Genomic DNA, 72,089 nt, shown 5'->3' with positions numbered 1-72,089 from the left:
ACCCTGTTGGGCAATATAATGAACAGACTATTCTTCCCTTCTCTGTAACATTTTGATGCCAACAAACATTTTATTAAAATAGAGTAGGTATTCATTATTACTCTGTGTCTTATGTTTATGTTGTTAGAAATGAATCATTCATTTTTTATGCATTTAAGGCATTTCGATAATTCTTAGGAGAGTCACATTCTAGTTAAGGTACAAATAATTATATTCTAATATGAGTCCAATCATTTGGGGGAAGTCCTCTCTGCAAGTTAAGATTGAGCATGAGCATTGTTTTTAAGGCCTTAATTAGAAAAGTGTTATTTGAACCCTTCCTATATATACCTTGCATGCAAATCTATTTTCCAGGAATTCAAAGGACTTTTTAAAAATGTTTGTAAAAGCGCATTTGTAGAACTTTGAAAAATATTTCTATCTGAGTCCGAATTTGTAAATTCTCTTTGCTTTGAACTTCACGTATAAGCTTGTAACTCAGCATTTGATGGCCAGCTCTGGAGGTGGTGGGTTAGGTGGAGTGACTCTTTTAGTCTGATGCTGGGCATCACTTCCTGCTTTTAGCCCACATCTTAAGAAGAATCTTTCAAACATCACTGTTTTGCTTTTTTATGTTTGCAAATTAGAAACATCAAACAGGCTAAATGACAAACAAGATTTTTGAAACATTTAGCAATGATTTCTAAATAGAACTGTCAAATTCACAGATTAAAGAATAGTGGCCATGCTTTCCTCTTTCATTATTTGATCAGTGTATCCAGATATATTATTTAGTACTCTCAGTTGTAAAGTCCTGAGACATCTTTTCAGTTGTTAATATTTTCCTGCATTTCTAAATCTATGAATAATGAACAAAGTGTGTACACACAATTCCTTTTAAATAAATAAAGTATTAGAGACTGGAGTTTTAGAGACTCTAGGAATTTTCAAGTAATTGAGAGCTTTGAAAAGAGCACTTTAGAAGTTAAACCTTGGGCTCAGTTTGTAGAGAGGGAACTATAAGCTTTACAGTAAAGATACAAACATGGAAAACAAAACAGTCATTATATGAAGGACTGAAGTCAGTCCACAAAGTGATACCTCTTTCTTGAATTGAGTAACTCACTATTTATAAGAGATATATTTTTCTCCATGTCCATGACCCTCATACATATTAGTATATCCTGCTTTTTAGCCATAGCTGTGAACTCTATTGTAATTAACTCCTTTACGTATGTGTGAAATCAGTCAGGTCTAAAATGCACTCCAGGCCTCTGGGTCCTCGTCTCTCTCCTCTGGAATTACTGAGGGACTATGAACTATTGTTCCATGAAGGAATTATATAAAGGTCAACTTATTAACATGTGTCTGCATATATCTTATTATTTGCAAGTCTTAATGTTAACCAGTCACTTCAAGTTTTATAGGATGTATTCTGGTATATGTAAATAAAACTAAAAATTCTTGAAACAAAATAATAAAAAGTAGTATATTGTAATCAAAGAGCAGATGTTTTGTGTTATCAAGCTGAATATTTATGGTCTTGATTAAAGCCATCACTGAAACTGACAACTTATCACTAATTATTTTACTAAAGAGAGGAATTTCATTAGCAAGATGTTAACATTTTTGCTATGCAAACAAATAAATAGATTTTTACACTAAGAAAAAAGAAAAAATATCTGGTATAAGACTGAGATAGAAAAATTCAATAAATATTTTTAAGTTTCTGATTAGTAGTGACTAGTGACCCATAACAACTAGCTTAATCATTTCTTAATTAGATTGTGCTAAGTACTTTAATTTACCTGAAAGTCGAAAAATTACTCTCAATTTAGTTCTTGTTAATTTAAATTCTCAATCAAAGTAACCTTAGTGATAACATTTGATATGTATAAATTGTTTAATGAACATCTTATTTGTTGGTTAGTCTTGGAAGTGTTTCCAGTTTATTCTGGCTCTTTTGTATAAGAGTTCAGAAAGCAACTTGAGAATTTACTTTTAGATAAACATATCACTTTTGCTTTTAAAAAACGAGGCAGATGGGGTACTATTATTCATTATATTTCTCTTATATAAGATATGTAACTTCAGAATTTAGTAGAGCCATAAAGAATGCCACTTTAGTGAAACTTGAATCCTGTATACAACACCCTTATCATATTATTCTGTCTGTGTTGGAGTATTCCAGTAACACGTTAGTCTCATCCATCTTTTGAGAGTTGTGTCATTCACAAGTTCACACACTTAACAGAGTTTTAATTGAGTTCCTACTATATGACACACATACTCCTAAGAAATGGAGATACACTATAAACCAAACAATCCCTGTCCATGTGGCATGTACAGACTGCTTTTTATATTATATCAAACTCTACCTCTAACATCCACCTTTTGTTATCAATTTTTATCATAGCCACCTCTACTCCTATCACCTGGACTCTTAGTCAGGTCTTCTTTTGTAAATTGATCTATAAACTAATAATCTTTACATCAAATCTGATAAAAAAAAGTCTTAAAGGTAAAAATTTGAATTAGCACTTTATAGGTTACCTGTAAACCAAACCAGCTAAAACATGCATGATTCTAAATGATTAAAACAGATGCACTGGCCCTTGCTGGCATGACTCAGTGCTTAGAGCATCAGCCTGTGCACTGGAGAGTCTCAGGTTCCATTCCCAGTCAAGAACATGTACCTGGGCTGCACCCCCAGTCCGGACACATGCAGGAGGCAATCAATCGATATGTCTCTTTCATCTCTCTCTCTCTCTCCCCCTCCCTTCCACTCTCTCTGAAAAGCAATGGGAAAAATATCCTCATACCTCAGGTGGGGATAAAAAAAATAAAAACAAAACATACAAAAAAAAAACAAACAGATGCACTGAATGTTTTCCATTTTCTTTCCCTTGGTCCATGTTTCTGAGCTTGCTTCATTAAAGTTCAGTGAGTAAAACTGATTGACAAGTAAAGCAATGTAAATGAATATTTCTGAATCCATAATTGGGTAGTCCCTTTAGAAGGGAATTGATGGCTATGCAAATACAATAACTAAATAAATACTTATTCATGTATTGCAAATCACCTACAAAAACCCCCCATTATTTTGTCCTTAGAAATATTTTATTATTGCTTTATAGATAGTCACCAAACTTATTTTTTTAAAGGACATGAAACAGACATTAATTATTTGCAGGTTATATATGAGAAAGAATTCAGCATATAATCTCCTGCACCAGAAGACCAATTATTCTTTGAACCAAACCTTCCACCACCAGTAATGGAATGCCAGCCATATTTCCTTAATTGGCTCATGAATATGTTAAAGGATTAGAGTTATGATCCTTTGCATATTTATTAATTCTATGCTTTCATACTTACCTAGAAAGATGAACTTTAACAAAGAAAAATTATATTGACTCAACTTTTTAATTTACAAAAAACATATTTTCTATCTCAATTTACTATCTTAACAGTATACACAGAATAATTGATGATTTTATCACTTTAAAAATGGTAGATGGATAATTTCTAGATGTGTTCTTTTTTATATTAATGCAAAAATCTCATTTTCAAAACTTCTAAATGTTACTTCCACCTTGTAGAATAGATCCAGGTGTTATAACTGCCATCATACAGAATATTCTCTGTCATTGTTTTCATTATAAATGAAAGCATCCATTTTATTAATATAATCCTCTATCAACACTCTGGTGCTAAAGGCAAAAGGGATAATCTGAATAGGAGGATAAGAATGTTGTCTGAAATCTCTATATTTCTGTTACAATGACCATCTTCTTGGTCACGTACAACATCCATACATTCATCTCCTCTCCCCCCAGGAAGAGCCAGAATAAGTGTGGTAGCATTTGTTATCCTGGAATAGGACAGGCACAAATCATGAGGACAGTTTTGTAATGATAGAAGGAAAAGCAGAAAGGAGGGAATAGTTCCAATGCATGACTAGATCTGAGTAGGGAATTGAGTCAACCAAAGAATGCTTCGCTCTGTAATTGTTCTTCACTCCCAAGCACAATCACCAAGTCCCACTGTCAGAATGAATTACTGCTTCCTGAGGCACAGCATTACCCAGTCTGAATTGATGAGCAATTATCTGTTTGTATTTCAGGATCCCATTTTCCCCTACTAGTGAGATATAGAGATCACCTCTTACCACAGTGCACTAGCACAATGCTTCTCAACCTTTATTCCAGTCATGGGTATTCTTGAAAATCAAGGATATAAACTCTCTTCTTAGAAAAAATTTGTGTATGGCATGCACACACACACACACACACACACACACACACACACACACACATTTTTTGTAAACAATTTAAAGGGGCTCATGCACTTCCTGACACCCAGCTATGATTCTCCCTGGAGCTATGGATTCCAGGTTAAGAATCTCCTTCACTAGACAAGAAGAAAGTAGCTTTCATACTCTAAATGTCAGATATTATAATAAACAATTTCTTTGTACTACCTTATGTAATCCTTACAGTAGCCCTGTGAGTTAGTTTTATTGTCTCCATTTTTAAAAAGAGCTGGTGCGCATCAGACTTTCCCATGGTTAAGCATCCCATAACTGAAAGCCTCAGAATACTAAGGAGTCTGATCATAGGTACTTATTGCTGCATTGGCTCATTCTCCCTTTCTTATTTTCTACCCTGTGTAGCTAATATTCCAAACTATGTTCAGTACAGGTTCCTGGTTCTTAGCTCCCTAGAGTGTTATTTAGCTTCCCCTTAGTCTTACCCAGGCCAATATTTACTCGTCTTATTCTTCCCTCTGGGAGCTCCCATTATGTTTCATGACAGGCCCTCTGAGCCGTGCTATCTCTGCTTTCACCAGCTGCCCAGAGCTGAATTTTCTCACATAAAACCTCCATACCCTCATCTACCCTCCCCTTACCAATAACCCCTCTAGGTTTAGTCCAACATCTGTTCCTAAACCAATACTAATTGAGGAAGGAAGTAGACCTTGGTATAATGAGTCTTAGAATTAAATTACTTTAACAAGATCCACCAACAGCCTGAGACAGCTGGGCCCCCAAGTATCCATGTCTGCCATCCAGATAAGGAACCCAGTGTGTTTAGTATATTGTGCCTCTGTAGTTCCCATTTCATGGTATGCCCCATTGACAGCACGTGAGGACTTTTACTATCTTGGAAATTAAATAAAAAAGAATCCCCCTTGAGAGTTAAAATGTTAGGTAATAAACCAGGGCAGAGATAAGCAAAGTGATGGGGAAGGTAAAGAATGGCTAACATGCTAACAGGATTTGACTGCAACTTGTTTGTCCATATATATTTATTTAAATAAAGACTGTGACCATCAAAATAAGAATTGGCCAGCCATAGAAATATAGAAAGAAAAGAGTTGCAAGAGATAAATTTTGAAAATGCTAATCCAAGAATAGTCGAGGGAGTATATGCTCCTAAATACCCCCTTGGAGTTCAAATGCTTCCTTCACAGGAAAGGTATCCCTCTTATTAAGGAAGATGTGAGGAATTGTGGGAAATGAACACAGCGTGTTCTGCATCCATTCACAAGAATATTTTTAGGGTGAAGTGGATGTGTTATATGTTATCTTAGCCTAATGGCATTAAACCATTTATATATCAAATCATCTCTGTACTGATTCCAGGCTTACCTTGTTATCATCTAATTATGATTTGATTTTCCTTTTAGTTCTTTCTATGGGCAAAATTTAATTGCTCATATAGACGATAAATATCATTGGTGTCTATGATAGTAATTTTTTAAGATGACTTAATAAAGTGGTCTTTGAATATTATTTGATTTCTCTTAAAGCCAGACTGTAGCTGAACACTTGCTGATGCAAGTGGTCTGCTCGGCATGGCAGTTAGATTTCCTATTAAAATTAGCAAGTCAAGATCTACATGTTCTCTTTGGTCTTATGTACATTTTATTTGGGGTCTTTCAGTTTTCCACCACCTGTTTTATAGCCTCCATCAAGAAGGGGAAATGGAACGTTTATTACAGAGGCCAGAGTCTCTGAAGTGACTTACCTAATTGACCTCCAGGGAGGTCTCGCCCAGCACCAGGTAGCCTTCCCTTTATGGTACAGCAACTAATTTTATCCTTCTGAGTAGATTTTTACAGTGTCTGCTGTAAGACTGGACTGCATTTCCCTGTGTTCCCCACACTTTAGTCAGTCTAGTTTCTCTTGCCTTATTATGTACCCAGTCCTGTACTTGCCATGAACTCTAGCCATTTGGATGGTATCCAGATGCCTAGGAACAAAGCTTCAGCTTCACTGTGAATTGATGATAAACGTGCTGAGTGCCAGTCCCTGTCCCCTTGGACGCCTGGCTGATGGCCTTTAGTATAAAGAAAAAACTGCAAGTGAGGCCTTCTGGCCACCTAGTGTTTGAGGACCATCTGGATCTGCCCCTCTGGAGTCTAACAGTGTTAGAAAGGTGAGCAGACACTGGTAACTGACCTGCTTTCTGCCTGAAGTTTTTGTCTTTTGAAAATTCCTCACCAAAACCAGAGCCTATGGTTAGATTTGTTTTCCCAACACTTTCTTCTGCTTGGTTTCAGCTTTCTTTACTCTTTCTGATGGTCATATTATAGAGGATTTTAAATACCAGTTTGAGAAATAGGTACAGGGTTGGGCAAAAGTATGCTTATAGTTGTTTCTATGGAAAAAAGACATACAGGTTATGGTTATTACAATAGCATTATTAACTCAACAGAATGACACCGTGGCACAGTAAACCCACTTTTGCCCACCTCTCTATTTGCTTATTACGGAAGGGGAGGCTGGGCATTCAAAAGAGCAGAGAGTGAAAAATAAATTGAAAAGAAAGGACATTTTTAGATGGAGACCAGATAGTCTTAAACAGGGGTCTGACTCCCATTTTTCTGTGTAAATAAAGTTTAATTGGAACATAGCCCTGCTCTTTCATTTATGTATTTTCTATGGCAACTTTTGCTCTACCACAGAATTGAGTAGTTGTGAGAACACGTAGTATGCAAACCTTAAAATATTTATTATCTGGCCCTTTACAGAAAATGTTTGCAAACCCCTGGTCTACATGATAATTACAGAGAATAACAATAATTATTCTTATTGTTAACCCCTTAAATTAAGGGGTTAACAATAAGAATAAAAGAAGTAGTTGTGAGCAACAGTGAAGAATTTTTATGGCAAGTTCCTGATAAATTCCTAAGAGGTTTTTATTTCACAGTGTACCTGTTCAACTTTGAGTAGTTTTGAAAATGTGACCTACAGGTACCCCTCCTTCTTCATTAGATGAGAGAGAGAGAGAGAGAGAGAGAGAGAGAGAGAGAGAGAGAGAGAGAGAGAAAGGAAGGAAGGAAGGAAGGAAGGAAGGAAGGAAGGAAGGAAGGAAGGAAGGAAGGAAGGAAGGAAGGAAGGAAGGGAAAAATGAGCATATACTGATGTTCTAAATTGTTGGAAAATAATAACATATTATCTTTGAAACAATGGCCATTTTTCATCTGAAACTTTATGATTTGGGGAATAAACATAATACCCAATAAACTCAATGACAGGTAAAGTGGAATAATTCAAAAAGGTGAAGATAAAAGAAATATGTTAATGTGTTAGCTGAAGAACAGCTTCAAGCAAAGTGAAAAGAGTATAGAATTCTGAAAAATAAGAGCAATGGACATGTCTGAATTTTCAAGAGCAGAACAAAAAGCTTTCTAGAAAAATGGATAAAGAGATAAATGAGCAGGTGGATAGATAGGTAGAATTCTATTATGTTAACTGAAGTTCTTCTATGCAGTACAATCTATTTCCCCTTTGGCTGTGACCTTTCCCCTATTTATTCATTAACATGCAATGTCTCAGGGGAAAGATTACATTGAATATAGAGCACAAAATGTCAATACTTCTATTTCTGAGTTCCAAAATAGACTCTTGAGACTCATAGCAGAGACATATTCTTGAAAGCCAGGACATTTGACCTGTAAGAGTCAGAATATTGTAAAAGACTAAGCCCAGAAGACATTGAATTGCTTCTATAACAAATAATTTGGATATACAATAGGAGTATATCCCTGGACATTAGGTAAAGTTGTCCAAGCTAGGGGAGAAAGGGTAACTGGAGAGTATTTGCCATTATTTTAGAAGCTTGTGTTGAAAAAGCATTATATCCTAAGATAATCTAGAACTGAGCTGCAAATGGGGAGAGTTCTAGACTCTCTAACTGTGGATAGGGTATATGATACAGAATGTACCTATATCTTGTTTCTGAGAGTGACTGGGGAGTTGGTAAGCCTTGTAGAGAAGCCCTGATGATTGAGTAGCACTAGCCACAGAAGTTACCTAGGCAGATGGGTTTCAGGTAGCTCCACAGAGTTTTCAGAGAGTAGACAATTATTTTCCATATCCTTTAAATCGGCTGTGCATAGCTAGAGAATCAAAAGTCCTTGTTGTTGCCCTAGCCGGCTTGGCTTAGTGGATAGGGCATCAGCCTGCCGACTCAAGGGTCCCAGGTTCGATTCCGGCCAAGGGCACATGCCTGGGTTGCGGACTCAATCCCCAGTGGGGGTCGTGCAGGAGGCAGCCGATCAATGATTCTCTCTCATCATTGATGTTTCTATCTCTCTCTCCTTCTCCCTTCCTCTCTGAAATCAATAAAGAAATATATTTAAAAAAAAAAAGTCCTTGTTGTTAGAAAGAGAAGGATGTAGAAGACATGGCCTAATGAAGGGAGACTAGATAGCATGTAGGATATCTCATTAAAGATCAACAAGAATAAATGCAAACCAGCAAATCCTATATAATAAAAGCCTAATATGCAAATTGTCTCCTCTGATGGTCATTCGAACAGTTCGACTGGGAGACTGGGAGTTTGATCGCTCACTATGACCTGTGCTGACCACCAGGGGGTGAGGGCCAACTTCCTGCAGTGCCTGGGCAGGGAGCTGTGACCTCTCACCAGCTACCTGGGGGTGGGGGTGATGGGGACAGAGGTGCGGTGAGTATGCGGGGTGTCCACCGAGCTCGCTCTCTGCCTGCTACCCTCCCTTGGGACACCAGGACTTGTGCGCCAGGAAAGCCCCCATGTTCAGGTGCCGGGCACCAGCAACGAACCTGCCCTGCACCTGCACAGCCTCTTCTGAGTGAGCCGGGCGGAAGCTGCTGGGACTGCAGGGGCCAGTCAGGCTCCCTGGGTTTTCACACAGGAGGCAGTCTGCAAGGCCAGCCAGGAGAGAGCGCGCTGCCTGCTAGGCTTCCATGCGGTGCCGCTGGGCAGCCCAGAGGCTCACACTGTGCCCCAGCCCACGGCATCTGGCCACGCTCACCACATCTCCACATGGGGACTCGGGCACCGTGACTCAGGCGGAGGGGGGCACGTGGGGACTCAGGGGCCCAGGTGCTGCCCAGGGCCCAGAGGTCAGCTGTGACCTGCCCTTCCATGCCAGATGCTCATGCTTCGATCGCCGGCCAGGCCTAGGGACTGCACCCATGCACGCATTTCGTGCACCAGGCCTCTAGTGTAGTATAAATAGATGAGATGGGAGATCCATATCCCCCCTCCATTTTGATAATGCCTGAACTGAACAAAAACTTAGATACAATCCTATATAATAAAATCGACTGAACAGCAGAACGCCCGTTTGCTATGACATGCACTGACCACCAGGGGGCAGATGCTCAATGCAGGAGCTGCTCCCTGATGGTCAGTGCACTCCCAAAGGGGGAGCGCTGCTCAGCCAGAAGCCGGGCTCATGGCTGGGGAGCACAGCGGCACTGGCAGGAACCTCTCCTGCCTCCACTGCAGGCAGGTGGTAAGGAGTAAGGGGTCCTGGAGTGTGAGAACCCTGGACTGTGAGAGGGATGTCAGGCCTAAGCTGGCAGGTGGACCTCCCCCGAGGGGTCCTGTACTGTGAGACTGCATAGGCCAAGCTGAGGGACCCCCTGAAGTGCTCAAATTTCATGCACCAGGTCTCTAGTTCTAGGGATAAAGGAGAGGGAGGAAACCCTAATTGACTGAAAAATTCTAATGTGTCTGAGAAAATACAGCATTGACTAAATACTTTGATTAGATTGAGTTTACATTGAAGTGAATAAAAGGTAGTTCTTGCCAGAAGACAAAATGATTATCTTGAAATAAGAAATAATATTTTAGTCTGGCCAGTGTCGCTTAGTGGCTAAGCGTCAACCTATGAACTAGAAGGTCACAGTTCCATTACTGGTCAGGGCACATGCCCAGGTTGCAGCTTGGTTCCCAGTAGGGGGCTTGCAGGAGGCAGCTGATCAATGATTCTCATCATTGATATTTCTATCTCTCCCTCTTCCTTCCTCCCTGGAATAAATAAAAATATATTTAAAAAAACAAACAAAAAGAAATAACATTTTAAGACTCTGTAGCAGAGATTTTTATACTTTGAATATTTGTACTCATCATTTACATATCAATAGAATTTTTAAAAGTGGTTTGTATTTAGGTGGAAGGATTATGACTATTTAAAAATATATATTGTTATACTTAATACATTTTCCAATAGGAATGTAGTATTTTAATAAATATGAGTAATAATATGTTCCAGGAGCATTGGGTTCTCTTGAAAGCAAAAAAAAAAAGTGTGCTGATTATATAAAGAGAATTTTGGTCATGTCTGTATACATAGAACATGACTTTCATTTAGTGGCTACAATCTGGAAAAGGAACTGTGTCTCACATTCTTTGAGTAGACACACATGAAGGTGTCTCTCTCAGTCAAGCAGGATGATGGGGATATACTGGGAGTGAACATACAGCCCAGCACCCTGGGGGAGGAAAGGTGCTATAAGAAAAGTGGTTGCTCAAAAAGGTGTGTATGGGCGGAGGGGGATGGGGGCAGTACCACACAATGAGCCTGATAGGTAAATTACACAAGTTTCCCCCTGATGAATCACTGCATTGCTTGTCAAAAACAACTAGGAACAAAAGAAAAATCTTGTAACATTTTGCAGAAGACTCATACCTTTTATATTCTCATTAAAAAATGAAAAGAACCTTGAAACTGACTTACAGCGTCCTTTTATGGTTCAATTGGGCACTGATAAAATGCCTTTGTCATATTAATTTTCTAGATTACTGGTGATGATGTGAAAAGTTTATTATTACAATGAGTAAAATCACTTTGAGGATATAAATATTTTTGGATATAAATTTATTTGACATAAGGGCTTATGTGAAACTTTATATAGAATACTTGGCAGCACATTTTGAATGCTGTTTACTAACATTTGATTTTGCTATTTTTAAGTTGATTTAATAATATATTTATTAGAACAGTTTGGTGACAATCACATGTAACATATATTTTATGATCATTTATTAAAAATCTTAGTCAAGTGCATGGGGGTGGGGATGGGAAAACTAAATATTTTATTTACATATATTTGCAAACATTCTGGGAAGTAAAGAACTTTATTCCTATTGAATAACAGGAGACCCAAGAAATACATAAATCAGTTATCAAAAAACTAAATGAACAGAAGCTAGAATTGAGATGCTTTTCTCCTTTCTACTGAGGTACATATTTCAGGTATAATTATTATCCAAAGGTGTTACATTATGTGGTTGACTTAGGTTAGTTAAGCCAAAAAATTTTACACTTCACAGGTCCACAGAAATAAACAATGGCAATTTATGTTTTTATTGCCAAAGGAACAAGGAGCTTTAGGAAGAAGCTTGATTATAATGATAGTTTAAAATCATTCAGTATTACTAACAAAATTGTCAAAATGGAAAACTAAGACTGTATGTAAGGGAACTTGCATAAAGTTTAGAAATAACATGCATAAAACTGGAGTTTGTCATTTATTTCTACCTTAACGAATTCATTGCATCCATCTGTTATTAATCAAACTTTTTTTTTTTCTTTTCCTTTTCTCCTCCCCCACAATCCCTATATTGCTAGACTATTAATCCGATTGGCTTTGGGTTAAAGCTCATTGATAGTGTATGTATATAAATACAAACACCAGTGACACCCCATTAGAAAAACTCTTTGGAAATGCAAGCCATGGATATCAATAGTTTTTGTTGAACGTTCCCAGATAATCTTATTTCAAAATGGTAGATGAATTGGGAAGCTTTGCCAGGTTAGCCTCTGAGAACTTAAAAAATGTTGAGACTTAAAGGTCATCTTTTTGCATGTAAACAGATCTCACCCCTGCTTAAAAAAAAACAAAACACCTCAATCTTGGCTTTGGAAAAAAATAATTTATTATATTTGAGTGTTTCCTTTAAAACACAATTCAAATACTATTTCAATGGCATCTACCTTCTCATTCATAAAGTCTTTATGAAATATCTATAATATACTTACAATAGACAAGAAAGTGTGTTAGGCTCTAGAGATAAAGTATAGCTCAATAGAAAATCAAACCTATGCCTTTGTAATACTTAAAACTGTGGAAGATCAATATTATACAAATGAACTTATCAAACTAATATATAATTAGAAATTAGTGTTTTAATTGAATAAAATTTAAAAGTATGATATAAAGAATTGACTTAGATTCAGGATCAGTAAGTGATACCAAATTTGAAACCTGAAGGAAAATTATGAATCAGGCTAAGTGGGGACATGCTTTCTCAGAGGAGAAGATGAGGCTGGAGATACAGGCAGCACCATGTTGCTGACAAGTTTGATTCTTTTTCCTTGGGAAAGTATTGAAGAATTGTAAATATGTGTTTACAATGTTAAATTCGCATATTTAGTTTAAAACATCTGGAAGGAAAAATATTGAAGGAAAGTAAGAGAAGATGCAGGGATATAATTCAGAAATTATGGTGAGTTGGGACTAGAGTCATTGGGGAGATAGAGATGTGAACCTACATCTCTATCTCACCAAAAAAATGAGCACTGCATGGACAAATACTAATTATCATTATTTGCTTAAACTTATCCTTTTTCATTAATATGTTGCAGTATTTTAGAATGAAATCCATAATCTAAAATATTTGTGGAATACTATTGTTCCTATAACTTTGCAGATCTGATGCCGAATCTATGGAAAGAGGTGAAAAGAAAATGCTAAAGGCATAGTGTTCTAAAGAAGCAGTGTCCAGACTTGCTCCGTTTTGAGGTCAACCAACAGTTATGTTCCTTAAAACAAAGAAACAAAAAACTGGGTGAGCTCCATCCTGCCAGAATTCAGGAAATCTAGTTTTTTTTTATCAGTTCTTTTTTTCCTCCGGGGGTTTTCTGAGTATCCCCAGGGAAAGCTTACATGTTTCCCAAATCTGTGCTGATGGCCATCTGCCACTTTAGCCAACCAAGGGTCTCTAGACCATAGCATGATTTTTGTGCACTTCATGGCTTGTGGTCTTGAGACTGGATTCGCTCAGCAGGTGCGAGTGTCCCATGGCCCGCGTGGTTCAGGGTTCAGGTTCAGGGTTTGGGTTCGGGCTCTGGAGAAGGCCGTGAGCAAATGAAAGAGACAAGACAAAAAATAATATTGTGGAAATTGGGGGCCAGGCCAAAGTCCAAGGAAGGACTCCGCTTTGCTCTGGCCTTGCCATCCCTTTTATTCAGGTTTGGGATACACCCATAGCTCTTTGGCAGGCAATTCCAGTAACAGGCAGACTATCTTATCAGTAAGGATTTACATGACTATCTGGTGGGGAAGTTGCTTCACCTACCATTGTCTCGACTAAACAGTGGGTGCATAGCTCTGACCTTTGCCAGAGCTTTAAGGGTCACCAGCCTTCCATGATCCCTGTCCACACTTCTCTGATACTGAAGACAATGGGCGGCTTCCTGCAAACAGGCTATAACCTAAATCCCCCAACACACACACACACACACACACACACACACACACACACACACCTGCAGGTTACATTTCCTGGTTTCAGGCTCCCCATTGTAATAAGTGACTCTGTAAACCTTAAAAAGATTTTTAGGAAGGCTTGGGGATAACAGAAAAAAAATTTAATTCAGAAAGAACAAAGTTGGAAGCTATAAATAGCCCGTCTCAGTCCACATCCATGCCCAGCCAGCAGGGACCATCCTTTCTCTCCAGCCTGTGATCTGCAGCCTGGGTACCTGCAGGCACAGGAGTCTTCTTGCTGCCAAAGTAACTCTCCTTCAGTGATTACTCCCCCACCAGGAGTTCACTCCCTGCCACCAGAGAGAAATGCACATTTCTCAGTGAAAAATAGCTGCAGGTAAATAACTTCATTCCCAGTGAAACATGGGGTTCAGGGAGCAGATTTCCCCCTTGTGGGTCCTTTTATTCTTTGAAGAATAAAATTCATGGACTAAAAGGACTTGTTAGTAAAAGGGTGGAAATTTATTGGAAGCAAATACAAACTTTCATGTAGGGAGAGGTTCCCAGGGGGTAACCAACTGAGCTTCTTTTTTCTAAGGTTATAAAGGCTGTAGTTCTTTGTCTCTTCATGCTTCCTTCTAATTGGACCCCTTCCCCATTTTATGACCCTGTGCTTTTCTAATTGGTCACTCTTTTGCAGAATATCAGCTTCAAAGTCCAAGACCCAGGTGGTGCCCTCCTCTCTCTCTCCCCCTTATCTTGCAACATTCCTCCATCTCCTGTGAAAATATGTTTTCCTCTTTCTGGCATCTGTCGACATTTCTCTATCCTCTGTGAAAGTATGTTTCCTTCTTCCCCACACTCTGTGGCTTTTCTTTATTCTCTGTGAAGTTATGCCTTCTGGTGGCTCCAAGCCCTCATCTATGCATTTCTCCCCCACGGACCCTCTTTATTCCCAAGACTCCCTAAACCTGCTGTTTTATCTCTAGAATTCCTTTTACCAGTGAAATCCCTTTTATTGTTATTTCGCAAAAAGCTTTAGCCTCTTGACCATGGTCTCTGGATTGGCAGAGTGGAATTTGTGCTTTCCATGTCCCAAGGCAAAAAGATTTTAGAGTGAGTACTCCCTAAACAAAACAATTGTTCTATGGTGTGGTTTCAACCTTTAGAGATCAAAGTGTCAAAAATGCTTGGGTCGGTATTAAACTTTTAGACTTTGCCATGACAAAGTACCTCAAACTGGATGCCTTAAAAAACAGAAGTTTATTGTCTCATAATTCTGGAGACAATAAATAAAATTCTAGAAGTCGGAGATAGAGGTGTTGACAGGGTTGGCTCCTTCGGAGGGCTGTGAGGAAGAATCTGTTTCATTCTCTTCCTTAGCATCTGGTGGTTTGCGGTCAAACTCTGCCTTCCTTGGCATGTAAAATCAGCAGCCATCTCTTCCTTCATCTTCACATGGTGTTCTTCCTCAATGCCTCACATCATCATCTTCCCTCTATCTCCCTCTGTCTCTGTGTCCAAATGTTCCCTTTCTTATAAGAACACCAGTCCTAGTGGATTTGGGGCCCACCCTATTCTAGTAAGGGCCTCATCCAGGCTCAACTAATTATTTGTGAAGCCATCCTACTTTAAAATAAGGTCATATTCTCATGTACAAGGGATAGGACATTAAAATTATGAATTTTGGGAGGGACGCAATTCAACACCTAACACATTCTTATCTCAATTGGAACACCTAGGGGAGGAGATATTTTAAATCATGTCACCTTATATAATAACTAGAGGCACAGTGCACGAAATTCGTGCACGGAGAAAAGGGGGTGTCCCTCAGCCCAGCCTGCACCCTCTCCAATCTGGGACCCCTCAAGGGATGTCCGACTGCCCGTTTAGGCCCGATCCCGGTAGCATCGGGCCTAAACAGGCAGTCGGACATCCCTCTCACAATCCAGGACTGCTGGCTCCCAATGGCTCACCTGCCTGCCTTCCTGATTATCCCTAACCGCTTCTGCCTGCCAGCCTGATCACCCCCTAACCACTCCCCTGCCAGCCTGATTGATGCCTAACTGCTCCCCTGCCAGCCTGATTGCCCCTAACTGCCCTCCCCTGCAGGCCTGGTCCCCCCCAACTGCCCTTCCCTGCAGGCCTGGTCACCCCCAACTTCCCTCCTCTGCCGGCCTGGTCACCCCTAACTGCCCTCCCCTGCAGGCTTGATCACCCCCAACTGACCTCCCTGCTGGCCTGGTCCCTCCCAACTGCCCTCCCCTGCTGGCCTGATCCCTCCCAACTGCCCTCCCCTGCTGGCCATTTTCTGGTGGCCATCTTGTGTCCACATGGGGGCAGCCATCTTTGACCACATGGGGGCACCCATCTTGTGTGTTGGAGTGATGGTCAATTTGCATATTACCCTTTTATTAGATAGGATAGAGGCCTGGTGCATGTGTGGGGGCCAGCTGGTTTGCCCTGAAGGGTGTCCTGGATCAGGGTTGGGGTTCCCTTGGGGCATGGGGCAGCCTGGATGAGGGGCCTGTGGTGGTTTGCAGGCTGGTCATGACTCCTGGTGACCCAAGCAGAGGCCCTGGTATCTGGGATTTATTTATCTTCTATAATTGAAACTTTGTAGCCTTGAGCCGTGGCCAGGAACTTGGCTTCCTCCATCTCTGGGGAAACCCAAGCCTCCTGCTTGCTCCGTGGCTGCAGCCATTTTTGTTGGGATTTATTTATCTTCTATAATTGAAACTTTGTAGCCTTGAGTGGAGTCCAGGGCCGGCCAGGGTGTTCAGGAAGCTTGGCTTCCTCCATTGCCAGGGAAACCCAAGCCTCTTGTTTGCTCCGTGGCTACAGCCATCTTGGTTGGGTTAATTTGCATACTTGCTCCTGATTGGCTGGTGGGCATGGCTTGTGGGTGTAGTGGAGGTATGGTCAATTTGCATATTACTCTTTTATTAGATAGGATGTGATTAACAAATCACCAGAAACCAAGCCTTTAGTGTACTTGGCCTGGTGGGAAGAGGAACCTGATGGAAGCTGCTTCCCCCTACCCCAAAGTCAGCAAAGAAGTCCATTGACATTGGAGTTATTCCAAATCTAGTCCTTTTTTTCCCTTCTAATAACCTCATTGTTTTATTACGGATTGTGAAAGTATAAGATCATTGTAGAACAAGTAGAAAATATAGTTATAGAGAAGAAAGAAGAAAAGCCATAATGCTAATACCTAAAATAACCAACGTTTAAAAATCAAATCATCTTGTTTATTAAAAATTGAAATTATCTAGTGTGTATAGTTTTATACCCTGTCTTTTCCACTTAACATTATATTGTGAACATTTAACAATATAATAATACTAGAGGCCCCAGGCTCAAAATTCGTGCAAGGGGCTCGGCCCTCACAGCCACAGTGGCTGCCTCGGCCCATGCAGGCCTGGTTTGGTCTGGAAGGTCGACCGCCGCTAGTTGGCCCTCTAGTCTAATTAGCATATTATGCTTTTATTATTATAGATCTTTCAATACTATGATAAATTTTTTAATGACTGCATGGTATTTTGTTACTGGATATGTTATAATTTATCTAACCAATCTTCTCCAATTGGTTATTTAGATGATTTCTGTATTCATAGATACATATCAGGGTAATGAGGATTTTGTACATAAAACTTGTATGTATCTTTAATTATTTCTCTTTGTATATCCCTAGATGTAGAATCACGTCACACTTTTTAAACTTTTGATTTTTACTGCAGATATGACCACCCAAATGAGTGATTAACATGTTGCACTGTCGGATTATATTCATTTTGCTGATCCCTTGTCAACATTGGACAGAGAGTAACATAAGTTCCACATTGAGGCATAAAATATCTCATTGTTTTATTTGCTTATTTTCATTTTCATAATAATGCTTAACATTTTTCTGACATTTACATCTTTGTTTTTATAAATTATCTTTTCATATTCTTTGTCCATTTTTCATTCAGAATTATTATTATTTTATTATTATTGTTATTATTATTGTTATTTGCTGATTTCTGAAAGCTCTTTTTTTCCCAATCATATGTGACACAATGTATTTTTTCCCAGGATGCCCTTTACCTTTCAATATTTCTATGGTTTTAGTTTTGAAGTATAAAAACTTATTTGTATGTTGTTGATTATGTCAGTCCTTCCATTTATGGTTTTTATCTTTGATTTTATTATGCTTTGAAATTTCTTTCTCAACCTAATCTTGTATAATAAAAGCATAGTATGCAAATTGTCCCCTCAACTCGGAGTTCTTCTGGGAGTTTGAAGGGGGTGGGGCTGGCCAGTTGAAGGGAGGGAGTACTCAGCCAGTGGCCAGCAGCCACTAGGGATGCTACCAGTGCACTGGGCCTCTAGTCTATATATATAAAAGGCTAATATGCAAAGTGTCCCCTTGAGAGTTCGATCAAGAGACCAGGAGTTCAATTGCTCGCTATGACATGTGCTGACCACCAGGGGGTGGCACGGAACGAAGGAAGGCCCCGGCCAGCAGCCGGAAGGCCCTAATCGGAAGGGCCTGGAGACCCTACCCGTGCATGAATTTCGTGCACTAGGCCTCTAGTAGCATATAAAAATGTATCTATATTTTCTTCTCATTTCATGTTTTTTTCTCACACTCAATTTTTTTTAGGCTGTCTAGAATTAATTTCTGTGTGTGGAATAAGAAAGGGACTACATTGATTTATACAGTTGCCCCAGCATATAGTTCTCCTTATCTGAACAATTTTAAATACCATTTTTATCATATTCCAAAATCTTAATCTATTAGAGTTGGTTTTGGGTTCTGCATTCTCTTCCATGGAGTAATCTTCAAGGTCTCTTATTTTGTATCTTATTTTCATATCTTCATATAGATAGAGATATTTGAAAAAATATATTTCCTTGTTTCTCGTAGCAAACATGATCTGAAAGACTAGCTTAGGCTAACTTCTCTCGTGTTTGCTTATTTCTGGGAAACCCTGATGCTGAGCTGCCTTTCAGCTTTTGGAAGTGGCAACGAAGGTTGAGGTAATAATGGGAGTGGTCAATCTGGGTGCAGGCAATAATGCTTCACACTGACTACAAAGAAGCTGCAATAAACAAAATAACTGATAAATCTTGATCTGTTTTTTCTAAAATATTAAATTTATTGGGTGATATTGGTTAATACAATTATATGAGTTCCAAGTGTACAATTCTACAATACATCATCTGTATATTGCATTATGTGTTTACCACCCAAAGTCAAATTCCTTTCCATAACCATATATTTGACCCCCTTTACGATCTTCTACCCCCCACCTCCTTTTCCTCTTGTAACCATCATACTGTTGGCTGTGTCTATGAGTTTTTGTTTGTTTGTTTGTTCATTTGTTGCTTTCAGTTTTATATTTTACATATAAATCTTATAGTGAAATCATATAGTTCTTGACTTTTTCCATCTGACTTACCTTGCATTTTATTACTAGCGAGTTTAAACAATGTTAATGATACAATTTTTCTCTCTTAAAAAAATCTTTTGTTGGTTTAAGGTCTAAACAATTGCCATGGAACAGATGAATTTTAATAACATATGCATGCCTTCAACTTAGTACATTTTAATATTACCCATCATTGAATACACATTGCATTCTTTATGGAAGGTAATTCAAAGAACTCCAAATTATACAATAGGCTTCTAATACTTGAAGATTAGATACATGTGCTTGCTTAAAGAATAAATTCATAAAGATTCACAAACATTCAAGCTTGCTTTGGGGAGCAGTTTTCCAACTACTGAGGAACTAGAGGTTCCTGCCATTAAACAGTAGGTACAAAATGAACAAGAGCGCACCGTGATTTTAAATCAGAAGAAACAACATGATGAAATTTCTGGTGAAGCTATTTTAGTGGAAATTTTTTGACTGCAGAGAGATTTGAAAGCTGCTGGAATCAATTCTGAAGAATCAATGACATGGGAATTATTGCAAGTTTTGGAATTTATTGTAAAATGAGATTTTTATAAATACCTGAAAAAGTTGTCTGTATGCCCTGACCGGTTTGGCTCAGTGGATAGAGCATCGGCCTGCGGACTGAAGAGTCCCAGGTTCAATTCCAGTCAAGGGCATGTACCTTGGTTGCGGGCACATCTCCAGTGGGAGGTGTGCAGGAGGCAGCTGATCGATGTTTCTCTCTCATCGATGTTTCTGACTCTCTATCCCTCTCCCTTCCTCTCTGTAAAAAATCAATAAAATATATTTTTAAAAAAAAAAGTTGTCTGTATAAGATTGTCCCTATATGTATATCTGTTGGACCATTTGAAAAAGTATTTTAATCTTAAAATTAATATAAATAGATTATGGTTAACTGTAGACATCTATAGATTACTAAAACTGTACTGTCTATGAATGTGAATACGTGAAGAGAAAAGTTTTGAAGATGCCATTTACAAATTTGTACAAGTCATGGTCTGTTACTGTTTTTGTTCATTACTGTGACAGACCAATATGATGCAGGTTTATGTTTTATTTCCATTTATAAGTATCAACCCATTACTTATTTCCCAACTTGGTTTTATAATATTTATTTGATGTTAATGAATTTGTTTATTTTTATGGGAACAATTATATGATGATGTTATAAAAGGGAATTTTTTAAAATATATTTTATTGATTTTTTTACAGAGAGGAAGGGAGAGGGATAGAAAGCTAGAAACATCGATGAGAGAGAAACATCAATCAGCTGCCTCCTGCACACCCCCACTGGGGATGTGCCCGCAACCAAGGTACATGCCCTTGACTAGAATCAAACCTGGGACCTTTCAGTCCGCAGGACGACGCTCTATCCACTGAGCCAAACCGGTTTTGGCAAAAAAAGGGAATTTTTAATATCTGTGATTTTTTTCCTGATCAATACTGTAATCTACTTCATTTCATAATTATTACTGAAAATAATTTGTTGCTTAGAAGAAAGGGTATTAAAAGGTGCTTCGCTCCAAGTTAAGCTAGACACAGCTGGTTCTGGGTAGACCTCTTCTGTGCGGGAGAAGCTTCCCCACTGTCAGTGTGTCTGGCCATCATCTCAGAGCGCAGCCTCCCCTGCTTCTATGTTATTTGTACCTGCCCCGTGGCCTGCCCTCACCGTGGTTTAGAGGATGTAGGTATTCTGCAGTGTCCCTTCTACTAACTTTGCAGGTATGTTAGTTGGCCAACAATGTATTTTCTTTCAATCATCCCCAAGTTTCTGGTATACAGGTGGCATTCTTCCTAGTTTCCGGTGTCATTGTACATTTCTACCACCCTCCTCCCAATTTTACATTTTGAAGGTCGGTCCCATGGCATGACCTTTCACTGTCTTATCTGGAAGAACACCAGGGAAGAGGGGGTAGGGAGGCAGTAAGAGATTATTATCAATGGAAAATGTGACCAGATAACTCAATGCACTTTCCTTGGGCAAAGGGAGAGTGCTCTTCTGAGGGGTGAAAAGAAGGTAGCTCATCCTCTGCGATGGTGCTGAAGCCTCCTGGATTATTTCTGTCTCTGGATATACGAATTCAAGCTTTGATTTGACTGGTTGAAATGCATTTTATTTTATGAAACATACACGGAATTTCAGAGCTGCACCTTGCAGTCCAAGCCCTTCATTTTAAAGATGAAAAAATTAAGTCCTAGAGGAGCCGATATAGTGTTAATTCCTCAGTGTACCTAGTGGCAGAATTGGAACCAGAGCTCACTCTACTTACACCTAATTAAGCTTATTTTCTAATAGAGACATTGTTGCATTTGCCTTTGACATCACTCCGAATCTTCCTCCACAGTCCCTACCTCCTCATTGTTGTGAGGATCAAGTATGAGAATATATATTTAAAATGTGACTGACCTCTAAATGCTCTATCCTTCCTTCTCCCACCCCCGAAAAAACCTGGCACCCTGGTTTCTAATAAATGCTCCAAATACTAGAGAGGTTTAAAAAGGATACAAATTATGTATTCTTATTCAGTTTTGTATGGAACACAGCCTTGTCTCTTTTAGAGTGACATTGACATACTTATACTCCAATGAACTAATGTTCATATCTCAAATGACTCCTTTGGCAGGAACAAAAATTAACATGTTAAGGCAAAAAAAAAAAAAAGACAAGAAAAAGCTCAACACGGGAATGATAGCATATTCTAAAAGTTATCAAGAGTCAAATGACAGTGCTTTATTTTTTATTTTAAAGGGAAGCATTCAGCATCTATGTAATAACCTTAAGTATACAGACAGTTATTCCTGATTATAATCATAACCTCTCCCTTTCTTCCTCCCACTTATCCGTTTGAATATTTGGTAGTATTTTCATTAGTTTCTGCTTTATTCATTCCTTTCTTCCCTCAATCAAATATTTATTGAAACAGTATTATGTGCCTTATTCTATGGTTACAACAGTGATATAAGTACAGTCTAGGGAGAGAAACAGACAATTATAATAAACTAGACGCCCAGTGCACAAAATTCCTGCACTGGTAGGGTCCCTAGCAGCTGCTGGCTGCCGGCTGGGTACTCCCTCCCCTTCCCCCTGCCGGCCCTGCCCCCTGGTCAAACTCCCAGTTGCGGGGACACTTTGCATACTACACTTTTATTATACAGATTTTTAAAAAGAATTAGGTCAGCAGAAGTAAGGTTTTAGAGAAGCAAGGAAAAAAATTGGTAAAACTTGCTACATTCAGATCTGCTGAAAAGTAGCAATTCTGTGACAAGTACCTATTTACTGGGGAACTACCAGTGAAAGCAAAAATTTTGAAATCATATTTGAAGTCTAGCAACTGAAAGTTTTTTGTTAATCCAGATAGGATAATTAGGAAATTTGAAATTTCTTTTGTGAGTCATTCTTTGTGAATATAATTCTGGCATCTTTTAATTGAGATATAATGAATAAGGAGCTGGATTCTAAATATTTTAAGTTTTGAAGACTCATAAAACATTTTCCATTACTAAAATGTCATATATGGAAACTGAGAGTCTCAGGTTGGAATCTTTGGATATATCAACAGTATGATCAGTGGTAAATAGTAACATGATGAAGCAAAGACTATTAATAGGTAGGGATTTGGAAATTAAAAAAACAACAATTATGAATTCACTGAATATATGCAGACAATATAAATGATAGAAAGCACTTTTATAAGGAATCATTTTATTAAAATGTGATTTTGACTGATATACTAAACTGGTTCATTGTTCCTAGAGACAGTATATAAAATATCTTTTCAGCTGCTTAAGAAATTTTAAAAAAGTAAATAATCAGTGTTATCATCTTCAGTTGTAAGAATGAGGACCAGAGGAAAGTTATTCTGTAATACTCAATTATGAACTAATAAAAAGAGCATAATTTTGTGATGAACAGATAATTCCTCTCTGTGGGAGAATTCCAGCAATAAATTCTGAGGTCATAAAACCTAATGTAGATGACTGAATAGAATACAAAAAAAAGTAATCAAAATAAAAATTAACAGAAGAATTAGAAATACATCATAAAACAGGAAAGGGAGGGATGAGTGAAGCTAAGGAAAAATAAATAAGAGCACTCAAAAGCTATCATATATCCTCATTGTGTAAAATATATATTAACAAAGTCAGGAATGAAGGTAATATGAACATTGAGATACTGGAGAATATTTTATTTTCTGTGGACAAGCAGTTATTCAACAATATAATGAGTATATTACTCCTTTTTAAAAGATTCAAGTGATATAACCACAAACTCAGTGGAAATAGTAATACTTTTCCTAAATAAAAATAAAAATTTTGAAGTAAATTGAGAATATTAATATATATTTAAGGATTTAGGTTACAGATTGAATTATTGAGTCTGTCATAAGCCAAAGCAATATAGCAGAAGGTAAGTGAGATTGAATTTACCATAAAACCTCAAATACTATTATTTTGAGGTCTATATGCAGACATAAAAAGTAAAATTTATTTGCCAGGGAAAAGGGCCAACTTCTTACATACTTGAGCAACTTTATCCTTCACTTTGTGACATCTTGGTGATGGATGGGAAGAAGTTCAGAAAGAAAGTGAGGAGAGTGTTTTCATGCTCTTGACAGTTTGATTGTCTCTGATTTTGACCCTCCCACTTCCAACGTACATAAACACATACAAGTCCATGTTCTTCATTTTCCTCTTCCTGTAGCATTATAAAACCCGATCACGTTGCTAGATATACAATCAAGATTATCCATCTAACAGATTTTGCAGAAATATTTAAAAATCGAGAGGACACACAAAAATAATAATTATAGGTGACAATGTATTCCAGTCAATGTCTATGGCCATTATCTATATGAAAACATGTAATCTTCACAACAATCTGTGAAGAAGGAACCACTTTCAGAGGAAGAAAGGGAAATATGAAGAGAGTGAAGCATTTGTTAAATGTCACATAGCTGGCCCAACATAGGACCAGATGCAAATCAAAGCCATATGATTTAAAAGCATGTCACCATAATGCCTCTCTTTTGTGTGTAAAACTGAATGAAATATTTCCTCAGGTTTTTGTTGTTGTTGTTAATCCTCACCAGAGGATATTTTTCCATTGTTTTTTAGAGTGGAAGGGAGGGGAAGAGACAGAAAGAAACATCTGTGTGAGAGAGACACATTGATTGGTTGCCTCTCGACCAGGGCCAGGGATGGAGCCTTCAACTGAGGTATGTATGTGCCTTTGAATGGAGTCGAACCTGAGACCCTTCAGTCCTTGGACCAATGTTCTATCCACTGAGCCAAACTGGCTAGAGCTCCCTAATTTTTATTGCGATATAATGGACATTTAAAATTGTATTTTTAGTATCATATATACAACATAATGATTTGATACATATATATATATATATATATATTACAAAATGATTACCACCAGTTTAGTTAACATCTATCTCCTCACATAGTTGTAAATTTTTTTCTTGTGATGAGAACTTTTAAGATATACTCTCTTAGCAATTTTCAAGTATACAATGCAGTACTATAGTCAACATATTTTACATTATATCCCAAGAATTTATTTATCTTATAACTGGAAGTTTGAAACTTTTGACCACCTTCACCCATTTTCCCCACTCTCTACCCCCTGCCTCTGGCAATCACCAATCTTTTTTCTATATCTGTGATTTCAGTTTTTTTCTAGATTCTTCATATAAGTGATATACACTATTTACTTAGCATAATGCCCTCAAGATCCATCAATGTTGTTGCAAAATGGCAAGATTTCTTTCTTTGATATGGCTGAATAATACTAAATGAAATATTGAAAATCTTTTTACATAAATTTATTTATTAGTTTAAAATATGAAACAATGCAAAATTCATTTTAATTTTCTTATTTGAGAATGACTTAATCCTCTCTGATAATTCAGTGCCTAGATTTTTTCTTCTATCTTTCATACCATTTTTTTTATCTCTTTCAAAACCTGAATATTTCTAATCCATTTTAGAAATTCACCAGAGATTTTGTAAAAAACGTCTAAACTATGATATTTGATCTGTATCAGTTAGAATCAGGCTTCTCAGTTAGAATTATTGAAATAACCTTACACACAGGGTTTATTTCTTTATGTAAAATACAGCAACAAAGTTCAGAGGAGTATGGAGAAAGCACAGAATCATTAGAGATCTAGGATACTTTATTTATGGTCTCCTTGACTTTCATCTGCAAAATAACTGCATTATGTAAGCTTGCTGGAGGAATTACATATACATTACTCAGGTAGAAGAAAGAGGAGAGACAGAGACAGAGAGAGAGAGAGAGAGAGAGAGAGAGAGAGAGAGAGAGAAAGAGAAGAGAAGCATTAGGAAAAGGAGGAAGAAGAGGAGATGGAGGAGGAGGAGCAGGAGAAGATGAAGAATTGTTTCCCAGCCCTAGTCAGTGGATAGAACATCAGCCGCCAACTGAAGAGTCCCAGGTTTGATTCCAGTAAAGGGCACATTCCCAGGTTGTGGGTTCGATCTCCAGTAGGAGGCATGCAGGAGGCAGCAAATCAATGATTCTCTTTCATCATTGATGTTTCTATCTCTCTCTCTCCCTCTCCCTTCCTCTCTGAAATCAATAAAAAAATATATTTGCCCTACCTGGTTGGGCTCAGTGGATAGAGCGTCGGCCTGCGGACTGAAGGGTCCCAGGTTCGATTCCGGTAAAGGGCATGTACCTTGGTTGTGGGCACATCCCCAGTAGGGGGTGTGCAAGAGGCAGCTGACTGGTGTTTCTCTCTCATCAATGTTTCTAACTCTCTCTCCCTCTCCCTTCCTCTCTGTAAAAAATCAATAAAATATATATATTTTTTAAAAAGTCACATAATGGACAATCCACACTTAAAAAAATTGTTTCCCATTTAAAGAAACTTTCTAGAAAATCCACAGGGTACTTCTTCTTCTCATTGATCAGAAATTGGTCACATGGCCACATCTTGCTATAAACCTGGGAAATATAATCTTTTAACTGGACATATGGCCACCCTGAATAAAACTGGATTTCTGTCACTTATGTGGACAATGAGAATGAATGTTGGTAGAAAGATCACATAGCATCTGCTATAGCATCATAAAGATACTTATGGGACTCCAGAGTACCAGGAGAAAGAGGACTGGGAATCAAAGTTCAGATCAGAAATCCACTCTAAACCTAAAACAGTAAAGGGAGGAAACTGTGTGCTAGGGAACTGGATTAGGTTTATTTGTATTCGTTTATAATAGACTAGAGACCCGGTGCATGAAAATTCATGCACTGGAGGGGGGGTCCCTCATCCAGGCCTGTCCCCTCTCACAGTCCAGGAGCCCTCAGGGGCAGGAGGCGACCCGGCGATCAGGGGAAGGCGACGCCTCCATCACACCTCTGTTTCTGCCACTGCCGGCAGCACAAGTCTCAGCCAGCCCTGGTTACCTGAACCTCGGGCAGCCCTGGGCAGCTGGGCAGCCGCCATCCAAGGCTTGCCTGTGCCTCGGGCCAGCCCTGGGTAGCTGGGGGGTTGAGGGCAGTTCCGGCCACACCGTGTGCCTGCCGCCCCCCCGGTGGGGCTGAAAGGACTGGGGTACTCCAGCGGACCTGAAGGGACTTGGCACCACCATCTTGTGACTATGGGCGCCGCCATCTTTGTGATGGTGTGGCAGTCAAGTTGCATATTCCCTCTTTATTAGATAGGATTAACTTTTTTAATTATTGCGAATCAACTTCTACCTAAAGCGGCTTCTTATAGGTTGGCTTTACATAGCAATTGTTACTTTAAATTTCTTTTTGGAATGAAGAAAACCACAACCCAACTTACTTATTCTAAGTCTGCATTCCCTGAAATCAATCAGACGCGGACTCAGCCCTCTCCTTTTCATTCCCCAGAATGCAACTCAGTGGTTCACAGGCGAGAGAAGACCCTCCCTTCCTTTCCCTTGTTTTCTTTGTCTTACACCACCATCTCTGAGATCCAACGTACGGTAGAGATACATGCCAAAAAAACTTTAGACAATTACGTTCCGTTCTTTTCATCTCAAATTATAGAAATGAAACTACCATCAGTAAGGACATTTTCATAAACACTTTACTTCTGTGTTCCAATGAATGTTGGTGAGAGAACATATGTATGCACAGCCATATTCACAAACATTTATAACCTCCAGCAACTATAAAGTCTCATCTGTTCTATAAAGGAAGGCTCTGTTCCCAGTGCCATTTGCCAGCGAACGCTGATCACTTGACAGTTACATTTAAAGGCAGCAGGCTCTTGACTCTGGATCCTGTGCACTAAACACCTGTTCCCTGTCAGACACTGCAGCTGGCATTTTTCCAGGAGACCTAGTTATTTTGTTGGGACAGTTCCTTGCCCCCATGAACCACATAAAAATAGTGGAATGCCTTAGCTTTCAGCAGTCTCCAAGTTGAAAGCAGAACCCTGCAAGACTCTTGACATGTGAAAAGAATCACAGAAAGGTCCAAGTTTAACAACAGATGAAGTATCTTTAACTCTCTCATCCCCAGGCCTTTGGCCATGATAGACCAGCATTCTCTGATATACTGTTGGCATGTTATTGTGCATTCTATCTGGATTTCAGCTTCCTTTCTTTTAATCCTCACCAGAGGAGATGTTTATTGATTTTAGAGAGAAAGTAAGGGAGACAGAGAAGAGAGAGGGAGAAAAACATTGATGTGAAAGGGAAATATCTATCAGTTGCCTCATGTACATGCATGGAACTGGCAACCTAGGTGTGTGCTCTGACTGGGAATTAAACCTGCAACTTATTGGTGTATGGGATGACACTCCAACCAACTGAGCCATCTGGCCAGGGCTTTCAGGTTCTTTTAAAAACAATATTAACACATCTGGTTATAAAAGTTTTACATACTTAATGTAGTAAGATATAAATGTATTAAAAATACAAATATACAAAACATATGCATTATCAAGAACCACAAGATGTAAAGTTAACCTGCCACCGTTTTATAGATGCTGGTGGATGATATGAGACTCCCAGGTCAGAGATAAAGGGCAGTTTGTTACAACTTTAGAGGATCAGTTTGTTTTGAAACAAGTTCCTGACCCCTAATCCCCACAGGGTGACACAAAGAGGGCCTGGTGGCCAGTGTGTACACGTGGGTTATGTTATAGGAGAGGAATGCTGAGCTTAGGAACCCCAAATCTTTTCTTCTAAGAAGTAGCCTGCCTAAACTTTTTTAGGAGACAGACATTATCTTTATTAAACTGGACAGTGTACTTTTTGCTCCAGAGGGAGACCCTAAATCTCCCAAGGCTGTTCACAAAACATTCTTAGAAATACGGTCTGGAAGAAGAAGCAGTCCATGCCTCTGCTTGCAAAGTAAGGGGAAATGTGAGAGACCCATGGAAAGCTATCTCCCAACTTAGATTTACCAACTCCCCAGAGATAAACAACATCGGCATCTTGGAGTATATGTACAGATAAATGTATTTATTTTCAAAGGTTAGATACTTCAGTAACACTGTGTTTTCACCTTAACTTAAGAATATATTGTGCTTTTTACTCTATAATTTTATAGAAATGTCCAAAATATAAATTTACTTATTTTTAAAAATAACAAAACTATTATTAGGGTTTTAAAAAGGTTCCAAATTTTTACTATTATAAGAAATAACTAAAATTATTTTATACATAAATTTTTGGGCACAGACATGATGATTTTCTTAAAATTAATTTTAAATGTGGTATTTTAGGTGAAAGTTAATAATTATTCTTGAGGTTTTGATACATCTTGCCAAATTAGTCTAAGAAAAGGTTTTATCAATTAACAACAATCCTACCAACAATGTATAAAGAAAATTTTCCTTTTTAAGAAGACATTTTACTTTGAAAAATAAAGCTAGTATTAAAAACGATTAAAGTATTATTTGTTATTTCATTCATTAAATAAATTAGTTAAGTTAATAAACATGTAATTGAGCACTATTTTATTTCCTTTCCTAAGTGTCCTATAACAATTACATTTGGATTAGTATTTAGAGTTCAGAATAATCAATGTCCTACATCCAGCAAACACACAATTAGGAGAGGGCTAGGGATGTTGCTCCAAATCCTCATTAAGTTTATATGTAACAAATAACAGTAGATGATAAGCTAGATGTTAAGCACAAGAAAAGCAAAGAATAGGTTTCCTACTCTATAGGAACTTGCAATCCAGGGTTTACTGTGCACAAAAGAATTTCCAAATAAACCTTGATGTACTATTTTACATTGTAACCTGAAAATATATTTTGTGTATGAAATTTACTCAAAATAAAATACATTTTCACAGAGACACAAAATACAAAACATGCACACACACTCACATGAAACAATTTAGTAAATGTCAGTTTGCTTCATTTAAATGAGCATCCACATAAAGTTGCTTTTTAAACAAATAATAAGAGACATTCATTTATTTGTCCATCAGTTTATTCTCTCATTCAACAAATATTTTTCAATTTTCCTCCCTCCCTCCCTTCCTCCTTCTCTCCCTTCCTCCTTCCTTCCTTCCTTCCTTCCTTCCTTCCTTCCTTCCTTCCTTCCTTCCTTAATTCCAGTTGTTCCCATCATGCCTTTGCTCCTCCAACTGAGATTTTACACGGAGCGTAATATATAACAGCTATTTCCTACCCCCTCAAGTTTAGAACTAAAGAGAGATAATCACAAGAATCAGGCAAATTATCAAGTTACCCACTTCATTATTTATAAAAATCTCTGAAGAATGTGGCTTGAGATACGCTGACACTTCACCTGAGAATAATTTAGTCTGAGCTAGAAAACTATAGGTTTTGCCAGTAGAGGTTTGCCTTAGAAAACCTCAGGCATAGAGGCATGAAGGAAGGATGCTTCCTGGGGTCAACTGAGACCTAAATAGGAATGGGCTTCTAAACTCATTAATCTGAAGAGCTGGTAGTGTGAGGCCTAGAAAGATCCATGTGGGAGTTTTTCCATATGGATATGTAGGAGTTGGGAGTTGAGTGTTCTCCCCTGAGGCCCATGAGATATGGAAGCCGGGAAGGATTTTAGAGATCTCATTAACCAATCTTCTCATTTAATGCCATTGAAAAAGGGGGAGAATAAACTGCCCAATAACTCACAATGAGGAAGAGGTAAAACTAGGATTAGGTGCCAATTTTTATGGATGTTAGTACAAGGATATCCCATAAAGTGTTTAGCAATCTGGCAGAAGTAAGTCTGCATTTAAGAAAAGTTAAGCCCAGCCAGCGTGGCTCAGCAGTTGAGCATTGACCTATGAACCAGGAGGTCGAGGTTTGATACCGGTCAGGGCACATGCCTGGGTTGCAGCCTTGATCCCCAGTGTAAGCATGCATGCAGGAAGCAGTCAATCAATGATTCTCTTTCATCATAATATATTTATTTAAAAAGTTAAGACTTATGCTTAGTACATTTTTTGCTCTTTTTTATTTTACACCACTCAGGTGAGTGTTGGTTGTTAATGATGGCTTTTTTTCTCATGATTTATATTTAAAGAATGAATAATATTTTTTACCCTTACCTAGTTTGTCAGAGAAGAAAAAAAATATTGTATAAAAAATTTGTATTATTTCAGAATACAATGCTTTAAAATTAACGTCGATGAAACTTGGCCTGAGACGGAAGAATGGAGGCTGACTCCCAAGGGCTGAATTCTACAGCTATGGGCATTCTCATGAACTGACTCACTATTGTTTGTAGTTTGGTGGAAGAAACTTAGAATAGGGAGAAGTATGCAGGCAGCCTTCTAGGATAACAGCTTTGAAGAATTCACAGTATTGTTGAGAATTTGGCTAAAGCATCCTATAATTTTTATTTAATGATTTCACTCTGCCCTATGAGGAGAAAGGCAGTTTCTCAAAGTTCTTTGTTAGGAGAGGAGGAGGGTGTGGTGCAGTAAAAAAATAAAAAATGAAAGAGGAAATGCTTATTGTTTATGCTTGCTTGTTATTTCGTAGCTTTCTTACACACACTCACAGACACACGAGCGTGCGAAAAATGGCAAAAGAAAGGAAAGAGCTAGCGATCATCTTGGGGTTAATCTATAAAACAGCTACTGGATAAGAAAACCCCTGAGTGACTCTACATTACCTTTAACTCTCCTTTAATCAGAAGGCAGCACGTGGTTGTGAGAGATGGCGTGAGCAGGGGAGATTATGCAGAGAGTGACTTCATTCAGAGAAATTTTGGCATGATTCCTAGTCTCCTAGCCTGAGGGAGCATTTCTAAATTTTATTTGTGTTCTTTACCTGAGAGAATTGATGCCTTCACGAGAGCACAAGACAGAGGCTAAACAGACTTGCAATAAAATTACCCTCCTTGGATGGGTCAGGAGCTGCCTGATAACTTCGTCTACGCCCACAATCAATCCAGGAACAGCAAGGAGCGTCAGCAGTCAAGGAGAGCTGAAGGTGGCATTGCTTACACAGGTAGAACTCCTTACAGAAATATACAGGAGCCAGGTGTGGAACTGTTAATAATGTCCTCTGGTTGTCATTCTGCATTGTTTGTAACTTCTACAACGAGCATTGTCGTTTTCTTAAATCAGAGCAAAAATACGCTAATAAAGATATGGGATCAATTTTCTCTGATGACCCTAAGAGGAAGCCATGTTTTGCCTGCACTTTTGTAAAAATTACACTTGTTTCTTTCCTTCTTTCTTCCTTCCTTTCTTCTTCCTCCCTCCTTCTCTCCCTCCCTCCCTCTCTCCCTTCTTTCTTTCTCTCTTTCTCTCTTTCTTTCTTTCGAAGAGTACATTCAGGATGACCAGTGAGTCCATGCGTCTCGGTAAATGATAAAGCAAATATTAAATTTGGTGTCACCGTTTTCATTATTACTCATTGTGGAAATTCGGCTTTATAAAATGTATTCTGGCAGAGTTTTAAGGAAATCAGGTTATCTTGTGGTCATCAGACTTTATAGAACTCTGTCCAATACCTTCTACTGGATTAGATTTTAGCTCTGCAAACAGTCTTATCTCTTAAGAGCTAGGATCTGAAATTAAATTATAAATTGATACTATCAATAGCAGAAATGTTATCTTGAGCCTGGAAGGCCAGAAGGCTGATTGAATCTCATTCATCACAGATGCACTTTGCTAGTGATGGCTGTGTTTGGGTGTGAGGGCGTGTTTATGTGTTACAGCCAGTGTGCTGGTTCGCTGAGCTGGTTAGCATGGTGCTAATGGAAGCAGCAGGAAAAGCTCTATAGCTCTATAGCTCCATAAGCCAGTTAACTCTGCTTTGTTTAGTGATGATTGATGGTGACTTAGATCCTATATGGCAGTCTCATATCCCGCTGATGATCCCAATAATTGAACAAACTTTATGCATGAAAACTTAAAGCTATTTTTCTCTTTTTAGATTCAAAGAGATTCGAATGGATAAGCCATGCAATGTGCTTACTGCCTTTTTAGAGAATCCACAGAGAACTTGCCATGGCCACTGTTTCCTTCTTAGGGATTTCTACACATAGGATGTAGAGAAACATATGCCTTGTTCCATTTGACCTGGGAATACTGGCATTCGTGTGCTAGACTAAAATGAATGTCAATTAAAACCCAACCATTTATAGATTAATCAGTGGTCTTAATAAGGGAGCCTACACTGAAAGCTGGACCTAAAAATTAAAGTAGCAATTATGGTAAGATCCTCTTGTAGGGGGGTTTAAATACAAAACACAAAGAGAGGGACACAAACGAATGATGCAGAGATGAAGCTCCATACAGACAAAAGTTAGCAAGAAGAAGTGATAATCTAGTAGAAATTATGAGGTAGCAGATGCTGGGAATAAGCAAGAATTGTGTGGCAGATTGCAGAGCAGAGAGTATTTCATCAGGAGCAGCCAGAGTGCAGGCAGTGGTGGCAGCGAATAGCTGAGTAACCATGCTGAGCAGTTCATAAAGGGAGCCTTTCTGCTGCTGGGGGCAGAGAATGATAGCGAGGTCCTTACAGCTACATAGTACACTGACTGGCATTTCTTCTCTTCATGAGGCCCAACTTCATTGTTATGGAAGGATTCTGAAAGTTATTCTAGATTCTCAGAAGCCTGGCTATGCAGTTGTTTCAAATCTTTCTTCCTTTCTTGTGTGTCCTTTATAATAAAACTCGATCACCTGAGGTAATCTGAGGGTGGCATTGCACTTGCTACCTGCAAGGTCCTAACATGCAAATATGATTTGCATGACAAAGATGTCCTATTGCTTTGGGGATTACTTTACATTTCTGATTCTCATCAAATTTCTTCCTGTCAACAAGTGTTACTAGCCTCTACCACCATTTGGGGTGCTATTCAATAATCTTATATTCAATCACCGAGAAACAATAAATTCCTCATAGTCCTAAAGTGAATTAAAAATATTACTGAAAAAAATTCCACTCTAATTTGTCATACATGTTAAGGGAAAGTCTTTCGTTGTATTTTGGGGCATTAAAAGAAGTTATCCTTCTGGGTTTTAACATCTAATATAACAAACTAGAGGCCCAGTGCACGAAATTCATGAACAGGGAATGGGGGGTGTCACTCAGCCTGGCCTGCACCCTCTCACAATCTGGGACCCCTCGGTTTACCGGCAGTCGGACATCCCTCTCGCAATCCGGGACCGCTGGCTCCTAACCGCTGGCCTTCCTGCCTGCCTGATTGCTCCTAAACACTCTGCCTGCCTGCCTGCCTGCTAGCCCCTAACCACCTCTGCCTGCCTGCCTAATGCCCCTAACCACTCGCCTGCCTGCCTGATTGCCCCTAATCCCTCTGCCTTGGCCCCTGCCACCACAGCTTCATCAGGAAGTAGGTCTGGAATGACGTCTGAGAGGTCGTTCCACTGTCCAGTCTAATTAGCATATTACACTTTTATTATTATAGACTAGAGGCCCGGTGCATGAAATTCGTGCATGGATGGGGTCCCTAGGCCTGGCTGGTGATCAGGGCCAATCAGGTTCCCCGCCTTCCCGCCTCCTCCTTCCCTCACTGCCTGTGCACCACCACTGCGTGGCTCCCCACCTCCCCGCCTCCCTACCTCCTTCTTCCCTTGCCACCCACATGCTGCCACCGCATGGTTCCCTGTCTCTCTGCCTCCTGCCTCCACCTTCCCTCACTGCCTGTGTCTGCTACCACCCATTCCCGGTTCCCTGTCCCAGCCCAGGGCCCGGCCCCAATCGGGCAATTGGGACCTGCTGGCCAGGGGGAGGGACTGGGAGGTTGGCAGGCAGGCCCTGATTAGGCGATCGGGGCCTGACGGCCGGGGGGAGGGGTCAACCGCCACCATGGCGGGCAGGTGGCAGGCCGATTGGGGCCTGCTGGCCAGGGGGAGAAACCCGGGAGGTTGGCCACTGGCCCCAAAGAGGGAGCCAGCCCTCGCCCCCCCCTGGGAAAGGGGCTGCATACACTGCCACCAACCCCCAGCTTCCTGTGCCAGCCTGGGGGCCCGGCCCTGATCAGGCAATTGGGGCCTGCCGGCCGGGGCCTGTAGGCTGGGGGCAGCTCCTGCATTGAGCATCTGTCCTCTGGTGGTCGGTGCGCATCATAGTGACCGGTCATTCTGGTCATTCCATTGTAATGGTCACTTATGCTTTTATATATATAGATAATATATTGACAATGGCTCTGAAGGAGGTATTTGGGAAAGTTTTCATAAAGAAATATGGTTGAGATTCTGCTGGGACAACCCATGCGTAGAAGGGCTTGAGATAAGATTGCTACCGAGTTTACTGATTTTGACACTGTGTTTCACCACTGGAAAGGTATTGGAAACCAAAGCAAGTTTTTGTGTCAATCCATGGTCATGGGGTTGATCAAAATATTTTCCAACTATGCATACTATTTGAAGGCTAACTTTTATTCTACAGAAACACAGGCACATTATGTATACTGGAAATAAATGAAAAGAAACTTGTTTAATATGCAGAAACATGCGTGTTTATTTACTTTGATTTGCATATGCAAAAATATTAGAATTGGACTTTAATTGAAGAAATAAGAATGGGACACAGAATAATGTGATGAAAAGCATTTATTGCTCATAATTCTAAGATGAAGAGAAAATAAAAAATAACCTTCTAACTTAAAAATTAAATGTTTCTTTTAAAAGAATAAATTAAAAAAATAAAATAAATTTATGTGTGTTAATTTCAAAATCGAATTTATTTGGTTAATTGCTCTTTCTATTAAAAACTGAGGCAAAGAATGAATGGTTATTTGCTTTAACAGGTGTATTAGTCCATTTGGGCTGCTATAACAAAAAATACTGTAAACTAGGTGGCTTAAACAACAAACATTTATTTCTCATAGTTCTCATAGTTTCGAATGCATCATCCTAGAAGATACATGATTTTGATGTGTCTTATTTCTGATGATGTTAACTTCAATCATTTGGTTAAGGTATCATCTGCCAGGGTTTTCCACTGTAAAGTTACAATGTTCCCATTGTAATTAATAAATACATTGTGAGAAGATAATTTGAGACTCTGCAAATATCCCGTTCATCATCATACTTTTGCCATCTATTTTAGCATTCAAAGATGATTCTTACCTGCAGCAGTGATTTGCAATGGTATTTGACAAGTGTTGAATTTTTAAATTTTCATTATCTGCCTATTGTTATTAATAGCAATACTATAGGAAGAAAGAGTTATTCTTTTCTCCCATTTATTCATTTATATAAATTTGCTTTTATTTCTAATTCAAACTCTTCCTCTATCCCAATTATCACCTGTCTTAGGCAATGTCACCTTTTTGCACTGGGAGCCCCAGAGTTGGTCATGAACATAAAAGTGTACATATTACTTCATTGTTCTTCCTTACTTTGTCTTAGGTTCTGTCTTCACTGATTGCCTGACCCATTGCTTTGGGTTTCCAAGATAATTTACTTAATGTGACATTTAATTCCTATCTTTCATTAACTCTGTTGGTCCTGGTTTTCAGTACTACATTCTTGACTGTTACCACCCTTATTTAAGCCTGATTTTTAGCAGAAAATTCCTCCTACTGTTAGAAAAATAATTTTATTTAATTCAACAAACTAGAGAGCATATTGCTATTACTCTCGATGGTGGGTATTTTGCCTGTTAGCTTCTATTCCTTCTTATTTTAGTAATGAATTCCATTAGGAGGTGACTTCTTCCCATTCTATGGGTGGATTTGGTGGGGTTCTCTGAAAACATCGCCTGCATTCCCCAGACAGGGATGGACATCACCATTCAACTGGGGCTGCCCACATTCTCTCTTCGGCTCTGTGTGGGGTGAGCCAACGATAAAAGAACTGAAAAGAACAAAAGCCAGTGGACACATTCATTGCCTTGGTGGAGGCCTAAAGATACTGTCACTCAATTCATGCTAACAAAACATCTGGAGTCTTCCTGGTTTCTGGTGTTTTTAGAGCCTCATTTTCCAACCTCCCTTGAAATTTGTGAGTTTTTGGAAATTCTCCCAATAAATAGCCAGAATCATTTTCTGTATTTTGTGGGAAAACAACAACTCCCCTAATCTAATCTCATAAATGAGGTAGAGAAAATATTATTATTTTTCTGAAGCTAAAGACTTGAGAAAGGAAATACTAGGTGCTCTGTTGATAGGAATCAGATTAATAGCAACATAAGGAGGCTGACCTTTTCACATAGCAGTAGCTGGTTGTCTCAGGCCATGACACATTTAACCATTATACAGGGCAGTCCTGGAAAAACAACCACTGAAGGCTTAAATGCCTCAGCTACGCAAAGATCTGCACGTCTCTCTCCTGGATCTGCCTTTCTGGTTTTCCTCACACTGCTCCCAGGTCCCTTGGTGCGTCTGCTGAGCTTGGCTTGCCTTTGGCCCTTCCAGCCTTTTACGCTGGGCCAAGGTGAGTTTCAGCGGCTCTTCTCTCCCCAATTCTTTACCTGGAACCCCACACCACTCTCAAGGTAGTCTCTTCCATCGTATGACATCTGGAAGAAAGGAAACATATTCCTAATGAATTCTATAGTGACAGGGGAAACTGACCATTTTAACAAAGTTGTCTCTATATCCCTGAAAAAGTGGCCCTACCCTGCACACTGGGAATCTGTTTTCATTTTGTATTCTGTGCGCCTCACTCTCAGGGTTGTGATGTACCTTACCTTTCAGACAGATTTACAATTCCTTATAACATGGTGTTCTACAAGGAAGAGGTAGTCTCAGCACTATGTAATGAAGACTTCGTGGGTGAAATATTTGAATATCTTGAGATTATGGGCTTCAAGAATAAAAGGCCAGTTTGATATAGGCTTATGTGGTTGGAACTATGCAGATTCCTGCAGTATGCATGAACTAGAGTTCTCCAAACAAAGATGATAAAATGAGTGAAATAATTTTGTGACTCAGCATTAAAAACAAGCAAACATGTTCACATCATTTAAAAATATTTCCAAAGGCCAAGGGAGAAAATCATGTCAGGATGGGGTCAAGGTAAAAAAATAATTATTGTAATATTCATGTGACCAAATCTCCTAATGTTTTATATTAGAAAACTCTGATAGGAGGCACAGGGGAACAACATGCAGGGGGGCATGCTCCTTTATACATCTTCTTTCAGAAGTGAGATGTTTTCTCTTCCTCTCAGAGGAGCCTGTATGGCCAGTCAACCAAACATTTCTGCAGTGAAAATGGCCAGGACTGCTCAGAATTAGAGCAAATAACCCTAGCCAGTTTGGCTAGGGCAGTGGTCGGCAAACTCATTAGTCAACAGAGCCAAATATGGGGGATAGAGCATCAGCCCACGGACTGAAGGATCCCGGGTTCGATTCCAGTCCAGGGCACATACCTCAGTTGCAGGCTCAATCCCTGACCCTGGTTGGAGGCAACCAATCGATGTGTCTCTCTCACATCGATGTTTCTCTTTCTGTCTCTCCCCCTCTCTTCTACTCTCTCTAAAAATCAATGGAAAAATATCCTCAGGTGAGGATTAACCAAAAAAAAAAAAAAAAAAAGTAGGGTAAGTCAGATGGTGATACTATACTGGTGATGCTAAGATGGTGATACTAAATGAATATTTACTTAGATTTGAACTTGTAAGAGTTTAATACTAATTTCTTTCTTGAACAGGAAGTGCTGTAGAAGCCCTGAGGAGGCCTTTAGTCATGAGGTCCAAAGAGGCTCCCTATCTAACTTGACTGATATCCTGCCCTGTGTGCCAGGGACAGATCCACATGGGAAAAATGCCCTCCCAACAGAGAAGGGAAAGTTGTTTCTTTGAGGTGTTCTCTTTAAACCCACAAGCTGAGCACTTCCTCCCTTCTCCTCTGTGTTTGCCCTAGAGGTTTACTTCACTGCTATTAGCAAAGTTCATATTGCAGTATAATTGCTTATTTATACATTTTTCCTCCCCGCAAAGTTATGAATTTCTTAAACACAAATTGTGGCATTTTCAAGGTTCTACCCTAAGCACCTAGCAAAGATTAGCCGCATACAAAATGATTAGTAAACATATTAAAAATTATTTTCTGACCTCTGAGCTTGTATTATCCTTACTTTTCTGTCCTGTCTCATATTGTTATTTTCCAGTGTGCAAAAACGTTATGTCTATTGTAAAAATTTCAAGTTTTTATTTTAAGTGGAATAGGCAACTTTCAAAGAAATTTAAAAACAGAACTCCTCCCACAGGGTTTTAATTTCAGGTTCTTTAAATGTATATATAAAAAGTGACTAGTATAGAATTAAGTTTATATCTACTATAAAAAAAATCAGTTTTATTTTTAGGAATGTTAAGATTGTTTCTCTCATAACAATACGAAGTACAAACCAACACAGGCAGGAACTTGCTCCCCCAGCTGGCCCTGTCTGCCCTTCCCGGGTGCCCACATCTATCCCTCCTTGCTTCTGGGATTTTCCACAGGCGATCACCCCAGCACATAGTCATTGCAGGCCCAGAGTCACCCAATGAGAATGGGAAAAATAGCTTTTCTGCTTACTTCAGCAGAGATAAGATCACAATTCTTCATTTAAATCTCCTTATATGTATTCTAAGATTTTTTCTTTTCCCCCCATTTTTTCATTTTATTTTATTTTTCCATCACCATTCATCCCCCCCACACCCTCTTCCACTCCACCTCCCTCTCCCCACAATCAAAGATCACAATTCTTATCAATAAATTTATATTAGTAATTAAGAGTAAATGAACAAAACAGAAAGGTGCGACATATTAACAAAACAGCGTAGCTTCTGAGGTTTCCTTTGAAAAATGTTTTTATTGACTTCAGAGAGAGGAAGGGAGAGGGAAAAAGAGATAGAAACATCACTGATCAGAGAGAATCATTGATCTGCTGCCTCCTTCACACCCCGCACTGAGTATTATAGCAGCAACCTGGCAGGTGCCCTGACAGGGAATGGAACCCTGACCTCCTGGTACATAGTGATACCGAATTTCTGGACTGGAACTCGTATTCTTTGTCTGCCGGAATCGAAGAATGAATCCATGGACAAACAGTGGTATAGCAAAGATGGAGATTTATTGAAGAACAAGTACAGACTCCCACGTGGGGAGAGGGAAAGAGTCCCACAGAATGGGCTCCCATGTAGGGAGGGGGAAAAGGGTCCCACTGGGTTCCCTTTCCCTACGGCTTATAAAGGCTGCAGATCCTGGTGCCTTGATATCCCCTCTGATTGGTCACTATTCTCTTAGACTGGTTACTATAGTAACTCCTGGGCTCAAAGGTTGAACTTCACATGGGACATGTGAGGTTCTCCACCCCCACCCCCCTTCCTTATTGTTTTTCTATTCCCTTTGGGCTTTCTTCTTCTGAATGAATGAAGGGCTTCCTTCTCTTTATTTTGTAAATATAGATCTTTCTTGGCTACTTCCAGTTCCTTTGTCTTATGAAATATACCTGTTGCTGCCTCCATGTCTTATGGAGATGTAACTGCACCTGGCTTCCTTGTGTTATGGAAATGTACCTTCTCCCAGTCTGCAGCCTCGCGCTTTTCCATGGACCCCAATTCTAAAAAATCTCTAAGCCTGCCTATGTTCCCCCAAAATTTGTGCTTTAATAGGTTGGCACTCAACCACTGAGCCATGCTGGTGGGCTGGGCTAGAGGTTTCCCTTTTTATAATTTAAGCAACATTGGATCATTGTTACCCATTCCATACCTTTCTAGGCTTCTAGGATTTTCCTCCCGTGTTCCCCAGGGACATATTCTATTATCCCACACTATTGGGGCAGAGTACTGCTATGTACATAAGAATCAGTGGTAGCAGAAGCACTTTCAGAATTGTAGAGTGAGAACCTCAGAAAACCACTTCTCCATAAAAGCAATGAGGGCTCTGGAAAAAATTGTCAATCAACTTTTTCAGAACTCTGGAAATTAACCAAAGGTTTGCAACAATGTGAGGAGCATTTTATTTAAGAAAAATAACTGATTTTCATTAAGAATAGTGAACTTTTGGTATTTTGATGTGCCCTATTTCCACCTCCCTGTACCCAGCTCTGCAGGCATCTTGAAAATCGACATCCTCACAACTAATGTATCAATGAAAAACTGATGGCACGTTAGAAGCCACTAGAGGAAGTGGAATGGGTTTGGCCCTTCCTCCAAAGTCTCATCTACCTAATAAAAGAGTAACATGCTAATTGACCGTACCTTTGTGACGCTCACCAGCCAATCAGGAGTGGGTATGCAAATTAACCCAACAAAGCTGGTGGGTTAATTTGCATACATAGGCACCAAGCAGCCGGGGGCGGGGGCGGGCCTCTGGGCAGCATGAGAAGGCAGAAAGGCAGCTCCGGCCAGAGCAAAGGTGGTGCCAGCAGCCAGGGGAAGGAAGGCCCTTTCTTGCATGAATCTTTGTGCATCGGGCCTCTAGTTCTCAGATAATTGTCAAGTGACTGAACTGCCATTTCCCTGGAATAGCCTGCTTGCAATTGTAAGGTTCATCTTTTTTTTTCAACATTTTTGTGTGTGTTAGTTTCAGGTGTATAGCATAGCAGCCAGACAATCATATACTTCATAACGTGTTCCCCCCAATAATTCCAGCACCCACCTGGCACCATACATAGTTATTATAATATTGTGACTATATTTCCCATGCTTTACTTTACATCTCTGTGACTATTCTGTAACTATTCATTAGTGCTTCTTAATCCCTTCACCCTTCACCCAGTGCCCTAACCCCCATCCCCTCTGGCATCTATCTTTATTTGACTAGACTCAGAGTTTAGTCACCAGGGGGTGATTGTTGAAAACAATGGTGAATACTATGAACAACAATAGGCCAACAAGTTACTTGACCTAGATAAAATAGAAAAATTCCTAGAAAGGCAGAAAATATTAAATCTGATTCAGGAAGAGAGGAAATCTGAATAGACTTCTACAAAGTAAAGAAACTGAATTAGTAAAAAAAAAAAAAAATTAAAAACAACACACAAAACAAACAAATAAGAAAGCCCAACCTAGCTAATTTCACTAGTGAATTCTACCAAATGTTTAAAGGATAATTAAGCCAATAACAAATTCTTCCAAGGAATAGAAGAGAACAATTATTCTCTGAAGGCAGTAATAGCCTAATACAAAAAACCAGACAATTCTATCAAAAGAAAACTGTAGACCAGTATGCATTATGAATAAAAATGCAAAGGAGCCTCTATAAAATTTATTGAACTGAGTCCAGCAACATATAAAAAGGATTATGCACTATGAAAAAGTGGGATTTATCCCAGCAATGCAAGGCTGGTTCAACATACGAAAATCAATTACTATAATATGTTTATAGAATAAGGGTAAAAAAATCACAAGGTTATCTCAATAGATGAAAAAATAATACGTATTTGACAAAATCTATCACCCTTTAATAATAAAAACCACTAAACCTAGCAAGAGAAGGAAAAATTTTCAACCTGACACAAGTCATTTATGAAAAACCCAATGTGTTTTTTGTTCTTTTCGGTTTTCCTCAGTTAAAGAAGAAAAGTAAAATGGGTCTGCATACTTTTTAACTTTAGGATATCCAGATATCTCTCGGCACAGCACCTTAGTAAATAAGCATCATTTAACTGCTCTGTGCTTCAGTTTCCTCATCTGTAAAATGGGAATATCAATAATCCGCACCTCCTTGCTGTTCATGCTGCTAAATGAATTAACGCAAAGCATCTAGAAGAGTGTTGACCACATAGTGAGTGCTTAGACAGCGCTGCCTGAACCTTTAAGGCAGAACTTTTTACATAGGAATCTGCATTCAAGAACTCATCCAGGCTGTCCTCCCTTTTCAATTTACTCTCTTTTTGTTGTCCATTCTCCATTTCAATGAACATTATGCATTGCCCAGGGCTTGAGGCAAAGAATAAAAGAAGGAAGCAGTTAAATAGAAACCAAGAGTAGAAGAAACAAGGCTGACATACCTTGGTGGAAAAAAAAAAAAAAAGTTTATAGAAGGCCTTTGAAAGACCACAGAGAAACCTCAACAATAAACCAGGTAGAAGCACTAGTGGATAATCTAAATTTAAAACATACTTTCCCCTTAACATTTTAATGAACAATATATGGACTTTCAGTAATACTTCTCATTTTTGCCACAAAATTATGAGTGTGCATATGTGTGTGTGTGTATGAGATAAAAATTATTCCATTTTTGCCCTGGCCAGGGCCTCAGTTGTTTGGAGCATCATCCCATACAATAAAAAGGCTGCGGGTTCAATTCTCAGTCAGGGCACATACTTAGGTTTGGTGGCCTGTGGGGTGCAACTGATTAATGTTTCTTTCCCTCTCCCTGTCTCTCTTTCCCTTCCTCTCTCTCTAAAAAAAATGAATATACATATCTTTGGGTGAGGATTAAAACAAACAAAAAATAAAAATTACTCAATTTTTAAGGTCAATTATCATTAGCCATAAAGATTCAAACATGAAATACATCCAGGCATATGGACTACAACAAAGATTTGGATTTGCAAGAGTAAGAAAATTAAGCCTCTGGGGAAAATTAGCATACTGAGCCACTGTTTTATCCCACTTTGCCTTATAAAAGTATTTGTCATATCAGTTATGTTGTACCAAACTAGTGTTTAGAATTCTAAATCTTTTCAAATGGTTAATATTGAGACATCATTGCTTCTAATAAGTTCTCTCTCTTTCTTCTTAGTTTCTAAAATAAATTTCTCTTTTGTAGAAATACTTTATGTCTATTAGACCCATAAATTTTTTCCATTTGGAGGGAATGACTAGAGTAAAACTTTGTGATCCACTACAAAATGACATATATATATATATATATATATATATATATATATATATATACATACACACACACACACACACACACACACACACACACACACACACACTAGAGGCCCGGTGCACGAAATTCATGCACGGGGGCATGTGTCTCTCAGCCCAGCCTGCACCCTTTCCAATATGGGACCCCTCGAGGGATGTCCAACTGCCCGTTTAGGCCCGATCCTAGTAGGATCGGGCCTAAACGGGCAGTTGGACATCCCTTTCACAATCCAGGACTGCTGGCTCCCAACTGCTTGCCTGCCTGCCTTCCTGATTGCCCCTAACCACTTCTGCCTGCCAGCCTGATCACCCCTAACCACTCCCCTGCCAGCCTGATTGATCCTAACTGCCCTCCCCTGCAGGCCTGGTCACCCCTAACTGCCCTCCCCTGCAGGCCTGGTCCCCCCACCAACTGCTCTTCCCTGCAGTCCCAATCGCCCCCAACATCCCTCCTCTGCCAGCCTGGTCCCTCCCAACTGCCCTCCCCTGCTGGCCTGATCGCCCACAACTGCCCTCCCTTGCAGGCCTGATCCTTTCCAACTGCCCTCCCCTGCAGGCCTGGTCACCCCCCCCCCCAACTGCCCTTCCCTGCAGTCCCAGTCACCCCCAACATCCCTCCTCTGCCAGCCTGGTCCCTCCCAACTGCCCTCTCCTGCTGGCCTGATCACCCACAACTGCCCTCCCTTACAGGCCTGGTCCTTTCCAACTGCCCTCCCCTGCTGGCCATCTTGTGGTGGCCATCTTGTGTCCACATGAGGGCAGGATCTTTGACCACATAGGGGCAGCCATCTTGTGTGTTAGAGTGATGGTCAATTTGCATATTACTCTTTTATTAGATAGGATAGAGGCCTAGTACACAGTGGGGGCCGGCTGGTTTGCCCTGAAGGGTCCCGGATCAGGGTAGGGGTTCCCTTGGGGCGTGGGGTGGCCTGGGCAAGGGGCCTGTGGTGGTTTGCAGGCTGGCCATGCCCCCAAGCAGAGGTCCTGGTATCTGGGATTTATTTATCTTCTATAATTGAAACGTTGTAGCCTGGAGCAGAGCCAAGACTCCTGCTTGCTCCGTGGCCACAACCATTTTTGTTGGGATTTATTTATCTTCTATAATTGAAACTTTTTAACCTTGAGTGGAGGCCTGGGCCCGCCAGGGTGTGCAGAAAGCTTGACTTCCTCCATTGCCAGAGAAACCCAAGCCTCCTGCTGGCTCTGTGGCCGCAGCCATTCTGGTTGGGTTAATTTGCATACTCTCTCCTGATTGGCTGATGGGCTTGCCTTGTGGGTGTAGTGGAGTGATGGTTAATTTGCATATTACTATTTTATTAGATAGGATATATATATATATATATATATATATATATATATATATATATATATATATAACCCTTTGCACTCGCTTGCTTTTTTCTCGATTCCTTTATTCTATTCGGGATTTAAGTTTTTAAATACCCCAGATTTTACAAAGCGCGGCAGTAGAATAAAAAACTGGAGTTTCTTTTCATACAAACTTATTTATTTGGATTTTTTTATATTTCAAATTATTGATACATTCAAAAAGTTTAAAAAGAGCTGCTACCGATGCTAACCGTGTTGAGTCACACTCGACATCCAAGTGCAAAAGGTTAAATCCTCACCTAAGGATATGTTTTTCATTGATTCTAGAGAGAGAAAAGGGCGAGGGAAACAGAGAGAAAAAAAGCATTGATTGGCTGCCTCCTGCACCTACCAGGACTGGGGATTGCATGCCCAGATCAGGGGATGGAACTCACAACCCTATAGTGCACTGGAAGACTGGGCTACACATTTTATTCTAAAAAAAATTCCCAGGTTCTTGAACATTATTTAACTACTATAAATTCTCAGAACTATAGACTCAGCTCAGCACTGTTAATGACTTCATTTTGCTTCTTCAGAGTCACTATCCCTCCTTCCATATCTTTCTCCAACTAATGATAACCTAAAATGTTCTTCCCCCTGACTAGAGGAATCTATTTATTATAAAAGCCTAATATGCAAAGTGTCCCCTTGTGAGTTTGACCAACCAGGAGTTCAATCTATCGCTATGATGTGTTCTGAACACCAGGGGGTGGCACAAAATGAAGGAAGGCCCTGGCTGGCAGCTGCTAAGGACCCTACCCATGCACGAATTTTGTGCACTGGGCCTCTAATATTGTATAAAGTAGTTAGTAAGGAGACAAAGGAAATATACAGGCATGGACTCATAATACATTTTATTTTATTTTATTTTAAAATATATTTTTATTGATTTTTTACAGAGAGGAAGAGAGAGGGATAGAGAGTTAGAAACATCCATGAGAGAGAAATATCGATCAGCTGCCTCTTGCACACCCCCTACTGGGGATGTGCCCGCAACCAAGGTACATGCCCTTGACCGGAATCAAACCTGGGACCCTTGAGTCCGCAGGCCGACGCTCTATTCACTGAGCCAAACCGGTTTCGGCTCATAATACATTTTAATATGTAAGTTCTAGAGCCAGGACTCATTAAACTTACTGTAGGTAAGTGAATATACAGGGATGAGAAAGAGTAGGCTTGCAGTTATTTGTATAGAAAGTAACACAATACTTAATAAATAATAATACAAGAATAAACTCTGTGCTTCACAACTGTAAACCTACTTTTGCCTATCCCTATCTTTAGCAAAGGTAATGGAGAAATTTAAATATATCCATACTTTTGAGACATGGTAGGGTCTTACTGTGATAGTAATTGAAAAATAAATATTGCTTAAAAATTAAGTTTTATTGGTTGAATGTTAGCCCAATACCACTGATGCAGAGCAAGGCTTGCCACCCCAAAATATTTTGGGATATTGATTTTAAGTCAGTTATTTTGAAAGAATAAAAGACTCACTAAAAACCTTTGACCTTTCCCCTAATTGCCTAGGAGAATTTAGAGGGCATGCTCCAGAAAGGGAGGTATCAGTACAGATATCGATGGGTTAATATGAACTAAGTGTCATAGGGAGGAATCTAGCAAGTTTGATTTCTGTGTCCTATTGTTAAAGATGGCCTAGCAAACATTTATTTACAAAACATTTGCTTTTATATTTCCACTAGAGGCCTGGTGCACAAAATTTGACACAGCGGGGAGGGGGGGTTGGAGGAGGGGGTCTCTGGCCTGCACCTTCTCACAATCTGGGACCCCACAGGGATCAGGCCTAAACTGGCAGTCGGACATCCCTCTCGCAATCTGGGACCTCTGGCTCCTAATTGCTGGCCTGCTTTCCTGCCTGATCGCCCCTAACCATTCACCTACCTGCCTCATCGCCCCTAACTGCTCACTTGCCTGCCTCATCGCCCCTAACTACTCTGTCTACCTCCTCATCACCCCTAACTGCCTCTGCCTCTGTCCCTGCCACCGTGGTTTTGTCCAGAAGGACGTCTAGAATGACGTCCAGAAGTTCGTTTGGCTGTCCAGTCTAATGAGCATATTATGCTTTTATTATTATATTATTATAGATGTGAATTGCCTTCCTGTCCTTTGAAGTCCCAAACCACATATCCTCCTTTCTCCTTATCATTTCCCCAAATATCTTTCATTCTCAATCTAAGTCTTAATTGCCCAATGTATCCTCTGGTCTGTATTCTTACAGAACTGCTGGAAATACACACATAATAAATCTGGTCATTTCTTCTGTTCATCTGTCTCATGCTAATTTGAGAAAAACTTAGAATGATAGAAGGAAAAATTATTTTCCCCTCCATGTTACATTAAATATGTGGCAATATATAGAAGTTATCCTTTAGTCTCTTTATAATTACAAAACTTACAGTGTGTTTATTAAAAAATAAGTTCAAGTTTGTTGCATGGATGTGTGTATGACTAAATATTTTGGATAACTGTGAGATCTGGGTTTTTATTAAGAAGACTAGAGGCCCGGTGCATGAAATTCGTGCACAGAGGGGGGTTGTCCCTCAGCCCAGCCTGTACCCTCTCCAATATGGGACCCCTTGAGGGATGTCCAACTGCCCTCTCACAATCCAGGACTGCTGGCTCCCAACTGCTTGCCTGCCTGCCTTCCTGATTGCCCCTAACCGCTTCTGCCTGCCAGCCTGATCACCCCCTAACCAATCCCCTGCCAGCCTGTTTGCCCCCAACTTCCCTCCTCTGCCGGCCTGGTCACCCCTAACTGCCCTCTCCTGCAGGCTTGATCACCTCCAACTGCCCTCCCTTGCAGGCCTGGTCCCTCTTAACTGCCCTCCCTTGCAGGCCAGGTGCCTCCCAACTGCCCTCTCCTGCTGGCCATCTTGTGATGGCCATCTTGTGTCCACATGGGGGCAGGATCTTTGACCACATGGGGGCAGCTATATTGTGTGTTTCAGTGATGATCAATCTGCATATTACTCTTTTATTAGATAGGCTAGAGGCCTGGTACAGGGGTGGGGGCCAGCTGGTTTGCCCTGAAGGGCGTCCCGGATCAGGTGGGGGTTCTTTTGGGGTGTGGGGCGGCCTGAGCAAGGGAACTGTGGTGGTTTGCAGGCCGGCCATGCCCCCTGGCAACCCAAGCGGAGGCCCTGGTATCTGGAATTTATTTTCCTTCTACAATTGAAACTTTGTAGCCTGGAGTGGAGCCAAGCCTGGGGCTCCCTCCGAGGCCAGCAGCCATTTGTGTTGGGATTATAATTGAAACTTTGTTGCCTTAAGTGGGTGGGCCTGGCCAGGGTGTGTGGAAAGCTTTGCTTCCCCTGTTGCTGGCGGCAACCCTGGACTGCTCTCTCAAGCTCCATTCTGCCACCATTTGTTGGAATTTGTTTACCTTCTATAATTGAAACTTTGTAGCTTGAGTGGAGGCTTAGGCCTGCAACGGCTATGGAAAGCTTGGCTTCCTCTGTTACCTAGGAAACCTTGCTCTCTGTGGCTGCAGCCATCTTGGTTTGGGTTAATTTACATACTCGCTCTGATTGGATGGTGGGCGTGGCTTGTGGGCACGGCGGAGGTATGGTCAATTTGCATATTTGTCAATTATTAGATAGGTTATTAAGTTTCCCTGAGTTTAATGGCAGCTACAAGTCAGTACTTGCCATTTTCCCAGTTGCTTTGACATACCCACAATTTCCACATGCTCACAAAGGAGGTGGGGACTTTTTTTGTACCCACGATGTAATTTTTAGGGTAAACAATACAAGAACATGGGGTGGGTGGTGCACTGAACAGAGATCTTCCGGGAATTTTACAGGAAGGGATGATGGAAGAATGCAATGCTGTTTTGTCCATTAGTCAATGGACAAGTTCTCTCCTCTAAGTGAAGAAAGTTTGCTCCCACAAAAGCAATGAGTATATTTTTAGGAATGCCTTACATAGTCAAAAACTGGTTAAAGTACCATTTTTGTGTAAATAATGCGTTTTAAAATTATAATTTCAAAGTTTAAGTTGCCAGAGTAAAAGACTCAGTGTACCTGCAATACTAGTAGCTATGGGGGCAGTGGGCAGGACGTAGAAAAGGGGTGCATGGCTGAATACAATGCAGGTAGACCCAGGTTTCTGGCCCTTCATCTCTATTGCTTCTCTTCATGCTGGTACCCCTGCTCTGGTTCTCAGGGAGGTTTCAGCTCAGGGGTTTTTGTTTCACTGGTTGTGATTCTCTGTACTCACCTGTTTGTCTCTCCAATTTGGGGGGCAGTGGTTTATCCTGTGACCTCACTTCTTTTGTGGATCTAAGAGGAGTTGCTGCATTTTCAGTGTTTTCAGCTTTTTACTTGTTGTTAGGACAGAGTGGCAACTTCTAAGCTTCTTACATTCTGGACTGAAAACACTCTTCATGGAAATAGGAAAGGGGACTTTTAGCCTAACCCTGAGCTCTGAGTTCAGTGCTCCACGTTAATGAAAGAAAGCTTAGTTTGATTGGTAGAGTCACATTTGGGAAGGATCTGAAAGATGGGCACCTGTGAGCAAGGTGGCCTGCATAGGAATCTCTACCTACCCTCCTGAGATAATGTCTCCCGCCCCCAGTGTGTGACTAGAGTCCTGCTGATATTGTAGAGAGGTGGGAAAAGAAGTGTTACTCAGAAAGGAAATGAGCACTCCGCTACACTGTTGGGACTATGCTGTACTGGGAATGCACTAAAAAGAACCCAGAGAGGAAAAGTAAAGAAAGGTGAGTCTGAGAAGGACCTTTAATTAATATTTTCTCTCTTGAAATCGATTGTACTTCTTTCTTCACCCTTCATAAAATTACAGGGTAAAATAAAGGGGTACAAAATAAAGTCTGAAATGGTTTTTAATATGAACATACTCGGGATTCCACTCCTAGTATTTGTCATTGTAAAATCAACTTTCAGAAGAAAGTCCATTTAAAAAATATTATATCCTACTAAATTAAACTGTAAACAATTTTATTTTAGATGAATTTCTCCAATGTGTTCCCACTTTGCAGGGAATTGTTAAATTTTCCATCAGAGGAGAATATCATGAACTTGGCCCAAACCCTGTGACTCAGGGTGTAGCCCAGAAACAGCTGCTTGGGTAGTTGTTCCCGCCCCTGCTGTTCTTCTCTCATTCATAGTTCTGGGTGTTTGCTAAATGCCACCCACAGAACAAAATTATCTCAGTGCTGCTTGACAACCAAAGAAAGGCAGCTAGTGGGTTAATCAAAACAGAAGATGACTTCCTTTCTTCCTAAAGGTGTTAAATCAATACCTTCTATTGAAAGGGGTAATAAAAAGTAGAGGACATATAGCAGGTGGTAAGTAGGAACCACAAATTTTACCCTCAAGTGTTTTTTTGTAAATCTGGCCATGGCCATGCTGCATAGTGTGGCGTGCAGGGAGGCCGGGGACAGCAGGGGGTCCCTCAGGGCCTGCCTGGGCTCCAGCTGCTCCTCAGTTTCCATACACTGATTCCCATCTCATCAAATCTACCGGTCCCTCCCATTCCCCCTATCGCCCTTGTTATTTTCCCAAATATCTTTCATTCTCAATCTTTTCTCTGTTAAATATGGCCCAAATTGAACTTGTTATTTTTACCCTTCAGGTCCTACTTTATACTAAACAAAATTTTCTGCTAGCAATCGGGCCTTCCCCGGGGCTGCCCAGCTGCCATTGGGGTGATTAGGGTGTTTCCTGCAGCTGAAGTCTCTTGTAATTAGCGAGCCCTTCAGGCAGTCTGGACTCTGAATTTAGCTGCCATCTGGTATCATCTGTAAATGACAATGACACTGTATCTTCTCTGTTGACACAGCCCTGCATGTACTTCCATACCCCCACCCGAGCAACCCTTAAAGAGATATTACTGCCCAGCTTCTCTTGACAACCTATAACTATTAGGGAACCTCAGGCTCTAGTTAACTTGCCAAGAGTTTCCAGAGCCATCAAGAGGCTACAGCGAAAGGCCACAGTTGGCCAAGGAGCATCTCCTGTCACTCTTCACCAGTGTTTCTCAAAGTATGGCTTCTGGACTAGCAGCATTGCAATTATCTAGGAACCTAAGAGAAACACATATTCTTAGTCCTCTATAATCGAAACTCTGGGATGGGCTTAGCAGTCTGTATTTCAATAAGCCTTCTGGGCACTCACCTGTAAAAGATTCTGATACATGCTAAAGTTTGTGGACCACCTGTGATTCTGATACATGCTAAAGTTTGTGGACCACTGTCCATGGCTTCTCCCTATTGCCCATCTGTCATTTTGCGCAGGGTAATTATTTAGGGTGGGGACTGTCCTGTGCATTGTATGATGATTAAAACTACCCTTGGCCTCACCCCACTAGATGCCAGTAGCATCCCCTTAGTTGTGATCATCCAAAATGTCTCTAGACCTTGGACAAACCCCCCTTCGCTCCCCCCATTGAGAATCATTGCTCTACATTCTTTCTCTGCAGGCTTTATGTCTAATTGCTTAGTGCTATTTGACCAATGATTGTTGATGTGAAAAACTCAATATGTACATTGGATACAGAGTGCTATGTATGCAGTACTTCTCAAGCTTTAATGTGCATACAAGTCACCTGGGGATCTTGTTAAAAAAAAATCTGATTCAGGAAATCTGGGTTGGATCCTAAGACGGTGCATTTTAAACAAGCTACAAGTGATGCCTCTGTCTGCAGACTACACTTTGATTAACAAGGTTCTATAGGATCTTGAAATATTTATTGAATGAAGAAATGAATAATTAAAAGATAACGTTGCCTTTTTTTAGAATGCGCAAGCATTGTTTCCCTTTGCCATTGAACTCCTCATTTCTGGAATTTCTTTCTTTTTATTATTCCTATGTTTTAATTTTAAAAAGTTATCCACTTGATTTCAGCAAATGTAGCTGATATAGACTAAAAATTTACCAAAAGATCTTTGCATATTACTTATATTACATTTAAAGATACATAAAAGCAAATGTCCAAAATTTATTCCCTAGCCAGTAAAAGATATACGACGTTGCTATACCAGTAAATTCTAATTCACTCAACTAATATCTCTTCAACACTTTCTCTTTGCAGAATATGCTCATCAATTTCTCATCTTAAATATATATATGCCACTTGCAATAAACACACACCTATAGCTGTGTGCTTTCATCATATATATCAAATGATGTAAAGTAATGTTTATTGGGAAAGGTTAATGCCAAAAATACACATAAAAGAGAGAATTAGTCAACAGGGGTAACTTGTTTCTATTGTCATATGGGTTAGTGAGAAACTGGTTTCAAATGATCTTCTATCACCATAGGAGAAGGATGGGGTTTACAATTATAGAAGTGGCTGGGCAATTTTCTTTTAGAGCTAATGAATACCTGATGCTTTCTTTGTTTCTTAGTTAATCCATTGACAGATGTGGCTCTAAAGTGTGACAAAAATCTAAAATCTTGTGGATTGAAATTTTTATTTCAGAAGTTAAAGGTTCTTTGGAGGGAGGGGCTTGAAATTGGAAAACATAGGGAGAAAGGTACACTAGTAAATATTCCTATATACACAATGATACTGTGTGATAGATAATAGGGAAAATATCCAACTTGACATACTGTTTTTGTACCAGGGTTTTAGACAGAACTGTGTGGGGTGCCTTAGTTTCAAGATGATATGAATGGGCTCAATGGATTCATTTTCATTTCAGCAGCCCAACATCCCACTGCCATTCAATTTAAATTGTTCTTATGTTGCAGATAGATCAGTGACCATTGATGAACACATTATACTTAAAGTGCATTCTCATTTTACAGTGTTTGTCAGAGACTTACTAGCTATTCAATAAGCCTGTTTCCTCTCCCACCTGGACTTATGGCTAAAATATACAGTTGGCCTTGCAACAACATGGATTTGAACTGTGCCAGTTCACTTGTATGTGGACACTTTTCAATAAATATTGTAAATGCTTTTTTCTCTTCTTTATGATTTTCTGAATAATAGTTTACTTTATTGTAAGAATACAGTATATAATACATGTAATATACAAGGACGTGTTAATCAACTATTTATGTTATCAATAAGGCTTCTGGTCAACAGTAGGCCATTTCCAGGAAGTCAAACATTACATGCATATTTTCAACTGAGCAGACAGTCAGCACCCTTAATCCCTACATTGTTCAAAGGCCAACTGTATTTCCCAGGCTCCCTTTTAGTTAGGTATGGTAATATAACTAATATTTAGTAATTGAAATGTGGGTGGATCAGATATATTCCACTTTTACACCTGGCGTGTGACTCTTCCCATGAATGATCCTCCATGCTCTGTGCCTTCTGCTGGCTTGATGTAGATGAGCACAGCGACCTTGAAAGCCATGTTTTGAAGATGGAGATGCAAAAATAGGAAGAAGCCTGGGCGCCTGTTTGGAGGGAGCTGTCTACTAGTCATGAACACTTATTTTGGTCTTTACTTAGGTGAAGAAATACATGTCTCTGGTGCTTGAGCTGTTATATATTTTCCTGGTTAATTTGTTCCAACTACTGGCAATACCCTAATAACATACAATGTATTTCTCCTGTATAATTGGTTACTCAGGCAGAGACGCCCCTTTTCTATCATGGATGCTGCTGCCATAAGTGGATTTTTTCCCTTCCTTTTTTATAGATCCTAGATCACATCACCCTTCTTTAGGTCCTTATCACTGTTTTATACTTACATAGCCTAATTATTTCTGGTCCCTGACTCTATCATCTCATTTTAAAGCTCATTAGTGGCAAGATGTGTGATCCAGCAAGAGGAAGAGGAAAGGCAACGTAAAACCTTACATCGCTCTTCCTGTTCCTGCCCTCTTTGACAACCCTTACTCTCTCTCTTCTTTACCTCCTTACTCTCTTTCCACCTTGGATGCTCTTTCTATTTCACATCATCTCATAGAACTTTTATTTCTCACCATGCTAGAGCCTTATTACTGCTTTTGTTTTATAACTTTAACTCCCTCTGTTCACCCTGCTTCTGGCTATATCATGTTGCATCCATCATGGTACATCTTATCATATGAATGTATAATTTTAGGTATAACAGAAGGCACAATGTGGGAAGATTAGATACAGAGAGTATGGATCAAGAAGAAAAGACTCCTGAGGCATTTCAATTGGCAATGCTAGGTTTTTGAAGCCAGGGGAAGAGATTGTTTAAAGAAGAAGAGAACAGTCAATTATGGGGATGTGGCTGAGTTGTCAGCCCTCATAAGAACTGAAAAATGTCCTTTATACTTGGCAATAAAAGTCATGGCCCCCATGAGAACAGTTCTGATGAAGTGATCAGAAGAAAGTTGTTAGAGAATTAGTGGGAGATGCAGAAATTATATGTATGTAATTCTTTTAAGAATTTTTTAAAGAATGAGAAAATAAGGGCCTAAGAAAATGAAGCGAAGAATAAATAACTCTGCATGGGGAATGTGGAGTGATAAAGGAAAGATGAATGTGCAGAGTTATAGAGCCAGATTGAGGGTGATGAATAGTCATTTCCAATAATACAATCCTGATCAAATTGTAGATACATGGAAGGGTAAGGAACATGTGGAAAGTGACAATTAGGAGGGTAAATATAAACTTTATCTACTGAACAATTATGCTAATGGATGAGTCTGGTGGAATTTCTTTTCTCTAAGGAGTCAGAGTCCCTTAAATAAGAAAACATTATTTTGAATGATCAGAGATAGGAAGAGAGAGAAAAAAATTGTAACCAACTCTTAAATTTACAACTATACATATTTACATATATTTATTTACACAGAAAAGAGAGTCTCTGTAAAAAGTCTATTGCAATGGAACTGAAATACTGAAAAGATAACTTAGTCTCTAGATTTGTCAGAATTCATATTGATGAGAAAGTATTATTCATTTCTTCTTTGCATAATTGAGCATTCCATTTCCAATACCATAATCCTCTACTATTTCTGGTCTTGTTTGAAGGTCCTAGGGCATTGACATAAAGTATTTTAAAGCACAGTGATGCTATGTAACTTTAGCTCAACTACACAAACATAGAGAGAAGATAATATTCAAGAAGACCATTGACCTACATTTTAATGAGCAGAATGTTTAATATGCATCACTTTGATATCAGTACCTAAAAAAGAGGATTCACCAGGAAATAAAATAAATTGATCTTTAGCTTCTAGGATTCTAATAGAGAACAATGATGAAGTAGCAGTATTGCAAAAAAACTGATCATTTAATAATAACACTATACCCAAAATAACATAATATTTTTTAAATTAATTTTTTATTATATTCTACAGTTAACTGTTACTAAGTGAAGCATAGTTCCATAATTTGATTTGATTTATTTCAATCCAATTCAGCTCTATTCAACTCAACTCAAGAAAAATGTATTTATTTAGGAAGCTAAAATCATACCAAATCTTGAGTTTTGAAAAGAACTGATGTTTTCCTCAGAGTAATATATATTGTATATAAAATACATATTACACATAAAATTATGTAGATATGTATATCTGTATGCTGTATGTCTATATCTATCATCTAACTGTCTTCTATGGAGTATAAAAACATGCTATTTTGAACTTGGAAATTTTGGCACAAGATTTTACTAAAAGAATAGCACTTGTAAAAAAATGTGCTAAATGTATGCTTGGGGATATTTTGGAGAAATTAAATGTTTTCTTAATCACAGCTATTATGCAATTGATGCTTTTTATTGTTATCGTTAAAGACTTCGTAAAAATGAAACTCCCAAAATTTTGTCTCAGAGTTATACAAACTGAAATGGTATTCTGGAATCTCTATTCTATCTTTTGCTATGTAAGAACATTGCGGGGCTGGGAAGAGTGAATATTTTGGGGAGAGACAGGAGTAACATCTTGGTGAGAGGCTTGGGGAGATTATGAAGAAAATGGGTGGCCAGTGAGAACTTCTTGTGGCTATGCATGGTTTGGTAGGGACACCACAGCAAAGTATTACAAACTGGGCAACTTCAAACAACAGAACACTCTCACAGTTCTGGAGGCTAGAAGTCCAAAATCAAGGTGTTGGTATCAATTTAAAACCTGTAGAGAATAATTCTTCCTTGCTTCATTCCAGCTTCTCATATTCTTGATAATTCTTAGTGTTGCCTGGCTTGCAACTACATCACCCCAGTTCCTACCTGTGTTGCCAATGGCATTCTCCCTTTGTGTCTGAATCTTCACAAGGTGTTTTTCTCTCCTTTTACAACACACGTCATATTGGATTAGGGCCCACACTAATGACCTAACCTTGATTACATTTGCAAAGACCCTATTTCCAAATAAGGTCACATTCACAGGTACCAGGGGATAAGACTTCAATATATCTTTTGTGGGACACAATTCAACTCATCTCAGCTGGTCTGACTTAGATACTTTTGTATAAAGAATGATGTCCGATATTCTATATTAGGCTCTCAGGAGAGTTCTTCTTTTGTAATGTTACTAGTGCTACTATCCCCAAACCTTCAATTAACTTCTACCATTTCCTGATTGAGTAGCATTTTCATAAAACCAAGGTAAAGAACATTTGTTCCATGCCTTATCCAGTGCGGACAGAGAGAGGAGAGCATGTTTGAGTGCTGAATAATATAAGATACAACTAATTTTTTATAATTAAACATAGAGAATTAAATAAAACAAAAGTCAGGGAACTCTACACAAAGCCATCAAGGGACCCAAGTTAGCAAGCATTTCTGGACCCAAGTTAAGGATCCCATCGTTATCATCTTCTTTAGCCAGCAGAAAGCAAGAATGAGAATGGAAAGGCAAACAAAACTTTTTGAAGGACATGATTCAGAAATTTTAAGTACTGTTTCCTCTAAAATATCATTGACCAAAACTTAGTAAATGGTCACATCTGGGTGCAAAAGAGGCTGGGGAATGTAGTCTCTACCTGATCTATGTGCCTTGCTGAAAGGGATTCTACTTTAAATAATGAGAGAAAATGGATACTGGGGGGAAATTAGTAGTCTCTGTTAAGGGTAACAATAACATGCGTAAGACTGAAAATTCACTGAAAATAATAAATTGTAGTTAGAAATAACCAATTTACCCTTTAGGAATTCCCAGAGACACAAGACTTCCAAAAGACAGCATGGCAATTGAATGAGTGTACTTGTGTGGGGTGGGGTTAAGGGTGGAGGAGAATGAAGGTGGGGATAGGTGTTAAATTAGTGTTTAGCAAAGAGCCTAACCAATAATTTTTTTTTTAAATTTTCAAAGTATAAGATGACCATAGATTTTATGTAGTAAAAGAGAGAGGCTTATGTTGGCATCTCAGCATTAAAAAAAAGTAAAACAGAGGGAACTACAGTAAAAACTACATTAAAAAATGCTAAAAGTTTTGTAAAAAGGGAAGTAGAGGCTTCAGAGTTAATTTGAAATCAACACATAATTTTTGAAAACCAACCACCTTAAGAAATTTAGAGAAAAATTACAGAAAATATAACAAATGAAGTCATCTTCATTTTGATATTTAAAGCAAGTTATTACATTTCTAACAATAATGCTGATATATATATATATATATATATATATATATATATATATATATATATTATGTATCTTATAAAGTTCTAGCAGCAAGTCATAAGGAGAAGACCAAAATATTCTGAGTAATGAATTTAACATGTTATTTCTTAAATCACTTTGAAAAGAAACATTCATTTGGATGCATAAATAATCTAATATATTTTTAAAATCAATTTAGGAAAAACTACCACAAACATAACATCCAAAGCTTTTTCCTTAGCTTGAAAACAGCCAAAAATATCACTGCTACATTGTGTTAGAAGTTTTATTTAGTGCAATTACGTAAATAAACAAATAAATAAATGCACCCCCCCAAAAAAAAAGGCAAAATAATTGAGAAATAATACTGTAAGATTCTTTTTTTCCCCTGACAGACAACATATTTTTGTATGCATGAAAATGCAAAAAAATTACATACAAACAACTAGAACTTAACATAGAAATAAAAAAAAATCAACTTTAGTTTTACACTAGAGGCCTAATGCACGGATTTGTGCACCCGGTGGGTCCCTCCGCATAGCCTGCAGGGATTGAGCCAAAACTGGCAGTCCAATGCTACCTGCCACTCCTGCTCATCCTGGCCCTGCTGTGCCTGCCACCGCCATGGCTCAGTGGGCTTGCTGCCACTCTGCTGTGGTCTCCGGGGTGCAGTGGCCAGCCAGGAGCCCTGGGTCTGGGGCCTTTTGGTCAGCTAAGCAGCACTCCTGCTGTTGCACCAGGGGGCAGCTCTTGCATTGAGCCCCTGTCCCCTGGTGGTCAGTGCATGCCATAGCGACTGGTCGACCAGTCCTTTGGTTGTTCGGTCGTTTGGTCACTTAGGCTCTTATATATATAGATAACAGTAACAGTTAGAAAATGATTTTTAAAAAATATACCAGTTATAGTGCTGTCAAAAAACATCAAGCAATAAATTTAAGGAAGATATTTAAGAACTCTATAGTGAAAATAACATTAGATATTAAAGTTATTAAAGAAAATGGAAATAACATATATCATGTTTATAGATTGGAAGACAAAATTATTTTGATGTCAATCTTCCCCAAACAGCTCTATAGAGTCATCATAATCTCAATTAAAATCTCAGCTAGTGCTTAATCATGTGATGATTAAGAAGAAAAAGACAGGCAAATCCAAGTGTTGACAAGGATGTGGAACATCTGAATTTTCATATACTGCTTTGAGGGTATAACTTGGTACAACCACTTTGGAAACTCTGTGGCAGTATCTATTAAACTGAAAAAATACATACCCTCTGATTCAGAAATTCCATTCCTAGATACATAACCCATTGATTTAAGTACATATTTTCACCAAAAGACATATACAAGGAAGTTCATGGCAGCAATGTTTATAATAGCCAAAAGCTGCAATTTGTCAAGTGCAAATCAAGGGTGGAAGGAAAAAAAAACAAATTATGGTATATTTCCTCAATAGAATCTTATACAGCAACTAGAGGCCTGGTGCATGAAATTCATACACTCAGGGGGGTGGGTCCCTCAGCCCGACCTGCGCCCTCTCACAGTCTGGGAGCCCTTGGGGATGTCTGACTGATGGTTTAGGCCTACTCCCTGTGAGCAGGCCTAAGCCGTCAGTCAGACAACCTTAGCACTGCTGTGGAGGCGGGAGAGGCTCCCACCACCGCTGCTTGCGCTCGCCAGCCATGAGCCCGTCTTCTGGCTGAGCAGCACTCCCCCTGTGGGAGCACATTGACCACCAGGGGGAAGCTCCTGCATTGAGCGTCTGCCCCCTGGTGGTCATTGCGTGTCATAGCAACCGGTTGTTCTGACGTTCAGTCGATTTGCATATTAACCTTTTATTATATAGGATAAGAATTGGTGAACAGAAACTATATGCAACAACATGGATGAATCTCAGAACCATAATGACAACAACAAAAAGCCAGACGAAGAGTGCAGAATGTATGGTTCTATTTATTTTGTGTCCAAAATCAGGCCAAATTAATCTCTGATGTAGGAAGTCAAGATACCGGTTACCCTTGGTTAAGGTGAAGTGATCGAAGGGAATATGAAGAACTTCTGTGGATGCTGAAAATACTCTGTTTCCTGATTTGATAGGTTCTTATTTCTTAATTACAGAGGTGTATTTGTTAGAATTCAGAGCACTGTGCACTTATTATTTATGTATATTTCTACATATAGGTTATACTTCAATACAATTAAAAACATCAGTTATATTACCTTCTGGTTAAATATCATTCAAAATAATTAGAAGGCATAATTTTAGCTCTTAAGGAATTTCATAAATCCAAGTGAGGGAAATGAAATTCATGTCATGATATGATTTGAAGAACATAGAAGGAATAATTACAAGCAAATAATATGCTACTATTATATGAGGAGACTAAATTTAAAGAAAAGTAAATGGGATTAAAAGAATTCCAAGGATCAGCCTTTTCTTTAAGTTTGCCTTGCTAAGGATACAGTGTTGGGAAAAGACATGCAATGTTATATTTTAAATGATGTATCTATCTTTTAATTTTTCTAAAATGTGGTTTTTGCAAATTAAAATGTAAAAGAATCTAAGGCGACAGAACAGGCTGTAGGAAATCCTGAGGCAGTTTCAATCAGCAAAACAAACAAACAAACAAACAAACAAACAAAACAAACAAACAAACAAAACACAGAGTTTAAGAGTATTAGACTCATGAAAAAGAAAAAAGTCCATGACTCCATAGCATTTCTAAAGCTATTGATTGTCTATGTGTGGGTAAAATTTGTCTGCAATGACTTTTTCCAGTCTACTATATTTCCATTCTTTTATTTTCTTAATTAGCCCACTCAAGTAGACCTGTATCTGTGGAATTAGAAGAAATTTTTGCAGTCCCAAATTCTTATTAATTGTCATGGTTTCAACAGGAACCTAGAGAGAAATGATTTCAAAATGCAAATAACATCCTTTTCAACAACAAATTATAGCACTCTAAGTGAACCGACATTTTTCATTGCATAGTAAAACTAGGACTAAAGAAATGTAGACACAAACCATAACTTGTTGTTAAACTCTAACTTCATGTCAGTTTGAAACTCATTGTCTCTTTTATGGAAGATCTACAGTTATTTCTCAAAACAGAAATACAGTCCTTTATGGGAGGATCTGAAGCTTTGAAATTCTCTTTTCTTATCCCATCCCTGTAAAAATCACCTTTGTGGGGTCTGAGGCAATAATGATCTTCTTAGCAGGTCTCCTTCAAGGCCACTTGAGAGATTCTAATGAGTTGACAGAATCCATAGAATAGTTTTTCAGAAGTAAAATTACATGTTTATTTGTTCATGTGCCCAAAAGCTTTGCAATGAGGGCATTTTTTATAATTCTCATAGATTTCCAGAGTACTACCTATTATCTTTTTTATGCTAATGGCCAGAGGCTATTGAGAAGGGAGCAATTTTATAAAAGCAAACTAAACATGCCAGCCAATTTGTAAATCAGCCAAACTTTCCAATGGCTTTTTTAAATGTTATTTTTTGGTTTGTTTGGTGTGGCTGATTTGTTGATAAGTAAGAACAGCAGTGAGCACTAGTTTATCGCCTGCCCCCATTTTGTATAGCCAATCTTTAAATGGCAAGAAAGTCAAGTGCCACTATTAAATCAAACTTTGAAAAAAAGTAAAACAACAGAAAAATATGACTGTGATGGTAGAGTGGAAGAAAACTTCTTTAAAAATGAAGTAGAACATTGTTTTGGGAGTGGTTCTTTTGCTTCCTGTTGTCTCAGCCACTCAGTCATATTTTTTCTTTTTTTTTAATATATTTTATTGATTTTTTACAGAGAGGAAGGGAGAGAGACAGAGAGTTAGAAACATCGATGAGAGAGAAACATCGATCAGCTGCCTCCTGCACGCCCCCCACTGGGGATGTGCCCACAACCAAGGTACATGCCCTTGACGGGAATTGAACCCAGGACCCTTGAGTCCGCAGGCCAACGCTCTATCCACTGAGCCAAACCGGTTTCGGCAACTCAGTCATATTTTCATGTACTGAACCTACTCAGTGAAAAACAGAAAAAGCAGCATTTATACTACTTAAGTTTGAAAAACAAAACACAGTGAAAGGAAACAAGCAAGCTTTACATTTTATCTTTGGCTCTGTATTCTTGAGAAATCCCACAAATCAAGAACTACTCTTTTTTATTGAATTTATTGTGGTTACACTGTTTAACAAAATTATACAGGTTTCAGGTGCATAATTCTACAACACATTATCTGCACACTGTATTGTGTGTTCACCACCGCAAGTCAAGTCTCTGACCATCACCATTTATTGCCTATATCCTCCTCCACCTCCCCCATCCTCCCTCTCCCCACTCTAAAGCTGTTAGTCTGCTCTCTATCTATGAATCTGTCTCTATTTTGTGCTTTGCCAGGGTTCTTGTCCTAGCCTTACAAAGGGTTCAACAATCTGGAGAAAGGAGCTGATACATAGATGATAAGAAGGAGTCCAAGGACAAAAGATAATTTTGAAAGGCATTGGGGGTCAGAGGATCTTCAGCTAAAGGAGCTGAAAGACTACCCCTTGACTAAGGATCCCATGCTACTTATTAACACAATATGTCCTAAGGCAATGTGGAGACATACACTTCAAAGGGTAAGATATCAAAGGGTAGAGTTTACAGAAGCATTGTCAGTTTGGGGAATAGCCTACAGCTGTTCAGGTGTTTGGTCAACAGGAGGCAATAAAATGCCCTGAGCTGTCTGGCAGTTAACAATCCTACTCAGGTTTGGGGGAAGTGCCATTTAGCCATTCCAACAGGTAAACTACATTTGACTCAACCCTTGTTAAGCTCCCCAAGCTTCACCAACCTTTTGGTGAAACTCTTGTAATTATGACATGCTGGAATTGGTTCCCGGCAGTGCTTGTGTTGGCAAGGACGTGGAGAAAAGGGAACTCTTGTGCACTGTTGGTAGGAATGCAGATTGGTTGCAGTCACTGTGGAAAGCAGTGTGGAGTTATCTCAAAAAATTAAAAAAGGAACTGCCTATGACCCAGAAATTCCACTTCTGGGAATTTATCCAGAGAAACCTGAAACGCTAATTTGAAAGAATATATGCAGTCCTATGTTCATTGCAGTGTTACTTACGATAGGTAAGATTTAAAAGTAGCCTAAGTGCCCATCAATAGATGAGTAGATAAAAAAAAAAATAGTTGTGGTACATTTACACAATTGAATACTAATCAGCTGTAAAAAGAAGGAAATCTTACTCTTTGAGACAGCACAGATGAATCTGAAGAGCATTATTCTAAGTGAAATAAGCCAGTGAGAGAAAGACAAGTACCATATGATTTCACTCATATGTGGATTCTGATGAACAAGAATCTCTTTTGAAGAGAAAAATCTTTTTAGTTCTATGGCCAAATTAGCTTATAATGTGGGGTTACTAAACTCATCTAACTCAAGTTGCTTGTTTCAGATTCCCTCTTTCCCTTGTATTTTTAAGGTGCATTAAACAAGTACGTAGACTTAGTCAAGGATAATGCCTTGTGTTTCTGTTTCCAACCTCAACCTAATATAATGGTGGACTACAGATAATGCAAAGGACAGCTTTTAAATAACCATCTCTAGTCCTTATGCACACATCACCACTCCCACCTTCAATTTCCCTCTCCTACAGATTTGCCAAGTTAACTTTGCTCATGTGTCTCACTTACTTGAATTTCTTTTCTCACTTTCTTTGGAAAACTTTAATCCTTATTTTTATTTTAAATTGTTGCTGTTTCTTTTGCTCTGCTACTTAGTTGTGTCTGTTTGTATCTATTTAAATGTGTCTTATACATATTTATCTCACAATTAAGCTATTTAACACTAAGTGGGGAAAATGTTATTTCGGTCCACATCCCATGTTCTCTTCTGTGAAAAGAACAGAAGTAGAGTTTGTAGTGGGAAGCTATGATTGCACTACCTTGCTAGGAAATTGCTAAAGGAAATTAGAAATCAACAACTCATGCTGAATGTAGATCATTAGCTGCTGGTAGCTGTTGAAAAAAAGGAAAACTACAAAAACTCTGCAAGATTTTTCTGGAGAAAGAGCCATTGCTTCTGAAAATAGATATTAAATAGCTCCTAAGAGCAGGTGTTCTATTTGGCTTTGTAATTTCTTTTCCCCCTCTTGTTGCATGGCTGTAAATGAAGTATAATCTTTGAGAAAACACATGATAAACCAGAGTTAATCATAGCCTTTACAGAAATATATCTGAGAGGTCTGAGATCTTTTTATAATTATGGAAATTTGGTCCAGAGAAGTGAAAGGAGTTGCTCAAACAAAGTAATAGATGGAATAGGAACCGAAGCACACAGCTGACGGAGTCCTCTGCGCATTTCAGCATTCCACTGTATGGCCAGAGTCAGATATTGATGACCACGCTTATCGCCAGTGTCCTGATTCCCATTGCATGGGGGAGAAACAAAAACGTTCCCATCACAGAAAATGTTGAGCCAGCTGTGAGTTGGCTTCTGCTATTATTCCCAGCTGGCTGTAAGAGGAAGCTACTAGCTGGCATGGAGGAGTAAGTGTTAGCCCACATTTTCAGACCCGGCAGAAAGACCAGGTTAAAATGAGGGAATATAAAGGGTGACTTACGCACTGCAGTTTTGATGTCTGGGTAAATTTTGGTGAAAATAGGGAAGGAACTGGGTAAGGTAGGATTGAAGTTACGGGCCGTTTCTTTCCAGGCAGAGCAGTGATGGTTACGTGGGCGTTTTATGCCAAAGGACCTTTACTATTTTGTTTCAAGCCTCATCTCTCTAGATTCTGCATGACCCCTATTTGCCCCCTACAGCCTATTAGACTGGATGCACTATTCTTCTATCAATTTATTTTTAAAGATCTCCATGTATTTTTACACAAGAATTCCTTGATTTTAATCATTTCATTATGTTTGAATTCATTTACCATGGTTTAGTTAAATAGCATCAGTTTCTCACCAACAAAATTCAAATTTCAGTTACCAGGTTATACAAAATATGATTAGTTGTCTAAACTTTTGTTGCTATAACAAAAGTATAACATTTTGTTGCTAGTTCTTCAGTGCACAAAATCACTACTTAAATAACATATGCGCATCATGATCAGTGACCAATCATGTCGCTTCTTTTAAAAGTGGTTGGTGATTGGTCATGACACATCTGTTATTCAGTTCATGTAATGGCTGCAAAGCATATAGTTGTGATGCCTCCCAGTGATAATCCCATATGATCTTGTACAAAATGGATAATGAAAAAGGAATAGGCCATCAATGATGAAAAATAGCAAAGATATGAATAGTGAAATGCTGGAAGTGAAATTGGAATTAAGCATAAATAGAATTAGAGGAGAAATAGCTGATTAAGGAAATGTTTAGCACTGCTACGGATTGAGACACTGTAGATGTGCTGCTGAGGAATTTAATGAAGGTGAACTTAATGTAAGTGAGAAAAGTGATTGTGTTAAAGGAGAAAGATGACCCTAAAGAAGTGACAATGGGGAAAAACCCCACTTCGTATTGAGAGACTTCCTCAAGAAATTTTGTAGCATCAAAAGTATAAAGGGTAAAGTGTTAGAAGCTGATTCACACTTAGAAGGGACTATGGTAAGGAGTCAAGGCATACAAAAGATGCTTGCTCCCTAGCGATAAGAAGGAAAGCTACTGTTAAAATTACTATGAACAAAAATTTTACAATTAGATGAAAAACATTTTAGTTGTCAAAATTTCTAATATTTAAAATTACAGTGTGCTAAATAAATACCTATTTTGCTAGTTTTTCTTTTATCTGTATGTTTATAACCAGTAATAAGACAACTTAAATGTTTTGAGAAAAAATTAAAGGTTATAGAAAAATCATAATTTTTTTCCTATTGATTATTAAGATTGCTTTGCAAAATTTCAGCTTGCACAGTCATTTTTACAGTTTCATCTGACCTGCAAAGCAACAATTGCCTGTAGGTAGCATTCTGTATACATTTCATCATAACACCTGTCATGTTGAGTTGTCATTATTTATATGTGTCTTCTCTCACAAGAGACTTTTGAGCTTTTGTGGACTAGGAACAAAATCTTCTGTATATTTCCCCCAAGGCTGTCTATAACAACTTGCCAATAGCAGACCCTCAACAGTTTTGTAGATTAAATGAAAGAAATACCTTCTTCTTAATCTCATAAATTTTACATTAAAAGCATATTGAACATAAACTTTCCACATTTGTGTGTTCTTATACCTGAGATCATTAAAGAATATGAGGACTAAGTGATGACATTGAAAAATTTTACCTTTATAAGAGCAAAATATTTGAACCCTGTCCCTCAAAAAAAAAAAAAAAAGTTGACAAATACTCACTATAAATGTCGATTCTTGTCACCATTTGAATCAAGAATGTCCTAATAGCCCTGGACAGTTTTTCTCAGTGGTTAGAGAGTTGTCCTATGGATGCAAGGGTTTCAGGTTTTATTCCAGGTCAAAGGCATGTACCTTGGTTGCAGGTTTGATCCCCAGTGCTGGTCAGGCAGGCAACCAGTTGATGTGTCTCTTCACATCTCTCTCTCTTCCCCTCCTCCCTCCTTTCTACTCTCTCTAAAAATCAATGGAAAAAATATCCTCAGGTGAGGATAAAAAAAATACTGATAATTTTTAATCAAAACTTTTGACTACAAATCAAATGTAAACATATGCTCTTATTATGGTTTGTCTAATTATTCACATGAAAATATACACATTCATAGATCTAGAGTTATCTAAAACACATTGACTCTAAAGTAGTTTTTTATTCTTAGTTACTATTATTTAAAAAGTTGTGATTATAGTGGCTCTAGGAGGATATGCCAACACAATGAAATTAATTGTTGGTAAAATGGCAAAAACTGCTAGCATCTTTCTTTCTATGTAGTCTACTGAATTTCTCCAGATCTCTAAACATCAGATCAATTTTTAAAAGTCATTAGGGAACTTGGATTAATTGAAAATAATAGAAAGTTTGCAGTCTGAAGGTTGTTATATATTTCTTATAGGCCAGTGCTTTGCAAACTATCTATGAAGATTCATTGATTGAGGGCTTACATGCAGTCCAACCATGTGTAACAAGTGACTCAACCACACCAAACTGGTCGATATTCTGTTCAACATGATGAGTCAACTGATAACATCAGAGCCATGTCAAGTTGCTGTAACAGTTTCTAAGAGTTTATTTTCAAGTTCTGTTGTGCATCATTTCATAGTCCACACTTTGAGTGGTGCTGCTTATTGGCTAGTCTTGTATTCCATAAGTTCAGCATTTTGAGCTTATTCACTACCAGACCTTCAATTTCTCACCTCTTTAGACCTTCATTCTCATTATCACATCCTTTACAATGTCAAGCACCGAGCCAAAGTCCCGGAATTGTTTGTTAGATAAATAAATGAGCTAACAAACTAGTAAATGGTAGAGAAGTCACAAAATAAAAGGCAATATCTATGAAGGGAACAGGAATTCAAAAGTGAGAAGTGAGATGCCATGAGGCGAACCTATGCTTAAGTCAAGGCATTACTTAGTTGTTGCAAGAGGTGGGATGTAACATTGAGATGGATTCTCAGCCACAACTCTATCTGAAATGTGTCAAATCAAATATAAAACTTGTGACTAAGTTAGAATAATGATGGGCTCAATGTTTTCAGAAATCTTTCCTTCAAGATTACACTGACAGGGACTTCAGATATCTGTAAACCAGAAGGATTCGTCTGATTCCATTTCATATTGTATGGTCTCTAGCTTTCTGAGAATTATAATGCTGTTGTGAGTTACATTGTATGCAGGACATAAACTCCTCACAAACCAACTCTATGATTATAATACACTAGAGGCCCAGTGCATGATTGAATCATGCATGTGTAGGGTCCCCTACACGCTTTCGCTTTCGATCACGGGGAGCTGGGTGCCTGTCCGCTGGTGCACCAGGTGCCGGAGGCTTCTGAAAGGCCTGCTGCCTGAGCGGACAGGCACCCAGCTCCCACGCTTTCGCTTTCGATCGCTGGTGCACAAGGCCTTTCAGAAACCTCCGGCTTTCGATTGCGGGGGAGCTGAGTGCCTGTCCGCTCAGGCAGCAGGCCTTTCAGAAGCCTCCGCCATGCCAGAGGCTTCTGAAAGGCCTGCTGCCTGAGCGGACAGGTACTCAGCTCCCCCGCTTTTGATGGTTCGCGCGGCGGGACGTCAGCTCGCTGCCCCAGAGGCCCCTTCTGTGCCGCAGCACAGCCATGGCGCAGACGCTGAGCTTGTGCCGCTGCTGGCGACACAGCTCAGCGTCCCGCCGGCCCAATCAGCTACCCTGGCCACCCCGAGTCCCGCCCCCCTGTGCCTCCTGGCCAATCATGGGCATAGCGAAGGTATGGTCAATTTGCATATTTGTCTATTATTAGGTAGGACTAGTAGCCCATTTGCAGGAAGAATCCTGCAAGCAGCTGCTGCGGCTGCACCCGCGAGCCACTGCCGCCCGCCCCGCTCCACCCCACTCCGCCCCGCTCCGCCCCACCCGGGCTTTCCCTCTGGCAGCCACCTTGCTTTCTGCTTTTCCTCCTTCTTCCTTCTAAGTTGTCTTCAGTCTTCACTCCTCCCTCCCTCAGAATATGCAAATTAATAGCCATCTTTGTTGGGTAATTTGCATAATCGCCCTGATTGGCTGGTGGGCTTGGCTTTGGCTGGTGGGCGTGGCTTGGGCGTAGCACAGGTGCAGTAAATTTGCATATTACTATGTTATTAGGTAGGACTAGAGGCCCGGTGCCTGAAATTTGTGCACTGGGGGGGGTGTCCCTCAGCCCAACCTGCACCCTCTCCAATCTGGGACCCCTCGGGGGATGTCTGACATCCCTCTCACAATCCGGGGACTGCTGATTGCCCATAACCGCTCCCCTGCCAGCCTGATTGACACCTAACCGCTCCCCTACTGGCAATGATTGACACCTAACTGCTCCCCTGCTGGCCCCATCACCCCCAACTGCCCTCCCCTGCAGGCCTGGTTGTCCCAACTGCCCTCCCCTGCAGACCTGGTTTCCCCAACTGCCCTCTCTGCTGGCCATCTTGTGACAATGTGGGGCAGCTATCTTGTGACAATGTGGGGGTGGCCATCTTGTGGTGGCCATCTTGTGACAACATGGGGGAGGCCATCTTGTGATGACGTGGGGCAGCCATCTTGTGATGCAAGGGTGTGAGTATCAATTTGCATATTACCTCTTTATTATATAAGATATAAAATAAGAGTAAAATTTACCAAAGTAGATGTTACTAGCTTTCATGCTCAGAGGATAAAGATATTGAAAGCCTAACATGGAATAGATTATTTCCTAAAGCTCATTTTCTTTTTGGCATACTTATAATGTAGTGTTTTCCTTGAGCAATATAGAAAAAATCAGGAACAAATGTTTATTTTGTAAAGAAAATATTTTCCTTTTAAGTGTAAGATTATAGATGCTTAAATAAAGAACAAGCACTCTTTCTAAAAAATATCCTAATATATAAAAAGGCAGGAGCCGTCATGACCAAAACAATGAATGGACGACTGAACAGCAGGCTGCGTGGGACGACAAGGCCAGCAGGGGGGGGTGTCCCTCAGCCCAGCCTGCACCCTCTCCAATCTGGGACCCCTTGAGGGATGTCCAAGTGCCTGTTTAGGCCCCATCCCAGTAGGATCAGGCCTAAACAGGCAGTCGGACATCCCTCTCACAATCCAGGATTGCTGGCTCCCAACTGCTCACCGGCCTGCCTTCCTGATTGCCCCTAACCGCTTCGGCCTGCCAGCCTGATCATCCCCTAACCACTCCCCTGCCAATCTGATTAATGCCTAACTGCTCCCCTGCCAGCCTGTTTGCCCCTAACTGCCCTACACCGAAAGGCCTGGTCCCCCCCCAACTGCTCTCCCCTGCAGGCCTGGGTCACCCCCAACTGCCCTTCCCTGCAGGCCTGGTCGCCCCCAACTTCCCTCCTCTGCCGGCCTGGTCACCCCTAACTGCCCTCCCCTGCTGGTCTGATCACCCACAACTGCCCTCCCTTTCAGGCCTGGTCCCTTCCAACGGCCCTCCCCTGCTGGCCATCTTGTGGTGGCCATCTTTTGTCCACATGGGGGCAGGATCTTTGACCACATAGGGGCAGCCATCTTGTGTGTTGGAGTGATAGTCAATTTGCATATTACTCTTTTATTAGATAGGTAGAGGCGTGGTGTGTGGTTGGGGGCCAGCTGGTTTGCCCTGAAGGGTGTCTCAGATCAGGGTGGAGGTTTCCTTAGGGCATGGGGTGGCCTGGGCGAGGGGCCTGTGGTGGTTTGCAGGCCGGCCTCACCATCTGGCAACCCAAGTGGAGGCCCTGGTATCTGGGATTTATCTTCTATAATTGAAACTTTGTAGCCTTTAGAGGAGCCAAGCCTCCTGCTCGCTCTATGGCCACAGTCGTTTTTGTTGGGATTTATTTATCTTCTATAATTGAAACTTTGTAGCCTTGAGTGGAGGTCTGGGCCCGCCAGGGTGTGCAGAAAGCTTGGCTTCCTCCATCACTGGGGGCAACTCAAGCCTCCCGCTCTCTCCAGCTCCATGGCCTGGCTGCAGCCATTTTTGTTGGGATTTATTTATCTTCTATAATTGAAACTTTGTAGCAGAGTTCACAGCTGGCCAGTGCTGCAGAAGCTTGGCTTTCTCCATCGTCGGGGAAACCCAAGCCTCCTGCTCTCTCCGTGGCCACAGCCATCTTTGTTGGGGTTAATTTGCATACTCGCTCCTGATTGGCTGGTGGGCATGACTTGTGGGTGTAGTGGAGTGATGGTTAATTTCCATATTACTCTTTTATTAGATAGGATTATATATATATATATACACATAGTTTGTATGTATATAAGCATATGTATATATTTATACATCCAAAGTATGTATATATAGAATATATATACAAAAGAGTGGACGTGGATTAAATTAACAATGAATAAAGAAGTAAATATTTCAACCAGGATTCAGTAATTTGCACATACAAACTAGAATAATGAATTATAGGATAATGAGCAAAGGAAACATAAAATGCTTAATGGCTCCAATACTCAGTTAATGGCTATAAAAACCTACTTTGAGTCATATTTAATTGAAGCATATGCTTTCCAACATTTTGCACATTTGTTTTGAAAAGTTAACTTGCCTCATTTTTCACCTAAAGAAAAGATGAATGGAGACATACAGAACATGTATATAGAGCCTTTGAAATGTAAAATATTGCAAAGGATGAATGTAAGGTAAATAGTTAAAATTTTCATTTTTGGAAGAATTTTTGTGATGACTTTCATGAGAAGAACACTTTGTTGGTAACATCTCTACTAAAACTCTGTTTTCAGTATTCAAGTCATATTTATTTTGCTCTTACTAGCCTGCCATCCCCCCCCCCCCCAAAAAAAAAAGTTGAAAAGCATGCCAGCTTCCCATGATGGGCTGGTTTACATAATAGTAACATCATTCCCAGTGTCCCAACTCCAAAAGAACATGAATCAAGTTGTAATTGGGACCTAAAGAGGTAAAAAAACAAAACAGTGAGTCCTTCCATAGGAATAAATTTTGATAATGTAGGCCATCCAACTGATTTCAGGTTTGGCAGCAAGATTGAAATTAAGATGCTGTCATATAGTATCATTTTTGACAAAAATGGAAAAACACACACACACACACACACACAAAAAACAATGTGGAGGTGAAAATAAGAAAGAAATTCTTTAGGGTAATTATAAAATCTAAGTCCCAATGCTAGTTTGAATCTGCAAATTACTGAATCCCCAATGCTTCATCTTCCATGATAGTGCCCTGGAAATGTTGGATGTAAATGAAAAGTAGCTGGAATTCTACATTAAAATTAAGAAGGGGTTTTGATCTTTCAAAGAATCTTGTTGAAAAAGAATTCTTCTGCAAACTGAATAATAATGCCCTGATTCATCCATTGTATATTATAATTTAGACTAATTTCTACTAGTCTATATGACAGCATTTCTTAGATATAGTTGAAATAATTTTGGTTATATAATTCAACAAATATTTATTAGGTGCTGACAAACAAAAATAACAAAGTAAAACAAAGGTGAAAAGATCTATAAACAAAGTGTCTATCAAGGTAATCTACTACACTATGATTTTTTTTTTTCATAAAAATAGAAGAAATTGCCTGGCCCATGTGAGTCATCTGGTACACCAAAAAAGTGGCAGGTTCAATTCCTAGTCAGGACACATACCCCAGCTGCAGTATGATTCCTGGTAAGGGGTGCATGTGTGAGGCAGCTGATCAATGTTTCTCTTTCTCTCTCTCCTATCAATTAAAAAAAGAGAGAAGAAATCGTTTTCCTTTTTAGTTTCTTTAACTACACAAAATAATTTGATAAGTAGTTTCAGCTACTTGATAGTTTTCAGCCTTCATCCCTTTGGAAAATAATTAAGGGTTTATAGTGTAATGTTATAATTGAAGTCTGTGCATTTTAAAAACTTGTTACAGTTTAAAGTGCTACTTTAGAAGTTACCAGCTACTGTTTCTCTTCTAGTGTCGTCTGATTATGTACAGCATTATGATTAAAGTCTGAATTTGTACAAGCATTTTGTGGCCATATAATGAGAAGCTATAATTTATTTTAAACTCATAAATGCTACTTTAGAATAGTGAAATAGTGTCTCTTTGAAGTACAAAGATAATTGAATCTAGTTATAATATGTCAATAAACGTGTAGAGCATGAACGACCTCTGAATAGTATCACAATATTTTGAGAATTATAAATGATGGGACTAA

The sequence above is a fragment of the Cnephaeus nilssonii genome (assembly GCF_951640355.1).
Source record: "Cnephaeus nilssonii genome assembly, chromosome: 8".
In the NCBI taxonomy this organism is placed as follows: Eukaryota; Metazoa; Chordata; class Mammalia; order Chiroptera; family Vespertilionidae; genus Cnephaeus; species Cnephaeus nilssonii.
This window is presented reverse-complemented; position numbering follows the sequence as displayed.